General features: G+C 42.0%; 1 protein-coding gene across 1 annotated transcript; it reads right to left on the reverse strand.

The window, feature by feature from the left end:
* Nucleotides 1–23451: 23451 nt before the first annotated feature.
* On the reverse strand, nucleotides 23452–50300 carry SMIM3 (small integral membrane protein 3). The gene is made up of 2 exons (XM_023739138.1): nucleotides 50067–50300; nucleotides 23452–24809 (listed from the first exon to the last, which is right to left on the reverse strand). Exon 2 carries the CDS (start codon nucleotides 24800–24802, stop codon nucleotides 24620–24622), a length of 183 nt encoding a protein of 60 aa, XP_023594906.1. The 5' UTR covers nucleotides 24803–24809; nucleotides 50067–50300; the 3' UTR covers nucleotides 23452–24619.
* Between the last annotated feature and the right edge of the window lie 20550 nt (nucleotides 50301–70850).

Here is a 70850-nt window from a genome sequence, read left to right on the forward strand (position 1 = left end):
ACTTCACCAAGAAGATATACAGATGCCAAATAAGTATATGACAATACGTTCAACACTAGGGAAATCCAAATTAAAGCCACATATAATACCACTACACACTTATTAGAATGCGAAAAAAAAAATGACAATTCCAAGTACTAGTGGGGATGCTGAGCAAGTGTTAACTGCTGCTGCTGCCCCTGTATGAGGCCACTGTATGTTCTGAGATCACAAGAGAAAGCGTGCTTCAATTCGCTGGTTAATTCCAAGAGGAAGCAGGGAAAATAGAAGATAAATTGGGAATAGCTTATGGTGCCGGAAAGTGCTCAAGAAAAGAAGGCTTGTGGAAGGATCACATGAGCTTCTAATGGCCAAAGCTTGAATAATTCAAGCAACAAAACATTGGATTATAACCCCTAGAATGAAAAAAATATGCATGAGTCCATGCTGATATAAACAAATAATTGAATAAATAAACAAATGACAAAGGACAGTTCTTCCTTACAGTAGCATTCCAATCAATACATGTACAAAGAAAAAGGAAAATAAAAAATTTATCATCTTAGGCAAACACTGCAGAAATAATTGCTGCAGACGCGATCCACTGATGAATACTTAAAGAAGTAAGCAAAAGGTTGGGGAGAAATGGAATATTTGCAGAGTCTCAAAATATCTCCTCTAAGATATTTATTAATCGCAAAGGGAAATATCTTAATGGAGTGGAAAAACCCCTTAGAAGCTCCCTTATCCAAGTCACCAAAGCTAACCTCACCAGTAAGAAGACATGAACCCCGTGATACGATTCCCTGAGAAGGACATAAGAGCATTTCCGTGGTATACTTGTCTAAAAATGCACCACCTTGGACGAATCATGAAAAGCCATCAGATAAACCAAAACTGTGCAGCATTCAGCAAAACAACTGATCGAGACTCTTCAAAAGTATCAAGGTTGTGAAAGAAAAGGCTAAGAAATCGTTACAGACTGAAGGAAACTAAGGGGAAATTAACAACTAAATGTAGTGTGAGATACTGAATAGGATCCTGGAACAGAAAAAGGACATTCGTGGTAAGGCTGATGAAATGAAAATAAGATTTTTAGTTTAGTTGGTAATATTGTACCAATATTAAATTCCTGGTTCCGGTATGTACATTAGGGGAAGCTGAGTTAGGAATATATGGACATGCTCTACTAGTTTTGCAACTTTTCTCGAAGTCTAAATTATGATTTTTTAATTAAAAAAAAGGTATACCCATTTTCATCTATTAGCAATGAAAAGAAATAGTTCCCAATTGCTGACAAAGAGCACGGGTTATATAATGAGAAAGACATAGCTTGAAATCCTGGCTCTGTCGTGTATTAGCTTGCGTGACCTGTGCAGTTCCTCAAGTCGTCTGAACCTCCATTTTCTTCATCTGCAAAACTGAGATGATGATGCCTCGATCATAAAACTGTTGTGAACACTAGATACGCGTGCAAAATGCCGAGTACAGCGCCTGGCCCACAGCGGGTAAGCAGCAAGACTTAAGTTTTTCTTCCAACAAGAGCCATCCAACTCACTGAAAAATTGATTTGGCTAAAGTGCCATGTCCTCATTCTTACGGAGCTTGTAGCCCAGAGAGAAAAACAGCCAGATCGTTCTAATTTTATATGATTCCTTGCAGTGCTTGTGCTGTTCATGATTTAGCATTCATGATTCTCAGGAGCTGGCAAAGAGAAAAAGAGAAGTTTGCAATCCACTCTCCTACACTGTGAGAGCCTTGAGGAGAGAGTTAGTGTTTCCCTGATCTTGATTCACCACACGAAACTGAGTACAGGGCCTTTCACAGGAAATGATGAATTGAAAACAGTAGAAAGTAAGAAGGGAAGGGAAATCTGGCCACCCACCTAGACTCCTCTGCAGCGGGGATAAGGCTGGTGTGTTGGTAGAAGGAGAAGCTGTGACCTCTGCTCCCTGGGCTGCCTAGTAGTTCTATGGCCATCTAAGGATGAGCAGAATAATCATGTTAGGTTTGATGTGTTCAGCCCAGTCCTATGGTAATGAGAATGCCTTTTATTGGGAGTTGTCATTTTCCTTTCTTTCCCTCTAGGCTTCAACACTGGGTTGGAAGACTCACCGGCTTCCATCCCATTTACTCATGTTGCCTTCACTCTGCAAGGTTGGGACAAGGAGTTCTACTACTGGACCTTTAGCTGTTTCTACAACAGGCTTGCTGGCAGTCTCTGCTTCTGCAATCACCACATTCAAGCTGCCCTCTGGGCAGAGACCAGCAGCTTCTGCTGACATGCTGGAAATGCCCTCTGAGGACAAGAACATGCTTGCAGCACTTGCTACAACCATGTTAAGAACCTACAAGGATATGTCAGAAGCGCCTGTCACGGCCATGCTGGGTCTGCTTCCTCCTGATCCATGAAGGCTGTTCCCGCCAGTGCTGAGTTTATTTGGCCCAAGTCTGCACGCTTGGTCGCTGCCATGTCCATAGCACCTGATGTGCCTGCTGTTACCGCTACTGCTACCCCTGCTGCTGCCCATTTGTAAGGCACTGTAGGTTTAGTGATTGGAAGATACTGAGTGCTTCCATAAATACAATATGGGAGACATGTTGGATTCCTCCCCACTCCCAGCATAAGCAGAAGAGGTGGCCCTCAAACATCTCAGGGGCCATGTGAAGGCTCCTGATGCTGACTTGATCTTGATCCCTTTCTCCATGGAGCTCCATGGCCTGTGCCAAGGCGAAGAAGAAACAAATGAAGTAGAGAAGAAAGTAAGTGATACAAAAGACGTCTGCTCCCCTCTCTCTCCGTAGCTGAACAACTCAAGGGCTCATAATTAGAACCTTTGAGGTCAGCAAGTCCTATCTCCTGTTTGATGCAGGAGTCCCCTCTGTAGTAATCGCCTCTCCTCCACCCCCAAAGATGACTCAAGTTTTGCTCAAATAGCTCCAGTGCTAAGGAGAAAACTATTACGATTCACCAGGAACATCCTCATAATCTTGTAGGTTACACACTTGTGTTTTCATTTCTGTAGAATAGAGTCCTAGAAGTGAGAATGCTGGTCGGGGGGATGCACATTTTACATTTTGATAGCTACTAGCAAATAGTGCACATGCACACAAGTTTGTTGCATTGCCACTGATGTATATAAAAATCAGTATGTGGCAGTCACAGGAAGACAGATTATGGCTCAAATAAAGGCCTTTCCAACAGTTAAAAATGTCCCACAACATATCAGACTGTCTCAGTTAGGGTAGTAAACGTCTGAGAATAGAGTGGATGTTTTAGAAGGCATTACAACATTTGTATGAGATTGGAGGAGCTGAAATTACAGGAATGTCTGAAACTGAGCCTTGGAAAAACACTTTGGAGAAGCACTTCCTCAATCCAGAGAGGTCTCCAGCTGGTGGCTCCTTTGGCCCTGAGCCCTTGAAATGCAATTCAGTTTCCAGGTGAGCTCAAGAGAGCACAAAACGCTTTGCAGGACCGGTTTTTAGTTGCTCTCCCAAAGCAGCCTAACCCCATCTTCTAGAGTTCTTGCCAAGGCTTACTGCTGGGCTGCTCTTCTCTTCTGCTTGTCCTCAGCTTATCCCCAGGTGGGATGGCCTGAGTGTTGCTGTCACCCTCCAGCGGTAGTCTCAGGAGGTAATGAGGTTTTCCCAATAAAAGGGATGTTCTTTTGCATCTGAAGGGGGGACACAGATGGAGGTTAAAAGAGCAGTAAGTGGCAAGCTTAGGTGGAAATGTTTTTCAAGTTCATGGACTGATATCTTTATTAACTTCAAAGGAAACATCCTACAGGGGGCATAGGAGTGGGAAATTAGGCTGGATAAATAGGAAAGAAAAGGGTTGTTAATCCCTTGGCCCTGCCAGATACTACTCACTTTGCTAAAGGGGTTACCAAATCCTGTCCATTCTATCTCAGCTCCATTAATATATTAAGTATATTAATAAATATTACTGATCTCATCATGCCTCAGTTCAAAATTCTTTAATGGTTCCCTACTACCTATCAAAAATGTATGTATAAATCCCTCACTTAACTCTGGCAGACAAGGCCCTCCCATCTCCCTGTCTGGTCTTACTTCCCACAACCCCCTTCCCCTTGTATACTTCCCACAGTGCCCCTTACATAATCAACAGCCACTTCTCTCACAAGCCTCTGGGAACCCCTATGGCTGTGTCTGATCTCTCTTCCCTTTGAATCCACACCACAGTCCTGCTGAGGACGCCCCTCTCGCTTTGGTTCTATGTCGCAGTGCACTATTGTGTCACTGTCTTGTTCCCGCTATATATTTCATAAAGGGAGAGGCTGAAACTCCGGGACCCACCTGGTTAGCTCTAAGGTCTGTGGCCTCTTCCCTGGGTAGCCCGGCCACGTCGGGCACACTCCTCATGGTCGTGCCAGCAGCATGAAGTAGTATGAGGCTGCGGCTGCTGGCTGTGATGCCACAATCACCTTTCACAAATGGTTATGCATGTCAATCCCTTCTCCTCCTCTGCTTATCTGTTGTGGAAAGAGGATTCTCTTACATCCTTTTGTATCAGTCTTCCTTTTCTCCAGCCTTAAATAAAGCACCCAGCACAATGCTTTGTGTTCTGTAAAAACTCAAAAGGATGTTAGTTTCCCCACACATCCTAGTTCAAGGCCTGGACCACAGCAACAGCTCTGAGTCTTATCTCCCTCTTCAATCTGACCCCACACAGGAGCCAGATTCCACTTGCCCAGCCTACGTGTGATCATGTACATCCCTGTTCACAAGTACGTCTAGTCAGTATCAAAATGACAAATGTTTATCTGCCCTTTAACCCAGCAATTCTACCTCTGAGAATTCATGCTGTATGCAGAGAGATGATGTATGTACAGATTTTGCAGCTTTTTCCTCTAGAACAGAGATCAGCCCACTACCTGTTTTATAAATAGCGCTTTACTGGAGAACAACCACATTCCTTTACATGTTGTCTACGGCTTCTTGCATGCTACCACCACAGACTAGAGTACTTGTTTCAGAGATCGGATGGCTCCTCGAAGCCTAAAATACACACTATCTGTCCCTTTATTGAAAGGCTGCCGATCCAGTCTGAGATCTTCATCAAGTTTCACTACCCAAGATATTATCACTACCTGAGAGCCTATTTGTCTTTCGGCCCCCGCCTCCTCGCGCCCGTCTGCCATTTTCCTGAACTACCTGTGCGCATAGTGTGCACTCGTAAGGGCGCAGCTCCTGGGGCTAGCCTGCCTAATTATGGAATTCAGCTTTGCGTCTTACTAGCTGTGTAACCTTGGGAACCTCACTTTACTCAGCTGACGCGGAATAGACTAGATCGCAGCGGGTCTGGGTTTTTTCTTAAGATGAAGCTGGTGGGTGTTGTGCAGGTTACCCAGGTTAACATACCCAGCATTGAGACTGACAGATCCTATATGATGTTAGATAGATAAAAGTGGGCTTCAGCATCCTCCTCTATATGAATCACAAGGCCTGTGTGGGCGTGAGGCCCCTGAGCGTCTATGGATCTACACCCGTAGCAGAAGCTGGGACTCCCCCACCTACCCCCCGCCCCATTCCTGCCCATTCCAGGTCTTCGTCCTGCTCTTCACCACTCCGCCTCCCTTAGCACACCTGCAAGGTGCCCCGCGCCCCCCTGATAGGTGGGCAAGCAGTGGTCCTCCACATGCTACCTTTTTGCCTCAGAATCCCCCAAAGGGAGGTAGGAAGGGATCCCGGAACAACTGAGGATGGGGTGGGGCTACCGATTGCTGACCGCGCAGCCTGTCGAGCCAGAGACGCTGTGGCGCCTGAACTCAGACGCTTCCGCGGAGGACGCGGAGCCTCGGTGCTGCGCTGGAGAGAGGCCTCCACTAGCCAGACAGCCCGTTCGCTGCAGCCTCTGCTTTTTGATGACGCACTGTGAGCCACGCACCGCACTCCACTCTAGCAACTGTTTCTCTCTCCCAAGCCTCCGCCTAGGCCTAAACCTCCCTGCGGGGCTGCTTTTTAACCCTCTCCCGCCCATTGTGACCTGTCGACAGCACACACTCCTTTGTCCTCGTCCTCCAAACAGCCACCCTCTGGGGCAGTGACACCGTCCTTCCCCCAAACGCAGCACCACCATGCTGCAAACTGGGCATCCCCGCGAAGGGATGTGCAATCCATGAGTAAATTCTTCCAAGGCTGTGAGGAAGGGGATGTAAATAGAAGTGATGAGATGCACCACATTCAATGTTTATTCATTCCTCGGCATGAAGCAGGCGTATTGCTACACCACACACCGCTCAGTAGGGTCATGGTTGGTTGAGGTGAGCACAGAGCTGAGGGGCCTGGAGAGGGACACCTTACTACCCTGGTGGCCATGGGGAAAGAGAACTAAAATGGCGTGATGTTGCTAGAAATTACCATCTTGCACAGGCTGGAGAAGCACTGAGGACAGAGAGCAGATATCAGGCCACAGAGGGCTTTTACATGGGGTGGGGGGAAGAGCACGGAAGAGGTTTAAAGCAAAAGGGGGGGGTCATAAATGAGATAAAGATTTTAGGAAGACGGTTCTGGTGGTTCTTAGAGAGAGGATGACTTTAAGAGGGATATCAGTGGAATCTGACCCATCAGGAGGATGTTACAATAGTCTAGACCAGAGATGGTGGCCTGATTTAGGATGGTGATCATTGGGGGGTGAGAGAGAAAAAAATGCCAGATTGAAGAATCATGCAAGTGTTAAATCAACAGGACATGGGGATGGATTAGGTAGGGTGATGACAGCATGGGTCTTAGGTTCCTGGCTTGGGTGACTTAGAAGATGGTATTGCTACCAACTGAGAAAGACAATACAGAAGAGCAGATGAAAAAGGGTGGTGCGATACTATTGCTCTTATTTTGCAAGGGAGGGAATTGAAGCCAAAAAGTGTAGATAGGTCAGCATCCAGGATTTCACTCCAAAAACTGATTCTAAGTCCAGGTCTTAAACTATGGCACATGTCTCCATAAACCAGTGATTTCTTTGTGATTTAAAAATCTGGAGAAAATAAACTACAATTAAGACATTCGCATTCCCTGCTCTATGATCCAGAAATTTTCTCCTAATCAGTAATTGGGGCAATTGTAGAACTAGCTTCATTTGTCCTGAGAAGGTACTAAGCTGCAATGGGAGGACCATGGGAAAGGACCAGGAGGGGAATGGGATGACTTGTATCTTCAGCTTTGGATTTCAATATGACGCATAGAAGTTTAAGGACAGAGATAACAGAAGGTTCCTGGTGGCACAACGGTTATGTGCTCTGCTGCTAACCAAAAGGTCGGCGGTTCCAACCCACCCAGTGACTCTGCAGGAGAAAGGCCTGGCAATCTGCTTCCATAAAGATTATAGCCAAAAACCCTATGGGACAGTTCTACTCTGTCACATGGGGTGACTATGAGCCAGAATCGACTCAACGGCACCCAACAACAGAAATAACAGGGTGAGAGCTTGTAAAACTGGCATGGCAGGGGCATCTAACCTCTTCTAACTTCACAAGGGGGAAGGGGAATCAAGACCAACAGCCCAAGGCTGATTCCTATGAGGCAGAGATCAGACATGCCTCCTCTCTCTACCGTCTTTATCAATTCTGACACCAAGTGACTCTTCCATGGCACTCTTGGCTTCTCTGCTGGGTTTGATAATTCTTTGCAATGGCCACACAGAACTCACAGAGCATACTCACGGTTATGGGGTTTATTAGGAAAGTAAGAGGTTACAATTCAGGTTCAGGAACACTCAGAATACAGTTCTTCGATCAGGACAGCCTCTATTCAGCTGTGCTGGAAGCAAGTCTCTTTCTGGCCCTTGGCCCCTCGGCCTGGCCTCTGCCTTGCTCTGACACGTGTTACAGAGCTCTTTTAGCTCTGCCAATAAGTACCTAGAGGCATCCCATTCTGCCAGTAAGCCTCAGCCGAAGGCACTCAGCTGTCTTGCTCTGTGAACCGGTAAGCCCACTGCATCGTCTCCTGCTGGTCTCCTGCCTCTGCTGCTGCCATTTCTCTGCCACCACTTCTTGCCATCTTTGGAGTTATAGGTCTCTCTCTCAGTCTCCTGGTTCCAGGAGCTTCTCAGCACAAGGATCCCGAGTCCAAAGGACATGCTCCACTCCTGGCTCTTCTTTCTTGGTGGTGGTGAGGTCCTCCCTTCCTGCCTCTGGGATGGCTCATATTAAGCCTAGTGGGTTGACAAAACTGACCAATCCCCTCATTAGGGTTTCATACACCTTATTTGCATGGTCCCACTCCCAAGGGTGCCATACACCTTATTTACATTATTAGCAAGCTATCCAATCCCTTTGGTCGGCCACAAGCACCTCATTTGCATAGCCCCACCCAGTCATTTGGTGGGAGTTACAAAAACGATAGCTAGAAGGGCCATATTAAGTAATTCACTGCACCACAGAGCATGCTTCTTCTGGGCACTCTACTTTCTTTCAAGCACAGGATGAAAACCAGATCATTCAAACAAAATGCCAAAGACATTCACTTCCTTAGATTCACTTATAAACATTACGCGCCTGGCAGGGATGTTGCTTAATTTCCATTCAGTGAAACTGTTCACAACAACTGACAAAAAAGGGGAAAAAAAATCAACAGGTCTCCATCTCTGTAGAATCCAGTGCTGAGTTGCTGGGAGCAGAAGGACTTGTCCATCTCACACTCCATGAGAGAATCAAGAAGACCAGAGAGAGCAGCCCAGAAGTTCCCACTTCCATCCTAAGCCTTGGGCTGTGGCAGCCAGAGCAGGACAGGGAGGTGGGGTCAGGAGTCACAGTCCCCTTCCTGGGGAATATTCTTCAAAGGACAATGTCTTGCTGCACTGCCCCTCCACTGCCCAGAGCCTGATATGTTGATCAGGACTAGAGAAACACAAATGACATGGCTCAGGCCCTGTCTTGGGACAAGGGCAATGATGGAGAGACAGAGGATACGTATAAGGCTTTGCTAACCAGTTGCCATCAAATTGATTGTGACTCATGGCAACCTGTGTGTGTCAGAGTAGAACTGTTCTCCATAGGTTTTCGATGGCTGATTTTCCAGAAGTAGATTGCCAGATCTTTCATCTGAGGTGCCTCTAGGTGAACTTGAACCTCCAACTTTTCAGTTAGCAGCCAAGCACATTAAGCATTTGCACCAGGAATCACTCTTAACATCTTCTTTCTGGGGAATTGGTCAAACTTCCTCTCCCTCCCCTGACTCTTATTTCTGGATGGCTGGGCTGAGTAATTCCTGGCTCTGGGAATCATTCTTGCCAGGGGTTCTGCACCTATGTCCTGTACCCAAACATAAACATACTTTCTAAATTTGTTTTGGAATCTTTCCTGCCTCTCTATTCTCTGTACTCCAGTAGCGCACTTGGAGCTGCAGGCAAGATTCCCTGGGCCCATCCCCACTCAAAGCTTGAGCAACTTCTGTAACACTTTGTATCAGCAAATTTTCTACAGTGACCCCAGGTAGAGCGTCAGTTACATGGCCAAAAAAAAAAAATTATGAAAGTGCAAACTCAAAGAAAATTGACTATGGCTGGGCCTCTCAGGATTGTGATCCCTGTGATACAGATGGAACGGTCTTCATATCTCAGCTAAGAATCTTGTCTTTGGAGGTTGTCACACATAGGCCCCTATTTCTCCTACATATTAGGCACCACACAAAAACATGTGTGGAGGTAACCCCTGCCCTAAAGTGGCCATTGTGGTAGGCTCCTTCACTGAGTATTTTTTCCTAAGGGACCCAGACAGGCTCTGGAAACAGGGGGACACAATTCCTCCTCCCCAGTCTCAATGTGATTTCCTCAGGATGGTGATTTTTCTCTGTCCTGCAAATGTATGGTTTCCTCGGATGCCCTGCTAGACTTGGCATCACCCTTTCTGCTTCATCATGGAAAATTCTACCATCTGGGCTGTGTCTGACAACAGGAGAGCAACTGGGAAGAAGCTCACGCCCTGGCTTCAGAGACGTAATCCTGTGTTTAAGAAACTGAGGTGTCCATGAAAGATAAACATATTTGTCTCGTTCTACCAGTGCTCTCTGAAAATAGAAAGTGGGCCTTAGTATACCAGCAAGATGAGCCTTTTTACTGCTAATCAGATTAAAGTTGAGTGATGTCAGGAGAGAATAATTAGAAGGGTGAGTTATCAGACTCAGTTTAAGCTTTGTGACTACCTGAGGGCACACTAGGGCCATATGTGAGGATCAGGCCTTTTCTGAAGGATTCAGGCTTTCCTCTCCTTGAGAATTTGGGGACAAGTTTTCCAATGTTTTGCGATATTCATGTGTTTGGGGCACTTTAAATGGGTTGCTGAGGAAAGACATTTCCTCTCTTCTTCCAGTTTGTATGTTGTAAATGTTTTAAGTTTTTAGTGTTCCAGAGGAGGGAGACTGTAAAGAAAAGAAAAATTACACATTTAAAAACTGGAGGATGATCTTTTAAAAATCAAAAGTTCTTCAGATGGGACATGCTTTATAAGACAGTCGCTAGTATAAATACATGGAGGAATATAGTGAAGAAGTTTTAGAGTTAATAAAATGAATTCTTGGAAATTTTTCCAATTCACACTTATAAGCCTCTGTAACTAGCCAGTGCTTAAAAAAACATGTAAAATTATTATACTAGCTTCTAAAATGTGCACTTTAGCAAGGCTTTCTCCCACTATGTCATCTCTCTTATCTATGCCACCTCAGCTTCTCAAGTACATCACTCAAGTTTTCCTCACTTGAGCTACATGGATAGCTTCATCAGCTCACAAAATCTACTATAGTTCCTCTTCACTTTACATTTGCTCTTGCCATTCACTCGGAACAGAACATTCTTTCCTCATCTCTGAGAGTTTTCTAATTCTCTTGTTTCTCCAAAGCTGTGTTCAAGTGCCATTTCCTTTTAATGCCTACCTGATACTTCAAGTTATCTCTCTATGCACTAGCATTTCATCCTTCTTAGAGTATTTTTGCTTCAGTTATAGTTGCCTGTGGGTTCTACAATGGCACCGTTATACAAGAAGCAGTACACATACAGGCTTTGATGCATGACTGCTTAAGTTGAAATCCTACCTGAGTTACTGTCTTAGTCATCAAGTGCTGCTATAACAGAAATACCACAGTGGATGGCTTTAACAAAGAGAAATTGATTCTCTCACAGTCTAGTAGGCTACAAGTCCAAATTCAGGGCATCAGCTCCAGGAGAAGGCTTTCTCTCTCTGTCGGCTCTGGAGGAAGGTCCTTGTGGTCAATCTTCCCCTGGAGTAGGAGGTTCTCTGCACAGGAACCTCAGGTCCAAAGGACACACTCTGCTCCTGGTGCCACTTTCTTGGTGGTATGAGGTTCCCATGTGTCTGTGCTCACTTCTCTCCTTTATATCTCAAAAGAGATTGGTTTAAGACACTATCTAATCTTGTAGATCTCATCAATATAACTGCCGATAATCCATCTTATTACATCATAATGATAGGATTTACAACACATAGGAAAATCACATCAATCACAAAATGGAGGACAACCACACTATACTGGGAATTATGGTCTAGCCAAGTTGACACATATTTTGGGGGGACACAATTCAATCCACGACAGTTACTAACAAGTTATATGATTTTAGGCAAGGCACTTAACCTCTTTCTGCCTTAATTTGTTCACCTGGAAACAGGGGTTAATATAGCACCTACCTCAAAGGGATGAATTTAGAATTAAATGAGTTAATCCATATAAAGCACACATATGATAAACATTCAAAAGGGTTAGCTTTAGCTATTTAAGTTTAGAATCCTTAGGATTTTCTACATTCATGATCATGCCTGACTAACAGAGATTCTTTAAAAAAAAAAAAAAACTATAACTAATAAGCAAATTAAACAAAGTTGTAGGATACAAGGTCAATATACAAAAATCAATTGCATTTCTATATGGTAGCTACAAACAATTGAAAAAAATGAAGTCGGAAAAAAGACCATTTGTAATAGTCTAAAAAGACTAAAATGCTTAGGAATGAATTTTAAGAAAATATGTGCGAAATCTATACCCTGACACTACGAAATATTGCTGCTCAAAATTAGAGAACAAATAAATAAATGGAGAGGCATATGATGTTCATAGACCAGAAAATTCAATATTGTAGATTTTAATCCTACCCAAATTGATCTATAGGTTGGGTGTAATCTCAATCAAAACTCCAGCCACTTTTTAATATGTGATTCCTAATTCTATATAAAAATGCAAAAGATGTAGAAAAGCCAAAATAATTTTGAAAAAGAAGTTGGAAGACTTATACTACCTGTCTTCAAGATGTACTGTAAAGCTATAATAATCAGGACATAGGACATATAACGTACAAGGGATAAAGACGGACTAATAGATCAATGGAAGTGCATAAAAATAGACACACATATACAGTCAACTGATACTTATAAGGTGCCAAGTTAATTTAATGGAATAGAGACTTCAACAACCATTGCTGAGGCAGCTAGATATTCGTATGCAAAAGAACAAAAACAAAAAATTAAGCTCAACCCTTATCTCACTCCACACAAAAATTAATTTGAGATGGATCATAGACCTAAATGGAAACCCTGTAACTGTAAACCTTCTAGAAGAATAAATATCTTTACAACCTTGGGGTAGACAAAGATTTGTTGGACAGAATGCAAAAAACATGAACCATAAAAGAAAAAAATTGTTCAGCTAGACTTTATCAAAACTAGAAACATCTGCTGATCAAAACACCGTTAAAAATTAAAAGACAAGCACAGATTGGGAGAAAATATTTGGAAAGCATGAATCTGATTAAGGATTTATATCAGACTATGTAAAGAATGTCTACAAATTAATAAAAAGGGAACACAGGTTTTAAAACTGAGGAAAAGACTTAGACACTTCACAAAAGAGAAATACAACTTGCCAATAACCTCATGAAAAAGGTGCTCAATATCTTTCATCGACAGGGAAATGAAAATTAAAACCACAATAATACATGATTTCATACCTGTTGACAAGGATGTGAATCAACTGGAATTCTCATGCACTGCTGATGGGACTGTAAAATATACAACCACTTTGAAGACCTGTTTGGAAGTTGGTTTTATAATTAAACTTACATCCACCCTATGAACCAACAATTTCACTTAGGCATTTATCAAAAAGAAATGAAAACATGTTCACAATAAGTCTTTTTTAAACAGGAATGTTTATAGCAGCCTTGTTCATAATAATCGAAAATGGAGAGCATCCTAATTGTCTATTAACAAGAAGATGGCTAAACAAATTATAGTGTGTTCATACAATGGAATATTGCCCGGCGATATAAAAAATAACTAACTACTGATACATTCAACAACATGGATCATTCCCAAAAGCAGAAGCCAGACACAGAACTGAGTACCTGCTGCATAATTCTGTATGAAACCCAGACAAACTAATCTATGGTGGTAGAAATCGCAAAGTGGTCGCCTGGGAGATGGTATGGAAATTGACCAGGAAGTAGCGCAAACAAACTTTTGAGGATGAAAGAAATGTTCCCTTTTTTTCAGATGATGTTTACATGGAAACCCTGGTGATGTAGTGGTTAAGTGCTACGGCTGCTAATCAAAAGGCTGGCTGTTCAAACCCACCAGGCACTCCTTGGAAACTACATAGGCATACACTATTATCAAAACACATCAAACTGAACGCCGAAAATTTGTGCATTTTAGTGTACTTGACATATCAAAATTTAAAATTATTATAAAGAGTTGAAAATGTTAAAATACACTAATAAATAATACCTGATTATTTTAATGATCAATCTTACTAGTAATAAAAAAATAGAAATTTATGAAAGAGTATATTTTATTCCCCCAACACATACACCCTCAAACAAGCAAATATTATATATGAGATTTATAAGCATGCAGGGGATGGGCAAACTTAATAAATGCTAGTGTAAGAGTATAGTGGCACAATATTTCTGGAGAGGGCGTTTTGGAAATGCGTATCAAAGCTCTAAAATTGAACAATACTCTGTCCCAGTAATTGTCCTTATTCAAGCCTCCATTTCAGCCCCACATGCCTGCCCCTTTCCTGACCAGACTAAGAAATTGTCTCTATTTTTTTTCATATCAGAATACCAAAAAAATCACCACTTTTCCCCAAAAGCCATTAATCAGGCAAATAGAATACTCTCATAGAATGCAAGTACAATAGTTAAACCTATACTCCATTCTTCTCTCAAAAAAAATATTATGGCAGAAAATATGACCTACTTTAAAAACTAGTGTCTGAAATAAAGATCATTTGTGACAGGAAGAGTATTAAAACTAAGAATTCAGACAGATTCTATCCCCCCCCCCCCACTGCAGAAATTACCAACCCGTCAGTTTTCTTCTGCGGAGGTCCTTGTGGTGAGACCTCTCAAAGACCACAACACATTTCAAGGAAGGTACCCTTTACCTATAATTTTATTCTCTTTCCATTAAGGAATATTTTTCTGATTAATTTTTAAATTCCAAGTTTCAAAACATGTCTGAAGCATATCTCCTTTTCCTTTTTATCCTCATTTTCACCTTGTATAAAACAGCTTTTCTACAAAATTTGTGTAAGTTTAATGAAACTTTGTAACAGAGACTTTCAACAAATATTTTAAAGTGTATTTCAGTGAGAGTCAATAGAAAAAACTGAGCATTCCAACTAATTATGAAGAACAATACAGATTTCCTTGAAGAATGTTTTAGGATAAAATATTCAAATCAAGTTAAAAATTCCAGTAACTGCACAAGAACCAGGGAGATTGTATGATATTGGCCATTTCGTACATTCTTATCTCTTCTCTTACATATCCTGAGCTTCTATTTTACATGTAGCTTTGGCTACTTCTGATAATCAGAATCTCTGGTCTTGTCACATTCAGTCTTTTCAGAATAAAACAGAACATCTCAAAGGACAGAGATACCTCCCGCACCTCCCAAAGTTTAGACATCCCACCATGAGTTGGAATTGACTAGACAGCAACGTGTTTTATTTTGTTTGTTTGGATTGATAGGAATTCGCAGCCTTTGCCAGATTTTTTTTCCCACAATGCATAGCTTATTTTCTCAAATCTACTACTTTAGTATCTGTGCTGCAAGACTGAAAAGTGAAAGTTTTTTATCTGTTTTTGTTTTCCCAGAATTAAAAAAAAAATCCTTTACTGAAATTAAGAGGATACAGTCCTCTACTATTCTGTGTAGCTAAACTTTGTTAAACATCAGTGAAAAACCCAACTCTTAGTAGGTTTCTAGGGCTCTTTTCTGGGTGACTTTTCATTCTTTTCCATTACCTCATTCTCTTGCCAATCTGCTCACTGAGTTCTACACATCTCCATACTTAAGCTACTGCTTTTCATTTAGGCTCTTCCATTCTCCTAGGTTAATTAATATTTCTGAAGTGAATATTATTGAAACATTACATCTCATCCAAGAACTTTCTCCAAGAAGCTTTCTGGGGTAAAATATTTACTAAGTTACACACACACACACACACACACACACACACACTCACACACAGAGGTATATGAGTAGAATATGAGAAGACAGAGTAACTGCCTGGAATTGAAATACATTTAAATATATTATCTCTTTTACTCCTCTGAGCATACTGCCTTTGACTGCCTGACAAAGCTGTAGTCTCCCCGCTTAGCTCATATTCTGGCTACTGACCTACTTTTCTCTTTTCCCCTTTTCTTTCTCCTTTCCCTTTCTAACAGGTATCATGTCATAGCTCCTGATGCAATAACGTTTATTCTTTGGTATTCTGTAGTCCACTCATGTAATGGCTGAAAAAAATCTATCATCCCACATCAGTTTACCAAAAGGTCCCTTTTGAAAGCGTGGGCTCCTTGCAACAAAATGCTAAGTTGGAATTCCTTTAGCTTAACTTAACTCCCCATAAATTCAAAATTATTTAGTACTAAGTACGTAGAAAGAAAAGTTACGAGCAAGCTACTGCCATGATGTCCACAGATGGCAAAAATCGCTCTGTGGCCAGCTGCTGGTCAATTCCTAGAACACAAAATAGCTGTGTTTTAAGTATCATTTCTTTATTATACATGACCCAAAGAATGTTATGTAGAATGAAACAAGCACATTTTACTAATAATGTGTGGACTTTTTCTAACAACAACAACAAAAAATTTTAATATGTTTTCTGAGGTGCAAATCTTGTAAAATGCACTCCAGTAGTGGGAATGCTAAAGTCACTAATTGTGATAGAAAATTCACAAAGAATATATTTCCTATATTGTTGTTGTGAAATGACAAATTTTGGTGAAGTGCATTTGCTTATTCTCTCTCTCATTTGTGTGTTTTCATTTCATTGACACAGAGTTCTACACACTGCTAAGCTTTTATTGTACAGTAACAGGAAAATCTGTTTTTTCACTAAGACATAACCCTGAGAAGAAAAATTTGATCATTAAAGTAAAGTAATTGCAAAGAAGAAGAATGTATAAGCAGAATATGAGGATAATAGAATAAATTGAGTTAGGTTTTTACATTATTTCCTAATTTCTCCTCAGACTGCTTAGCTGCCTCATTCCTTCTCCATCCCAATTCTTTCTTTTGCACTTGTCACTCTCCTGGTCACCCTGGGAATGTTTCCTGGGGTATCTTGGTGAAATGAATACAGTGAAGCCAATCAGCCAACTTGCCCCATCAGTATCCATATTCTTTAAGGTAGATCTAATGCTCCTCCTGTTTTCAGGTAACACGTAAGCGTTGAGTACTCACTGCGGGCCGGGCTCTCTACAAATGTTTTAGATATAGCCCCTCCTTTAACCAATCTCCCAGCAGCACTACTGAGATAAGTGTGGTCCCCCCTTTTATAAATGAGGACAGTGAGATTCTGATACAGCCACTTTCAAAAGGGGGCACCAGATAGATGTTTGTTCTGTCTGGCTCAAAATTTGGTGACTTTAAACAATTCTCTGCATATCTGTAGCTTTCCAAATTTAAAAGCTATACAGTATATGATTTTTATAATTTTGTTGCAATAATGTTATTATAAATCCAAGCCAAACCCGTTACCATCGAGTCGATTCTGACTCATAGCAACCCTATAGGACAGACTAGAACTGCCCCATAGGGTTTCGAAGGCCATAATCTTTACAGAAGCAGACTGTCCATTTTTCTCCCACAGAGCAGCTAGCGGGTTCAAACTGACAACATTTTCAGCAGCCAGCACTTAACAACTGCACCATGAGGGCTCCTTAAGGTTATTATAGAACAGGTAATATAGAGACTTTTTTATAGCATGTAAGCCTTTATGGGAATTGAAGAGCCTTTCATACACCCCATGATTTAGATAGGAGTCCCTGGGTGGCGTAAATGGTTAAGCACTCGGCTACTAACCTAAAGGTTGGTGGTTCAAATCCACCCAAAGCTGCCTCGGAAGCAAGGCCTTCTTCCAAAAGATCACAACCATTGGAAACCTATGGAGCAGAGCTCTACATTACACACAGGCAGCCAGGAGCCGGAATCGACCCCATGGCAACCCAACTGGTACAGAGGGAATTCTTGCATTATAGGTGAGTTGGGATTGGAGGACCCCTATGTTACCTCCAGAGTCTCTGAAACCAGAAATGCAAAAGTAAAATACTGATTTGCTAGAAATGTGATAAAGTAGAGGGTCAGTGAAAACAAGGGAAATCTTCAATGAGATGGATTGACACAATGGTCAAAACAATGGACTCGAACATGATCGTGAAGATGGCACAGGACCAGACATCTTTTCGTTCTGTTATACATAAGATCGCCATGAGTCGGATTCAATTCAATGGCAACTAGCAACAACAAAGAATGTGATGAGAATAACCAAAAACTTTTAGGGCTTAATTGCTCCATTTGAAAAAAAAAGAGCTTCATCGCCATCTGGTGGACTGCCTAGTTCTTTACACTCATTCACTGGAAAAAAAATGGAATGATTTTCTCATTCAATTCTGATACCTTTCCTTACTGCCTCTTTATAGAGTAGGAGTCAGACTCAGAAAGGCTAGGCAGCACACACAAAGCCTAGGTCCCACATCCACCAATTCCCAGTCTACTGCTTCTCAGGACTTAAATTGCACAAGACTAATCCTATACTTATCAATCACAAAATTGTCCAGGTTTCCCTCCAGCAGACAGTTAGGAGAAGGTTTAAGGAGTAGGCAGCTGTCACAGTGGAAACAAAGTTCCTTATCTTTGGACATGAAACTTCATTAAAAATGCCAAATTCTTGGCTGTATCTTAGACCCACTGAATCAGGTTAAGGATCAAAAAACCAAACCAAACCGATTGCCATCGAATCGATTCCGACTCTTAGTAATCCTATAGGACAGAGTAGAACTGCTCCATAGAGCTCCCAAGGCTGTAATCTTTATGGAAGCAGACTGTCACATCTTTCTCCCTCAGAGTATCTGGTGGGTTCTGAACCATCGACCTTTCAGTTAGTAGCTGAGAACTTTAACCACTGTGCCACCAGGGCTCCTTGCCTGACACAAAGCAGTTATTAATTTGTTTAAGCTCTCCAGATGATTCTGGTGCATACGAAAGTTAGAGAATCGTTGCCATAGAGGAAAAACAGTAAATTTGTGGATGGAAAGCAAAAAAAAAAAAAACTTTCAACCAACAAATTTAAAAATAATTTTTATTATTGACAACTAATAGTAAATATTATTACCAAAAACTGAAATGAAATGAGATTTGCTTTGTGCATATTTGGTAGGTAATACTAGCAAGTTTGTTTATTTCCAAACATGTTTATGGCCAAATGGGTGGTTAAGTGAATAGCTCAACATGAAATGCTCTACGTGCACTTCAAGAGGCCCTCATTACACCTTAACACGTATGTGCACACACACATACAGGTACACATCTCCTAAACTTCATTCCTTTGGAATGGGTAGGTATGTACGGAGGCATGCCCTTGAAATGTCAGTTTCCAAACACAGGTTCGGTTGAAAAAAAGAAGTCTGATGAACCCAGTTACAACTGAAGTATAACAGCAGAAATTACCCCTACAATAAGAAATGGTGCAGAGTGTCACAGAAATAATTTTTATTTATAACAAACAATACATGTATCCATAATTTCATTGTAGATAGTTGCAACTAATGAAGAATCAAATGCAAAGAAAAAATCACCATATTCTCACTACCCCCAATAAAACTCTTTTAACCTTCTCAATGCTCCTTCCCAGCCTTGTTTTGATGCTTATTGCTACTGTTGTTAGGTGCCCTCAAGTAGGTTCTGACTCATAGCCACCCTATGTACAACAGAACAAAACACTGCCCGGGCCTGCACTATCCTCACAATCATTGTTACGCTTGAGCCCATTGTTGGAGCCACTGTGTCAATCCATCTCGATGGGGATCTTCCTCTTTGCTGACTCTCTCTCTACCAAGCATAATGTCCTTCTCCAGAGACAGGTTCCTCCTGATAACATGTCCAAAGTATATGAGACAAAGTCTCGCCATCCTTGCTTCAAGAAGCATTCTGGCTGTACCTCTTCCAAGACAGATTTGTTTGTTCTTCTGGCAGTCCATGGTAGATTTAATATTCTTTGACAATATCATAATTCAAATCCATCAATTCTTCTTTAGTCTTCCTTATTCATTGGCCGGCTTTCACATGTGATTTTCATATGAGGCAATTGAAAACACCATGGCTTGGGTTAGGCACACCTTAGTCCTTAAAGTGACATCTTTGCTTTTTAACACTTTAAAAAGGTCTTTTCTAAATCCAAATATATTGTGTACTTTGAAATATAATTCGTTGATGCAGTGGCAGTACTAAATGATGGGCTAAAGAGCTATGGAACCCCATTATCTCTACTTGCAGCCCCCTAATTCTTTTCTATGGGCAGTTGACCAGTCTTAGGTTAAGGGCTATGGAAAACTATAGCAGTTTGTGTTGTACTTTCTGACGGGATTATCACCCCATACGTAGTCCATTATATAAAAATTCTGGAGATGCCACTGAGTATGTGCAATTTTCTGTTTTGCTTTTTGTTGCTTAACATTATAATAATGTTCGGTTGCCATGTTTTATTCCATTGTTTGAATGTACCACATGCATCAGACCACTCCTCTGTGGCTATATAAATATGGCAATTGTTTCTCTTTTCTCTAGTATTTGTCAAATTTGTTGGTTATTACTGGAGTTAGAGGTAGGAGAGGAATTGGGGTTATTATAAGAAATAATGTTTTGTCTGATTTACCAAACATCATTTTCTTCAAAAAAATTATTTCTGATAGCTTAAGTAAAGATGTTAAAAGTTAAAAGCAATGTGGAAACACGAACTGACAAATATTAGGAGTACATGGAAGATATGTTCAGTTATTGATCTTACTATAAGAGTACATATATCCTGTTTACTTTCTTTAAATTTAAATCATTTCACACAACTGGTAACACAAGCATGAATTTCAGTAGATCCTTTTTTTTTTTAGGTTAGTAGTTGAGCACAAACTGTACCACCCAGGAACACATATATCAAGATAAAATATAAAGCAGAAGGAATAATTTAGGAATTATTACATATTAATTGCTTGACTTTATACTTAATCTTAACAATTCCAAGTCTTTTTTAGAATCTCATTTTCAATTCTTTGCTTTTGTTTATTCTTTTTTTTTAATTGTACTTTAGATGAAGGTTTACGGAACTAGCTTCTCATTAAACAGTACACATATTGTTTTGTGACATTGGTTACCAATCACATGACATGTCAACATTCTCCCTTCTCGACCTGTCCCCTCCTGCCCTCTAGTCCTTGTCCCTGGGCTGATGTGCCCCTTTAGTCTCGTTTTGTTTTATGGGCCTGTCTGATCTTTGGCTGAAGGGTGAACCTCAGGAGTGACTTCATCACTGAGCTAAAAGGGTGTCTGGGGGCCATACTCTCAGGGTTTCTGCAGTCTCTGTCAAGCCAGTAAGTCTGGTCTTTTTTGTGAGTTAGAATTTTGTTCTACATTTTTCTCCAGCTCTGTTCAGGACCCTCTATTGTGATCCCTGTCAGAGCAGTCAGTGGTGGTAGCCGGGCACCATCTAGTTGTGCTAGACTCAGTCTGGTGGAGGCTGTGGTAGTTGTGGTGAATTACTCCTTTGGACTAATCCTTTCCTTGTGTCTTTAGTTTTCTTCTTTCTCCCTTGCTCCCGACAGGGTGAGACCAGTGAAGTATCTTAGAGGGCCGCTCACAAGCTTCTAAGACCCCAGACGCTACTCACCTAAGTAGAATGTAGAACATTTTCTTTGTCAACTATGTTATGCCAATTGAGCTAGATGTTTCCTGAGACCATGGTCCCCACAGCCCTCGGCCCAGTAATTTGGTCTCAATAGATACCATTTTTAAAACTCTGTTATTCGTTACTAGAACCTTTATTTTTCAAAGTGACCAACAAATTTAGATTTGAAATTTGTATTCTCACTCTCTTTTCAAAAATCACTGTACCTTGTCCTCAGACTTTTGGACGATGCTCACGTAACTATCTCCCCATTCTTATGGGTATGGTTCCAGAAACTGCCAATCAAGCAAAGTTCTCATTCCATGACTACCAACAGACCTCTCGGACACCTCCCGAGACCCCAGTGTCTTACCATCTCTATTTCTCCAAGACTATCTGCCTCCTCATTAACAGAGCTCTTTCCATACCAATCCTGGATCACATGATGGACTTAGACGTGAATTGCTAGGTCTATAACTGATAGGAATTAACAGAATTTCTTCCATCTGGATCAACAAGGTGAACTCTAGAAAATTTAAGTAAAAAGGACTTTAATATAGGGAATTACGTGCTTAAAAATCGTTAGTTGCTGTCAAGTCAGCTCTGAAACATGGAGACTTTGTGTATAACAGAAGAAACCATTGTCCAGTCCTGCACCATTTTCATGATCGCTGGTATATTTGAGTCCATTGTTGTTATTGTGTCAATCCATCTCATGGAGGGTTTCCCTTGTTTTTGCTGACATACAAAGCAAGGGTTACCAGAATATCTCCCAGATCCAACACTGCAGAACTGGCCCTCTTGGCTGCTGCTACTTTTGCCATAATCAGAAAGCTAGGGAATAAGAAAGCTATAGTTTAGGCTGTGGACTATGGGACTGTCACATCTCAACTGCAATCCAGGTATCTGAAAGCCACTGACTTGGCTCCAAGGCCATGCTGCAGCTGCTGGGTTCACACCAGCACCATGAATGTCTCACACTGCCGTAACTCTCTCAACTCTGTTGTTGTTAGGTGCCGTCCAGTTGATTCCAACTCATGGTGATCCCATGTGTGTAGAGTAGAACTGCTCCATAGGGTTTTCAAGGCTGTGACCTTTTAGAAGCAGATCACCTGTCCTGTCTTCCGAGGTGCTTCTGGGTAAGTTCGAACTACCGACCTTTCAGTTAGCATTAGAGCACTTAACCGTCTGCACCACCCAGGGACTCCTAGCCTCTGATTAGCAAAACCTAAATCACGTCTGAGTCTCTAGCAGTAGAGTTGGGGAAATGTAGTTTTTTCACTTTCAATATAGTTTTTCACTTTCTAGCCAACAAGGAACGCATACTAGAAAAAAAGCTAGATTACATGCTGAGCAAACCAATTAGAACCTTATTAAACGTATTTATCTCCCCTAGACCATTTTTCTCCAGATATCTTTCTCCAACTCTTGCCTCTATACTACAGCCCTCTTCCTAGAAAGAGATGTCTGTTGTCACTGTTCCCACTTCCTAACCTCTCATTCATTCCTCAACCCACCAACTGCGATTGTATCTTTCTCATATCAGCTCACATCATACGATCTTTTCCATTGCTTCTTCTTCCTCGCCACTCTCTACTCTTTTCCCTTCCCTAGTGTTCTTCAAGCCCTGCATTCAGCACCTCCCTCCTCTCACTCCCTACACTCTGCCTGGGTGATCCTGTCCACTTGTCTGGCATCATCTACCATCTGCTGATAAGCCACAAAGCCATAACTCTAGCTGTGTGATCTTTCCCAAGGGACAGACTCAGGTTTCCATCTGCTCCTGAACAGGTCCACCTGAATATCACAAGCACCTCAAACTCAACACACCCAATATTAAGTTCATCATCTTCCAAATGTTTTTCCTCCCTCTTCATTCTACAACTGTGTAAACTGTACAACTATTCACCCACTTATCCAAGCTAAAACCCTGAAAGTCAATTTGATTCTTCTTTCCCTTTCTGTTCCTACATTCAAACTGTCTCTGTTGTTCTTGTTGTTGTTGGGTGCCATCAAATCAATTCTGACTCATAGTGACCCCATGTGACAGAGAACTGCCCCATAGAGTTTTCTAGGTGGTAATCTTAACAGGAGCAGATCGACAGGCCTTTCTTTCATGGAGCTGCTGGGTGAGTTCCAACCTTTTGGTTAGCAGCCAAGTGCTCAACCGTTGCACCACCAGGGCTCCTCAAACGTCTCTAAGGCCCATAAATTCAATGGAATTCTTTTACCTGAGTTCCTAAATAGGTGCTCTTTAAAGAATGACCTCAGACATGCTCATTCTAGTATTTTATTGGAAATTGGTTGTGTACATCAATGAAATCAGATCAGAGTAAAAGCATTGTTTCCACACAATAATATCCTTATATCTGTGCTTTCTTCTTATATAGTAAATCCCAGGATATTCCTGATTTTGGTACCAAAGAGCTTAACTTGTCCAGAAATCTCTCTATATAAATACACCTGCCATAGCATCTAAAATAACCATCATTGTTCTGAGTCGGTTCCAAAGCCCTAGGAACATCTCTTAAAGTGTAAGTGTGTATCTTGCATTGGTGGTAGTGTGGGTGGGAGGGAGTGAAGGACAGACACATTATACAATTGAGCTAATTATAGCAGAAGCTGAGACAGAGGGGACAAAGTTCCTCTGGTGTGGGAAACACAAAGAGATGAGGACCAGAGATCCCAAAAGCTGGGCAGGGAACTCAATCCCCTGCATTTTCCAGCACTGCTTGAATGCCAGAGGTAACAGAGATCTGAGACTCCAGTGCAAAAAGAAAGCATATCAGCCCTTCTCTCAGCTTGGCATTGAGAATAAATGGCAGAGCCTTCCTCCAGGTTGTACAGGGGCAGAGATTCTGGTGCAGAGAAGGTCCTGGGGAGTTCCCCCCATCCCCCCATCCCTCAATTGTCTCCCATCTGAGAAAACTAGAGGGATTGGCACCTCAAAGAAAGGAACTTTGAGCCTATGTGCTGCTGGCCCCTTGGAATGAGGACAGAGTGCCCTTTGCTTGGTTTGACCTGAGGGCACTGGCCCTGCCCCAATGTCACTCTCACCACCTTTAAGTTCATCATCAGCAATCAGGTTGTTTAGGTCTTCAACGCTTCTCAGCACTCATCAATAACACCTTGTATATGTGTGGTGGCTTGACTGCTCATAAACAGCTTTAACCTCTACTAAGTCATTTGGTTCTCGCCTCTCATGAGGTAGGAAGGCCAGGGATCATCGCCCTCACTTGAATCATAAGGAACTTGGGACTCATAGAGTTAGGTGCCTTGACCAAACACACAGCTGGCCAGTAGCAGAATCAAAACTAGAACTCAGGTTTCCTCTCACATATCCAGCTCCAAAGTCCCTTCCTGCTGCTTTTCTGGGAAAGATGCAGAGGCTGAGGGAGGGGATTCCTGTCCTCATCCCTCACCTAGCCCTCTTGGGAGGTTCTCAGACAGACCCATTGAGGACAGGATGAGTCCGCATGCGATAGATGATGACAGCAGTGGCTGGGCACAGCAGCAAGGAGGTCATGATGACAATAGTGGCCAGGATGATGAGGACAATGACCCAGATGTCCAGGACATGCTTGGGGAGCATGACGTCCACCGGGACCTGGCTGCCAGCATCCATGCTTCACCTGCAACAGACAGGAAAGGGGAAATCACTGTTGTGTACCCTCTGCCTGCCTCTAGAGTTGAAAGGAAATCTGCTCCAGGAGTCAGAAGCTTGAGTCATTTACCAGCTGTGTGATCTTTTAGGACCCTTACTCATTAACAATAATAGCTTCATTTCTTGAGGGCTCCCTATGTGTCAAGGTCCCTGAGGGGCACAAAGGGTTTGTGCTTGACTACTAATTTATAGGTTGGCAGTTAGAACTCATCCAGTAGCACCATGGAAGAAAGGCCTGGCAATCTGCTTCCATAAAGACTACAGCCAAGAAAACACTATGGGACAGTTCTACTTTGTAACACATGGAGTCGCCATGAGTCAGGATCAACTCAACAGCAACAGGTTTGGTTTTTGGTCCTGTGTGCCAGGCCCTCTACTGGACACTTTATGTGTATTAACTCACTTCGTCCTCACCTCAACTACCAACCCTATGAGCTAAGGACTATTACTATCATCCTTATTTTTATTTATACAGCTGCTAACCAAAAGGTCGGCAGTTCAAATCCACCAGGAGCTCCTTGGAAACCCTATGGGGCAGTTTTAGTCTGTCCTATAGGCCCTATGAGTCAGAATCAACTTGACAGCAACAGGTTTGGTTTTTGGTTTGGGTATCTTCAGTGATTTCCATTTTAAAATGAGGACTCTAAAATTAATTTGTCCAAGGAAGTAAACCCAGATTGGTGGGACCCCAGAGCCTCCATGCTTAACCATTAAACTACCATGCTACCAGTCCTCTTCCCTCATCTGTAAAATGGGAAATCTATTTTTTTGGTCCTGGAGCCTTCGTAGTGCAACAGTTAAGCACTCTAAGGCTTGGCTGCTAACTGAAAGGTTGGGGGTTCAAACCCACCTACCCACTCTGTGGGAAAAAGACCTGGTGATCTGCTCCAGTAAAGATTACAGCCAAGAAAACCCTATGGGGCAGTTCTACTCTGTCACATGGGGTCACTGAGTCAGAATCGACTTAATGGCATCTGATAACAACAATCTCTTTCCCCTTCTTCCGGTAACAGAATCCCGTCTTTTCCGTAGAACCAGTTGCTGTCGAGTTGATTCCAACTCATGGCGGCCCCATGTTTGTCAGAGTAGAACTGCACTCCACAGGGTTTTCAATGGCTGATGTTTTCAGAAGTAGATCACTAGCCCTTTCTTCTGAGATGCCTCTGGGTGAACTCGAATCTCCAACCTTTCAGTTAGCAGCACCACCAGGGACTCTTTTTTTGTGGAGAACCTACCTATTCCATGTGGTCTAGCAGGGGAACTCACCAGAGCACCGGATGAATATGTGACCTAGGCTTGGCCATTAAAAATCTCCATAATCCTGGCCACAATATAGGGATAGGAAAGTGACCTAGGCTAAGTCAACCAAAGTCCTCCCCAGGGCTTTTATGCACAAGCTATTGGGAAAGATGGTTCTTTCTGCTGGGATTGCTAAATTGAAAAGATGTCAGTCTGGAAAAGTATGCGCCTGGGACTGTCTTGCCTCATGTGGAGACAGCTTGTCATAGAAAAGAGAGATGGAATCTTGATGACCTTATTTGAGCGCCTGAACCCAGCCGAGGCTGAACATCCCAGATACATGAGCCAATAATTCAGTTTTTGGTTAAGCCAGTGTGAGTTTGGTTTCTCTCACTTGCAGCTATGAATTCTGATGGGTAAAGATACATATAGTTGTCCCCAAACTTTCTTGACTTACGGCGCCTTTAGTGTCTTAGTAACTTTTCATGGTCCCCCAGGACAAAAGAAATACTTAGCACTTCCATTCATTAAGTAGTTAGGTTCAAACAGCTTAATAAGTATTTATGTCCTCCCAATCTACAGTTAAAACTGTGAAGTACTTCGAGCTAGTAGTTCCCAGGGTTTCCTCTAAAAATGTTAAAGTTCTCGCAACACTGCTCCCTTCTCTCCCACTCCCACTCCCAGCTCACTGTGGAGCCTCAGCAACTCAACGCAGCTTGGAAACATCGGATGTAATACGTTCCCTGCTCAGAGGGCGCAAAGTTGGAACAAACAATGCTACAGTTCCGTCTAGATCTGAGATCTATAATTTCATGATTACAGGTTCCAGGCAAAATTCCCAATTCCTGTCCATTTCCTGCTCTTCCATGATCACTAACTTTTCTATTGCTTTTGGCTTCTGTTTCTGCTCCGTGCACACCATTGCTACCCAAAGTAAAGTACTGATCACCATACCCAAAGTACAGCCCTCAAGATACGCATACAAGGATGTTAATGTCTTCCATGTTTGTTACAGCAACAGACACAAGTGTCCATGAACAGTAAAATAGGGTATATGCATACAGTGGAATGCCACGCAGCAATTTTCATATATGCACTCACTTATTTCACAAATACTGGCATAATGCTTACTACAAGCCAAGCATTGTTCCAAGTGCTTTACAAATATTAAATTATTTAATAACTATTAAAAAGAAAGGGTGTAGATCTGGATATGCTGATCTGTGGTGAGCTCCAAAATATTTTAATTAGAAAAAAAAGCAAGGTAAGGGATAGTGTGAACAGTATGATTTCTTTGGTTCAGATTTTATAGAAGATGTAAGCAGACAGATAGATGAGGATTTATACATAAACAAAAGAAAAATTCTGAAAATGTTCTACATACTACTTTGGTGAGTAGCATCTGGGGTCTTAAAAACTTGTGAGCGGCCATCTAAGATACTCCACTGGTCTCACCCCATAGGGAGCAAGGGAGAAAGAAGAAAACTAAAGATACAAAGGAAAGATTAGTCCAAAGGACTAATGAACCACAACTACCATAGCTTCCACCAGACTGAGTACAGCACAACTAGATGGTGCCCAGCTACCACCGCTGACTGCTCTGACAGGGATCACAATAGAGGGTCCTGGACAGAGCTGGACAAAAATGTAGAACAAAATTCTAACTCACAAAAAAAGACCAGACTTACTGGCCTGACAGAGATCGGAGAAACCCAGAAAGTATGGCCCCCAGACACCCTTTTAGCTCAGTAACTAAGGCACTCCCGAGGTTCACCTTTCAGCCAAAGATTCGACAGCCCCATAAAACAAAATGAGACTAAAGGGACACACCAGCCCAGAGGCAAGGATGACAAGGCAGGAGGAGACAGGCAAGCTGGTAATAGGGAACCCACAGTCGAGAAGGGGAGAGTGCTGACATGTCATGGGGTCGGTAACCACTGTCATAAAACAATATGTGTACTAAATGTTTAATGAGAAATTATTTGTTCTGTAGACCTTCATCTAAAGTACAATAAAAAAATAGACACATTACAGTAAAAAAAAAAGAAAAAAATTCTGAGCAGAATCACAAGAAAGTGTTACAGTGGTTACCTTTGGGGAGTTGGACACGAGTGAGAGAGGCTTCTACTTTTCATTCTGCATGCTTTTATACTGTTGGAATGTTCTAACAATGAGCATGTATTTCAGTTTTTACACCGTCTGGGTAGAGGAGAAAATGACCTTTTTGGGTTTTTACTTTATAATTTTCTATTAAAAAGGAATAAATGCATATATACATATTTTTTAATAATTTATTTTTGTTGTTGCTGTTGAGAATATACACAGAACATACACCAATTCAACAATTTCTACATGTACAATTCAGTGACATCGATTACATTCTTCAAGTTGTGTGACTGTTCTCATCCTCCTTTTCTGAATTGTTCCTCCTCCATTAACATAAACTCACTGCCCTGTAAGGTTCTTATTTAATCTTTCGAATTGTTATTGTCAATTTGATCCCATATAAATAAATCTTAAAATTGAGTATAATGCTCAAGGCAGACATTTTTTACTAGTTAACTAAACTACTGTTTGGTTTTACAAAGACTTTATGGGATATTTTAGGTTTAAGGTTTAAAGATTTTCTCAGGGCAATAGTTTCAGGGGTTCATCCAACCTTCATGGCTCCAGGAAGTCTGGAGTCCATGAGAATTTAAAATTCTGCTCTGCATTTTCCCCCTTTTGATCAGGATTTTTCTATGGAATCTTTTATTAAAATTTTCAGTAATGGTAGCCGGGCACCATCCAGTTCTTCTGGTCTCATATCCTCTTCCTATTCCTGATTCTCCTTTTTCTTCTGTTGCCCCAGGCAAATAGAGATAAATTGTTGTGCCTTGCAAGCTTCTAAGACCCCAAGCACTACACAATGAACTAGGAGGTAGAAGAGAAGCACTAAACACGTTATTAGTCCACTTAACTGGGATGTCCCATGAAACCATGACCCTAAACCTTCAAACCAAGAAACCAAATTCCATGAGGTGTTTGGTGACAATAAGCAGCCTCAGCAGCTGCTCTTTTTTTTTTTTTTTAGTCATTGTTGTAAATTTATCTATCATACAACTTTTGCCAATTCAATTTTTTACAGGTGTACAACTTATTGATAGCAATTACAATAACCAGCTGTGCAACCTTACCCTTAATCAACGCTATTTTTCCATTGCTGGAAACCAAAACTCAGTAATCCATAACCGATAAACGCCCCCTCCCGCCCCCCCACCCCTGGTAATTGCTAATAAACTTTGGTCTCTATACATTTGTCTTTTCTTGTCTTTTTATATAAGTAAGGTCATACAATATTTGTCCTTTTGTGATTGACTTATTTCACTCAGAATAATGTCTTCAAGTTCCATCCATATTGTAGCCTGTATCAAGACTTCAGAGCCCTGGTGGTGCAGCTCAGCTGCTAACCTAAAAGTCAGTAGTTAGTTCAAATCCACAAATCACTCCTTGGAAACCCTACAGGGCAGTTCTACCCTGTACTATAGGGTCACTGTGAGTCAGAATCGACTTGACAGCAACAGGTTTGGTTTTGGTTTATGAAGACTTCATTTCTCTTACCGGCTAAGTAGTTGTAGCATAATGGATTGCTTTCTGTGTGGCCTTTCTAGCCATGGTCTTGTAACTCCCACCCAGGTGACTGGGTGGGTCTGGGGTAATTGCGGCCCACCAAGGGGACTGGTCAGTTTTGCCATCCCACTGGGCTTGAAATGAGCCACCCCAGAGGCAGGAAAGACAAGACCCTACCACCACCAAGAAAGGAGAGACCTGCAGGAGACAGTGCAGTGAGCTTTCCAGCTCATGGAGAGAGAAAGCTGAGTGTCTCTGGGCAGAGACTGAGGGCCAGGGAGAAGCCTACGCCTGACCCACAAATTTGGGACTTGCCAGCCTCCACAACCATGTAAACCATTTCCTTTACATGGTTTGTGGGTTCTGTGAGACCTTATAGCAAATTAGGGAAACCGAAGACAGGAGGGAGAGTACTGAGTGGAGAGGGAGTAGTTGATGTTAGAGATGATGGAGTGGTACAGCAGCTGGGAAAAGTTGGACATTTGGGATATCTTTAACCTCTGCCTCATAGGAACCAGCTTTGTGCTGATCCTTAAAAAAGAAATTATTCATTTAGTAGTGTCATTTAGTAGTATTCCATTGTATATATGTACCACATTTTGCTGATCCATTCATCCATTGATGGGCATTTAGCCTGTTTCCACCTTTTGGCCATTGTGAATAGGGCTACAATGAACATTAGTGTACAAGTCTCTGTTGGAGTCTCTGCTTTCAAGTATATATGTGATTTTTAAATCAAATAAAATTAAAGTAGACTATGTAATTGGTGTCACTGAATTTTACATGTGAAAAATGTTGAATTGGTAAAGGCTATGTTATCTATATTTTTACAACAATAAAAAAATTAAGGTAGACTAGATTAAAAAAAAAAAACCCAAACTCGTTGCCATTGAGTTGATTCTGACTCATAGCAACCCTGTAGGACAGAGTAGAACTGCCCCATAGGGGTTCCAAGCAGTGCCTGGTGTATTCGAACTGCTGACCTTTCGGTTAGGAGCCGAACTCTTTAACCACTACACCACTAGGGTTTCCAAGACTAGATCAGTAGTTATCAAATACCAAGTACCAAGCTGTGAGAATCAGCTCAGGGCAGTATTTTTAAAAAGCTGACTTCTGAAGAATATAACCAATGTCATCAAATAATTTGTGTCAAAATTACTGAATGGGAACCTAAACTTCCGTGTAAACCTTTACTGAAAGCACAATAAAATATTATTTAAAAAAAAAAAAAAAAAAAGCTGACTTCTGGGCCTGTTCCAGACTTACCGAAGTAGACTCAAGACGGAAAGTAAGAGGAAGAGCCAGGCTTGGGAACCCCTGGACTCCATGATCTCTAAGGTCTCTAGGACCCCTTCTAGCACTGTGATTTCAGAATTGATTGCAAGGTGCTAATAAAGTTGAATTTTACCTGAACTTTGTGATTCAAAGTCTGGATTTTTTTATTTGACAGTGCGTTGCAGCCAGGCTGCTCAGATCTGAGCAAGTTCCAGGATGAAAGAGCAGCTCTGGCAAGCTCCCCATGGCCCAGGATTTTAAAGGAGGTAGCAGCACAGGCCAGCCCTGCGTCAGCCTTGGAACTGTTGTCACTTCTCCAAGGTCGAAGACACGGAAGCGTGAGTCACAGGAGACACACACTGTTAAGGAAGGCCAGGGGTGGGAGAAATTTTGCTTTGTGGTCTCCTGATTTCATCAACAGCTAGTTTGCTTTATGCAAAGAAACCCCACAAAAGGCCTTTCCAGTAAATCCATAAACATCTAACAGTCTCTGTGACTCTAAGTGCCAGGAATACATAATCTCCACAGCTGATTTCATAAGCAAAACCTATGATTTACAGGAAGTCGGGCTTCAGGGTTCATCCACAATCAAGAATCATGGTGCATTAAAGCTAGTACCAGGCCTATTCCACAGATGACGAACCTGAGGTCTAGGGGTCCTCCACCACTGTTATAAATTTAATTGTGCTCCCCAAAAAATATATGTTGAAGACCTAACCCCTTTATCTGTGAATGTGATCCTGTTTGGAAATAGGGTTTTTCTTTGTTATGTTAATGTGTCATATCAGAGTAGTAAAAAACCAGTTGCCATTGAGTAGATTCCAACTCATGGAGACACCATGTGTGTCAGAGTAGAACTGTGCTCAATAAGGTTTTCAATGGCTGATTTATTTTGAAGTAGATTGCCAGGCCTTTCTTCCAAGGGAGGAACCCTTGTGGTACAGTGGTTAACACTTGGCCACTAACCTAAAGGTCAGCAGTTTGAATCCACCAGCCACTCTGCAGGAGAAAAACCTGATGATCTGCTTCCGTAAAGATTACAGCCAAGAAAATCCTACGGGGTAGTTCTATTCTGTCATATAGGGTCGCTATGAGTTGGAATCGACTCAATGGCAATGGTTCTTTTTTCTGTTTGTTTTTTTTACGGGGTTACTATGAGTCAGAGGGAGCCCTGGTGGCACAGTGGTTAAGAGCTCGGCTGCTAACCAAAAGCTCGGCAGTTCCAATCCATCAGCTGTTCCTTGGAAACCCTACAGGGCAGTTCTACTCTGTCCTATAGGGCTACTATGAGTCCAGTGGCAATGGCTTTCGTTTTTTTGGTTATGAGTCAGACAGAAGCCCCAGTGGTGCAGTGGTTAAGAGCTCACCTGCTAACAAAAAGGTCGGCAGTTCAAATCCACCAGCCCCTCCTTGGAAACTCTATGGGCAGTTCTACTCTGTCCTGTAGGGTTGCTGTGAGTCAGAATTGACTCGATGCCAACAGGTTTTGGTATGAGCCAGAATAGACTCAAAGGCAACGGGGTTTGTTTTTTCTTTTTGGTTTTCTCCTGAGGCACCTCTGGGTGAACTTGAACTGCTAACCTTTCAGTGAGTAGCTGGGCACTTAACCTTTTGCACAACCCCAGAACACCACACCAGAGTAAGTTGGGTCCTAAACCCGATCCCTTCTGAGTGGTACCTTATAAAAGGGAGTACGGACACAGAAAGACGCACGCACACAGAGGGAAGACACCATGGGAAATGGAGGCAGATGCATCCACAAGCCCAACCCATCGCTGGCAGCTACCAAAAGGTGAAAGAAACAAAGAAGGACTTTCTCCAAGAGCCAATGATCTGCATTCAAAGTTCTAGCTTCCTGAACAGTGAGAAAATAAATTTCCGTTCCTTAAAGTCACCCATTTACGGTATATTTTGTTATGGCAGCACTAAGAAACTAAGACATCTACCTTCAAGCCCCCTCCCTTCCAGAATAATCATTCAAATGCATAAATGTGATCATGTCACTGTCCCTAACTAAACAAAACAAAGTAGATAAATAAATGAAACTTTCAGTAACCTGTGTCCTAGCCTGTACCAATATTACTCTTTCACAAAAGAAACTGTATATAAAACTCCAATCACTAAAACAGACAGAAGTATAGCCGCTCTAGTAGAAATGCAGGGAGGGGGTGGGTCCTACCCAGTCAGCAGGGCAGGATAAATACTTGTAAAGGCCCCAAACAGTAGAGATTAAGGTGCCCGCCCCCTTCACACATGCAATTCAAAGGAAAGCAAATACCAAACTATAACACAAAGAATTTCCATGTTATAATGAAATGAAGTACTTTTTTTCCCATAACTGAAAAATTCGGAGAAAATCATTTTTCTCGTGTTCCCCCTCCCTTTTTTTGGTGTCCCTGCTTGACACAGACTGCTTACCTATTGGTCCAGCACAGCTGCTCAGCTTTCCCTTGACCCACTGGACTGCTCAGAATACAGTATGAAAATTGCAGGTTGAGATGTATTCCAAGGGCCTTTCCAGAGCTATCATTCCAGGACTCCAGGCCTGGCCATAGACACGGTCAGGTGTCAGAGGTCACAGGGAGCTCTATCCCCGTTTCAATCTCAATCCTAAAACATGTGTCTTCAATGGGCTCTTCCTCCCCTCTATGTCATAGGGGTTCCAGTCACTTCTACCCCTTCCTATAAAAGAAAAATTTTGTCCCCCAAATAAGAACTAGTTAAACCATACATTCAGCATCTTTAATTGTATGCTGGAAAGTTTTGCTTGAGAAAAAGCAGGTCTCTAATCTTCTGCTAGCTGACTCCTGTTTGACCTCGGTTGGCCATCTGGGTGCACTGGCTCCTTGTGAGTGCATAAAATCTTGTTTCTTGGTACATCTAATTAATAACTGTAGATCATCTGCTTATCATTTGTTTCTCAGAACTGTTACTCGTTATTTCTGATTAATGGCTCATGTCGGGATATGATTCGAACCATTCATATCACAAATTTAGCCCTAACACTGGTAAAAATATGACCTTTTCATAACCACTGGAAGTAAAACAGAGTCAGACCTAAACTCCTATCTCCCATGTCATTTTAAACTGGCAAATATTTTCTGCTATTTACCTCATTAATGAATAATAAACTTCGACGCACGTTCAATATAACTTTGTCTAAGAAACTTGCATTACCACCACCCTGCGCTGACCAGCAGAGAAGTCACTAGTATCAAACATGCCATCCCATCAGCTACAGGTCCTACACCACAGCCCTGGGAGCTGGACACATCCTTGCTCCTCCTTAGCCCACAAGGGTTAAGCAATTCAGCCAATTTAATGAAAAACAGTCAATAATCCAAAAATGACTATTTTGTATCCATTAACAAGACTGAGCATATGGGTAAAAAATTGTAGTTTCTCCAAGGGTGGAAAACTCGTCCCATCCACCAAATACTCCACTTGGTCTAAACTAAGTAGGAAAGGATACCCTGCTACCTGCTTAGGAAACACCAAGTTTTCCTTCTGGGGCCATTTTTCTCAAGCAACTAAAAATTTGTTTACAAAAAGAAAAAAGAAAGAATCATTGTTCTAGCCAATCATATGGCAAAATTTCTAGTTATAAGAGAAATTATGTAGATTTCATAACTTAGGATTTCCCACAAGCTGGTAGTTACAGAATAAATAAATTCAAGGCAACTGGTCTGTAGTATTTATTCATCTTTCAACTATGAGGCTCTCTAACCCAGCAGGCAACTTTTTATTCTCTGGCAGGGCAATGTTGTTTTTGGTTCAGCACTACCAGGACAAGTAACTCTGTCCTGGATATTCATTCATTCATTTATCAAGTACTTGCTATATGCATGATACGCTCTTAGGAATTACTGCTATTTACTCAAAAGACATCACTCTTCCACTTCCAAAAAGCACAGAGAAGTTAAGTACCCTTCCCCTTATTCTCTCAAACATAGGATCACACAAACCAGCATTTGTTTAACAAATACCAAGTGCAAAGTACTGTCCCAGGTCTTGCCCCATGAATTAACTTATTTAACTCTCACAATAATCCAGGGTGGGGACACTATTTTACAGGTGTGAAAACTAAAGCCGAGAGAGGTTAACCAGCCAGTGATCATAAAGCTAAGTATATGGTTGAACTGGATACAAACCAGGTCTCCTGACCCTATACTTACCATTACACTACAGCTACCACCAAACAGTCAACAGAGAGCCAGAAGTATGAGCATGAGTATGCCAGATCCATAGCTCTCTTCTAAGTCTAGTTACACATTTACTGCTTTTGGTCAAAGGCCATTCAAGATTTAGAGAATTAAGAAGAGATATGCAACCCCCGACACTATGGCCGTAAGACACTCTTCTGATCTGGAACTGAAGCCAGTCCTGGAGATCACCTTTCAGCCAAACAACAGACAAGCCCATAAAATAAACAATAACACCCCACAGGAACATGCTCCTTAGAACAATCAATTATATGAGAACAAAAGGGCAGTATTTGCCCAAAAGCAAAGATGAGAAGGCAGGAGTGAGTAGAAAAATCAGGACAAAAGGAAACGGGAAACCCAAGGCGGAAATGGGGAGAGTGCTGACACATTGTGGGGAACGAAACCAAGGCCATAAAACACTATGTACAAACTATTAAATGAGAATTGAATCTAATTTGCTCTGTAGACTTTTCCCTAATACACAATTTAAAAAAAAAAAGATGAAGAGATATGCAATCTACAAAGATCAGGACTTTTCATTTCTGGTAAGGGTAAGCTAGACAATTTGGACCAATCCTCTTACTGAGAACAACTAGACAAGTTCGACAAAAAAAAAAAAAAAAAAAATTTGCTTGAAGGCAATGGAGAACTAACAAAAAAATGAAGAATCACCAGGCTAAGATGTAAAGTATGAGAAAAACCACAACAGAAATCCAGAGAAGTGAGCCTGGCATTTGGGGCAGCTTTTCCCCTAGAGAATGTTAGAGACTGAACAGTGCTCTGACAGACTCAGGGGATTAAGAACATAAAAATTAGAGTCTACAACTTTACCAAACAAGGAGAGTACGTGATTTAAAAAAAACAACCTGCACTTTGGGCTTGGACTTCAAACAGCACCCTTAGGACTAAGGGTGAACTGGAAATATACCAGTCCTCCCAAAGACTGCAACCCAACTCTGAATCATCAGTCTTTACAATTAAATTAAGCTTGTCCCAGACTGTTAGTGCCTCCAGGTGCCTTGGAGAAGCAAACATACATCCTCTCTAGAGGAAAGAGCATCACCATATGCCTTGAATTATTTATTTATTTTTGGATAGAATGTCTAATACTTGATCAAAAATAACCATGAATGTAAAAAGACAAGTAGACAAAAATAGAACCATCAGAAACAACAAATGATAGAAAAAGACCTAGAGAGAACCCAGATATTGGAACTGTCAAAGACTTTAAGTAACTTTGCTTAGGAAGAAACACTGTTCAAGGAGAAAAACAAATCCAAGAATGAGAATTTTGAGACAGAACTGAAAACTATGAGAAAAACCACAACCGATTGTTTCATAGAACCAAATAGAAATTCTAGAACTGAAAAATGCAATAACAGAAATTTAAAACGCATTGCATGAAATTAACAGCAGATTAGACATAGCTGAAAAAAGTTATGGAAAATAGGTCAGGAAGAAAAAGAAACTTTTCAATGAATCAGGGAGAACCCAAAGGATGGAAAATACAGAAAACGGGATGCATTAGTTTTGTAGGGTTACTGTAATAAATTACCACAAACTGGATGGCTTAAAACAATATAAATTTACTCTCTCAAAAGTTCTGGAGGCCAGGAGGCAAGGTGTTGACAGAGCTGCACTCCTTCCAAAGGATCTAGGGGAGGAGCAATCCCTTGCCTCTCCCAGCTTCTAGGGGCTCCAGGCCTTCTTTGGGTTGTGGTGCGTCACTCCGATTCCGCCTTCTCTTTTATCTCAAAGCTCCCTCTGCCTGGCTCTGATCAGGATACATGGGATTGTATTTAAGGTCCACTCAGATGATAGAGGATAAACTCCTTAACTTTATCACATCTTTGTCACACAAGGTAATATTCACAGGTTCCAGGGATTAGGGCATAAACATATCGGGGTGGGAGGTGGGGGGTGTCACCATTTAGCCCACTATACAGCTTCAGGGACATAGAAGAAACAGTAACAAGAAGTCCCAAAAGGAGAGAAGAGAGAATAGAACAGAAGCAGTATTACATAAATAAAGGCTGAGAAATTTCCAAAGCTGATGAAAAGCATCAATTTGCAGATTCAAGGAGCCCTATGAATTACTCACAAGATAAATAAAAAGAAATTCATAGTTAGACACATTATAGAAAAACTGCTGAAAACTGAAAATAAAGAGAAAAAAAATCTTTAAATGAAAAACAACTAGAATGACAGCAACTTCTCCATAGAAACAACATAATCTAGAAAACAACAGAACAGTATCTTTAAAGAGCTGAACAAAAATAAATAACAAGAATTAAAGTGAAAGAAGACATTTTCAGACAAAAACACAGAATTAAATTACTCAATAACAGTAGAAAATAAATAACGAACTGAGAAATAAAATGAAAGGGTTTTGATTTTCTTCTTGTCTGGGAAATGGAAAAAGAATCAAAATTAGGCTTTGTTAAATCAAGGATGCATACTGCAATCTCTAGGGTGGACATTAAAAATAGCAAAAGAGTACATAACTTCCAAGTTATTGCCCAGGGCTAAAAAGGAGAATGAAAACAACAAAAAAATAGAACAGGTGAGACAAATAGAAAAACGGTAGCCTTAAACCCAAACTAACGAAGACTAACAGACTATATAAAACTAAAAATTTACATACATATATACAAAAATATATATTTATATACTTTTATATTTTGTATATGCACACATAGAAATACGTTTTTTTAAAGACACACAAGAGGATTTAGAAAGACTGAAAGTAAAAGAATAGCAAAGAAATATCTAATCTTGAATTATGTGAACTAGGAGAGCTATCTTATCAGACAAAGCAGACGATAAGACAGAAAGTATTACTAAGATACCAGGAAGATAAAACTATTTCAATTTTTTATGTACCTAATCACAGAACCATAAGGAGAAATAGACGAATCCACAATTATAGTGGGAGATTTCAACACATCGAACGCTCTCTGTTTGACAGAAAAGATTTTAAGAATTGGTTAAAGACAAAAGACAAAGAGGATTTCTTAAATTAATACTGTTCTATAATAGATGATTTCAAATAAAAAAGTACCAAAATAAAACATAAAAAGTTGACATTTAAATGATTTCTTCTGTAAATAACTACATATTTGTTTAATGGGATTGGGAAAAAATAACTCTGTGAATAATTAGAAGAAAAAAAAATGCTGTCGAGTTAATTCCAACTTATAGTGACAAGGGAAGCATAATATATTGCGTTTTAAAAATAAGTTAAAAGCAGTATAGTTTTAGTGTAGGGACAGGAATTTTTAGATCTGATTTCATAAATGAAGTTACTTGACCTACTCAGAAAATGGGGACCTGGTTCTAGTAAGCTCCAGAGACAATTATAAATATTTACTGGAAGCAATACGGTGGGCAGAATTCAACCATAAGCTCTGTTCCTCCTCCCCCCCCATGTTATCCCCATGATTAGATTACATTAAATGGCAAGGGTGAAGGGATTTTACAGATGTAAGAAAGATTTCAAATCACTGACTTCAAATTAACTGAAAGGGAGATTATCCTGGGTGGGCTTGACTTAATCAGTTACAAGTCCTTTAAAAGAGAGCTTAGGCTTTCCTGGAGTCAAAGACACTCTCCTGCTGGTCTTGAAGAAGCAAGACACTGTGAGGTCTACAACCATAAGGAAATTAATTCTGCCAACAACTCGAATGAGCTTAGAACTAGATTCTTCCCTAGTTGATCCTCCAGATAAGAGTGCAGCCTGTCCGACACCTTGATTACAGCTTTGTGACACGCTGAGCAAAGAGCCTGGCTAAGTCATGAGTGGACTCTTGACGCGTGGAAACTGTGAGATAACAAATGCGTGTTATTTTAAGCCACTAAATTTACAGTAATTAGTTAAGCGGCAAGAGAATACTAATACAGCAATACTATACCCTACTAGGTATGTTCTGTAGAGACAAAACTTCTATAAACTCATGTTGTACTAGGAATCTACACAGAATCTCCTTGTTAGCTGATTTAAACCACAAAACTTATTTTCCATTTAGAGATGAGGGAAATAATGGCCAAAGAAAGGAAGTAACTTGTCCAGGGTCACACAGCAAGTTAATGGCAGAACTGAGAGTAGAACTCAGGCCTCCTAATTTTCAGTCTCCTTTTCAATTCCATCACCATCCTGATTGAGACGGGAGCTAAGGGAAGAGAATAGGTTGGAGAAGGTGGTAGGAGAGACTAAAGTCAGTTGCTGTCAAGTTGACTCCAACTCATGGCAACCCCGTATGTGTCAGAGTAGAACTGTGCTCCACAGGGTTTTCAATGGCTGGTTTTCCAGAAGTGGATCACCAGGCCTTTCTTCCAAGGTGCCTCTGGATGGACTCCAACCTCCAACCTTTCAGTTAACAGCCAAGCACATTAGCGGTTTGCACCACCCAAGGACTCCAGTAGAGAATAAGCTGACATAAACAGTGAGAACTGGGCAGGTTTCTTGAGTATGTCTTTTTGCTACCCAATATCTGGCGAGGGAGGGTGGGGACAAGGAGGCCTTGAAGTCCTAAGCCCTAAGGAACTTGAAAATAGTAGTATTTCAAGTAGTATTTTCAAGTAGGAGCAAGTAATATTCCAGGACCAACACATATATACCACATACATTATAAAAAAAAAAAAAAGGAACAAAAGTAAAATAGAAATTTCCCATCAGAATCACTGATATATGCAATTCCACCCTTTGCATCTCATTCCTTTGGCCTAAGGCCCAAATGCAAATAAATCTAGTGAAGCCTTCTAAGTTATTTATTCATCACCATAGTTAAGAACATCAGAGACAGAGGAAGAAACACTGGAATCCTACTTGTAGTGGGAGATTCCACCAGATAGGGAAAAACACACATGCATAGAGAATGAGGGGTTGGGAGAGGGATGGCAGAAACAGCTTTGTCTGGGTTCCATCTCTGCCCTAGCGCTGATTTCATCCAACCCAGAGCACTTCTGTTTCTCCTGCACAAAATGCCCTTCCTCTCTACTAGTGATACACTGTTGTTGCTGTTTGTTGCCACCAAGTCAGTTCCAATTCATGGCAACCCCATGTGTGAACCATAGAATTGCACTCCATACAGTTTTCAAGGCTGTGACCTTTCAGAAGCAGATTGCCAGGTCTGGCTTACAAGGCACCTCTGGGTGGGTCTGAGGCACCAACCTTTCAGCTAGTAGTCAGTTGAGTGTGTAACCGTTTACACCACCCAAGGACTCATTCAGTGGTATACCAAAAACCAAATCCATTGTTGTCAAGTCCAGCTCATAGTGACCCTATAGGACAGAGCAGAACTGCCCCATAGGGTTTCCAAGACTGTAATCTTTACAGAGCAGACTGCCACATCTTTCTCCCATGCAGCAGATAGTGAGTTAAAATCGCCAACGTTTCAGTTAGCAGCCTAGCACTTTAACCACTACGCCATCAGGGCTCCTTATTAAGTGACATAAGTACTGAATAAATGTGTCTTAAATTTAAAAATCCCTAAGTTCCTTTGCTCCAGCACGGCCATGGAAAATCTTCTGAGAGGAAGAAATATTTGGAAACAGCAGGGAATGTGGAGAAATTCTTTCCTTTACACTTAGACTACAGAGAAGTGTTAAAAGCCCATTTGCTCTAAGGTCAGTCTGCTTGGATTTAAGTGAGGCTCCACCATTTTATAGCTAAGCAACCTCGAGTAAATTACTTAAAACTTCCTTACACTTCCATTTCCTCAGCTGGAAACAAAAACAATAGCTTCTTTCTTATAGGGTAAGGAGCCCTGGTGGCTCACTGGTTAAGTGCTCGGCTGCTAACCAAAAGTTTGGTGGTTCGAACCCACCAGCTGCTCCACAGGAGAAAGATGTGGCAATCTGCTTTCATAAAGATTATAACCTTGGAAACCCTATGGGGCAGTTCTACTCTGTCCTATAGGGTCACTATGAGTCAGAATAGACTCGACAGCAGTGGGTTATCTCAGAGGGTTGGGATGATTATGTAAGATAATCACACATAGTACTTAGCAATGTCCTGACACACAGTACCAAAAACCAAACCCGTTGCTGTCTAGTTGATTCCGACTCATAGCGACCCTACAGGACAGAGCAGAACTGACTCATAGGGTTTCCAAGGAGTGGCTGGTGGATTTGAACTGCTGACCTTTTGGTTAGCAGCCAAACGCTTAACCATTGCACCACCAGGATCCGACACACAGGAAGAACTCTGCAAATGCCCATTCTTATTATGATTAACAATCCTTGGACATAGGGACTCACTGACTTCACCTCCTTCAGCCAGTGTATGTTAGCATCCCAGACTTGGAACATGTCTTTACTTTATGAACAAAGAAGATGGAATCCATGTTAATGATGTTTTTTAAATCAACCAGCAGAGTGATTGATTAAACTGACCTATTCATTCAGTCCAAGTATGAAACTGGGGTAGTTAACAATTCAGTCTAATTCGGTAAATATTTATGGTGCTTGTGCTTAACTAGGGATCATGGAGTGGGTTTAGAGATAGAAATAAATAAAATATAGTGCTTGCCCTTAAGCTCAGTCTTGTCTGAAGAGTAAAAAACCAAATTAATTGCAATAATGAATTATAATTCAAGGTAGCGAAGTGCTACACTAGAAGTTCACACCACACACTACTGGTGAAGAGGAAAGAAGTCGAAAGAGCATGGACTCTAGGGTTAAGAGGATCTCAATCTGAACCCCGCCTTCCACCCTTACTAGAGGTGTGACCTTCAACAAATCACCTATAATCTCTAAATCTCAGTCTCATCACTTGCAGTTTGAACCAGGGCTTCGAACCAGTTCATTCCAGTTTGAACCCCTGAGAAATCTGCATTTCTAAAAAGTGCCTAGCCGATGCTAATGATTCCAACCCTACAGGTCACCAAAACCCCCAGGTGATTCTTATATAATCACCTAGGGTTCGTGTTAAAATGTAGATTCTGATTCAATATATCTGGAAATTTCTCAGCAGAGGTTCCAACCAGAATGAACTGGTTGGAAACCCTGGTTCAAACCCACCAGCTGCTCCACGTGGTGATCTGCTCCTGTAAAGATTTCTGCCCAGAAATCCCGATGGGACAGTTCCATTCTGTCATATAGGGTCGCTATGAGTCGGAATCAACTCCACAGCACACGACAACAACAAAAGCAGTGAAGTGAGACAATATGTAAAGAAACCTGGAACACAGGGTTATGGGCTGGCAAGTCAACTTTCGACTCATAGCGACCCCATGTGACAGAGTAGAACTGCCCCAAAGGGTTTCCAAGGAGCAGCTGGTGGATTCAAACTGCCGACCTTTTGGTTAGCAGCCAAGCACTTAACCACTACGCCACCAGCAAACATAGTAGATACCCAAAAAACATTAGCCCTCATGCCTTTGCTTTTGCTCAGGCAGGATAGAAGACTTTATGAAGAAGGAGGTCTCAGATGCGGGCTTTGAAGGTTAAGTAGGAGTTCAAAAGGAAGAAATTAGGAGGAAGGCAGGATGAGCAGAACAGACATAATCAATGAAGTCCACAGGTGGGTTGGGGAAGTGGCTTAACCCTTTTGAGCTTCAGTTTCCTCATAGGTAAAATGAGGATAATAATAACAACAGTAGCTACTTCACTGGGTTCCGAAGGGAGTTAAATGAGTTAACGCACATATGGTACTTAGCACAGTGCCTAGTATACAGTAAGGGCTTTATAAATACTAAACTGAGCTACTGAATACACATAGCTCCTAAGTTCATAAAGAGTTCAGAGACCCCACCGCTAGTTAAGGCGTCATGACTTCTCTGCATCTGACCTAGGAAACGGCAGAGATAAGTTTCACAAACAAATAGCCTTTGATGGCCTGTTCCCTGGGCAAATTTGACCTTCCACCGGAAACACACAACCTCCCCATCTGAGCTGCAGCTAACAGTTAACTTTTGAGAGATTGCCAATGGTTGACTGATGAAGAAGGCAATAAAAGAAATGACTTCCTGCTGGCAGGCAAGTGTAAAGCGAGAGAAAAGGCAGATAGAGGCAGGTGGTTTCTGCAGGTGTGGCTTCAGTCCAGCACTACAAGAGTTCCAAGCAGACAGTGCTGCTGTTGTTTGCTTTCCACCAGACGCAGAGGCCAGAGAGGGGATAGCTAGCACCAGCTCTTAGTCACGATGCTGGGGGTGCCTGAAGACTCATCACTCTTCAAGCATCTTACAGAATGTAAGCAAACAGGCTGACAGTTCCCACAGCAGAGGACTCAGGAGTCAACCAGCATCACCCACCTTCTAGGACCTCTCCTTTACGGCTCTACCCTCAGAAGGAGCTGGTGGGACTGTCACAGACAAATGGAGCACTTAGGCCAGACAGAGAGGGCAATTCAGGTACCAAGAAGGGGTCCCACTGGCCATCTAGAAACCTGGGCACCTAATGGCCTGCATCATAAGCCTTGGTCCCACTTCAAGACCTTTATGCTTGTTGCTGTTCCCTCTTCCTTAAATACTCTCCCCCGAGATCTTCCTTTTCAGTATCCAGTGTCTTAATGTCCATGATCTCAACTTACATGACACTTCCTTAGAAAAGCCTTCCCAGACTCACCCTCTCAAATTACCACCCTAATCCACCAGCAATCCTGTCTCATACTTTACTTTCTTTTTCTTCATACACTTTCACAGTCTAAAAATGAACTAGTTTGTTTGTTTTCATGGGCCATCTTTCCTCATTCAAATACAAGCCCCAAATGAGCAGAAGCCTCATCTCTTGTCCACTGCTGTATCCTTAGCACCTATTACAGTGCCTGGCACACAGTAAGTGCCCGATAAATAGAAGATCAGTGAAGGAATGAATACAGACAGACTGAAGAACTTCACATTTAAGCTCAACTCCTGGAACTTAGTTGGGGGAGGAGGTGCAGAAGGACTCTTCACCCCTATAGAAGTCCCAATGACCCTAAAAGTAAGAACCCTATCTCCAAAATAAAATGACATCCTCTGATTTGATGGTTATCTAGGCTCTCCCTACATCCAGAAAGGATTAGGGGGGGACTCTTTCTTTCACAGCCTACCCTGTATGGACCAGACAGAGGAGGCATGGCCTTTCAAAATGAAATCCTCTGGGATTCTCTCTCACTGGCTTGCCTGGGCTGGTGAGGCCAAAACAAGTTTAGATTCCCTGGGCTCGTGAGCTGTATACTGAGATGGGTGTGTGGAGGTGGAGCTGCTGCCCAGGGGGTAACCTTTATTTCTTTGTTCTCAGAAGGTGGCACAGAGGCTGATAAAAAGTGGGGGGGTTTCCCATGCCAAGTCCTGTAGGAGAAGGCCAACCCAGCCTCACACTGACCCTTGGAAACAGTTCTCCCATTGTATAATAATGAGCCTCAAACATTTACCAACCCAGCACAGACTCCACTTCACCAGGGACCTTTGTTCCAAAGAAAGGGGCCAGAGGAAGGAATGGAGAGAACACACGATTATCAAAATATGACATGAATCAAATTGGAAGCCTTTCCGATGACCCAAGTTCCCTGAGGGAAGCTCTGTTCTCTTGCCCCTATTCCTCCAAGTGGCCCCTGCCTCGTCCAAAAAGCCTAACAGACTAAAGACTTGTTCCCTGCCTGAGTTTCTATCTGCTGCTCTGTGACTGGAAAAATGGAAAAACACCAGGATACTTCAAAGAGATGAGAACACAGCCAGAGCTGTTCAAGACAGCATGTACCATCCGACCCAGCCAATCACAGAGTCTTAGAAATCAACAGAGAGTCAGGAGAGGAGAAAACCCAGGCCAAATCCACAGCATCCTGTTCCAGCCACTACCATCCATCATTGTTACTTGTTGTGACTAAGTGCCTGCTGTGTCTGGGCTGACAAACGAGACTCCCCATGAGATGGGCTGTTGGGAGGCTCAGTGGTACAGCTGAAAGAGCACTGGGGCGATGCTACCCCTTCTTCACAGTGTGATCCTCACCAAGTCAGTCTCCCAAAGCAGGCCTCACTGTGTATGGTAGGCAGAAAAATGGCCCCCCAAAGATGTCCAGGTCCTATTCCCCGTGAATATGAAAAGGAAAGAATGACTCAGAGGGCAGAGCCATGAGAACAGAGGCAAGAGTTAAGGACTTTGAGATAGAGTATCCTGGATTTTCCAGGTGGGCCCAATCTAATCACGAGTCCATAAAAGTAGAAGAGGAAGGCAGAAGAATGAGTCAACAAGATGTAACATGAGAAGGACTCAACTTGCTGTTGCTGCCTTTGAAGATGAAGGAAAGGGTCTATGAGTCAAGGAACATGACAGCCACTAGAAGCAGGGGATGGCCTTCAGTTAACAGCCAGAAAGAAACCGGGAACCTTGGTCTAACATCCTCAACAAATTGAATTTGGCCAAATAAGCAGGAGTCCCTGGGTGGCACAAACGGTTAAGCAATTGGCTACTAACCAAAAAGTTGGTGGTTTGAACCCCCCGAGAGGCACCCTGGAAGAAAGTCCTAGAGATCTACTTCCGAAAGGTCACAGCTATGAAAACCCTATGAAGCACAGTTCTACCCTGCAACACATGAGGTTGCCATTAGTCAGAACCAACTCAAAGGCAGCTGGTTTGGTTTTGGTTTGCATTCTCACCTAGAGTCACCAGAAAGGAAGGCAGTCCTGCTGACACCTTGATTTTAGACCCATGAGACCTGTATTGGACTTCTGACCTACAGAACTATAATAAATTTGTTTCGTTTTAAGCCACTAGGTTTGCGGTAATTTGTTCTGGCACCAAGAGAAAACTAATACACTGTGTGGTCCCGAACAAGTCACTCTCTCAAACTGGGCCTCAGTTTTCCCATCAGTCATTTGGGGAGGTGATCTCTAAGGGTCTGGCCAGCTCTCAGAGGCTGACTCTGCTCTCCTGACACCCTACCTCCCCCCAGGCCCATCCCCAGTTCTGGCATGGTCTTGGGTTGAAGACTCCTAAAGAGAAAAATAGAACAGAGTGAGAAGAGGAGAAAGTTCTTCTGAAAAAACACCGCAAGCTTTTTCCTGTGATACCACCCGGGACACTGATAAAGAAAGGCCTCCTGTTTTGCCACTTGCTACTTCCTTGGCCATCTGCAGAGAAATGAGTGGAAAGTCTCCAGGAGAGCAAGATAAAAGCTCCACAATCAATTGGTAGAGGCTGTCCAGAGCGCTGACTAGAGAAGGGTTCTCAGGTCTTGTGGAAGTTAGCTACAAAGCACTGATTATCAACATCTGCCTGGGGCAGGGGATTAGGAGTAGCGACAAGTGTGCCGGATGGATGTCATCATTGATTGAAACTGATTCGGGGACCCTAGCTTATTTTTACCTCTCTCTCCTTCTGCCTCCTCTGTTTCATTTTTCCTAGTCCTATCTAGTGGATCGTCAGCAATTCACATGCCCAATCAGCCAATCAGAGTTCAAATCAATAAAATAAGGAAGATGTATTTATACACACCACCACCCATCTGCCAGTCTGTCATACTGTGGTGGCTTGTGTGCTATGACACTGAAAGCTATGCCACTGGTATTTCAAATACCAGTAGAGTCACCCATGATGGACAGGTTTCAGTGGAGCTTCCAGACCAGGAGGAAAGGCCTAGCAATCTCCAAAAATTAGCCAAAGAAAACGCTATGGATCACAACAGAATTGTCCAATATGGTGCTGGAAGATGAGCCCCCTAAGTTAGAAGGCACTCAAAATACACAGTAGTCACAACAATGGACTTGGGTATACTAACAATCATGAAGATGGAGCAGGACCTGGCAACACTGCACTCTGCTGTATATGGGGTCATCATGAGTCAGAGCCAACCCGACAGCAACTAACAACAGTCTATACACTACTAAGCAATTTAAAGTACACAGTTTAGTCACTGATTCTGTCTTCCTGTTTTTTATAAGACAAATAATTATAATTCTGGCCTGTTTTATCCTCTGCCTGCCTACCTAACTCTTAGCCTTTGCTCCTGCATGTACTCCACTATCTCTTGAAGTTCACCTTGTGGTTCCCTAGTGAGTAAGAAGAATACTAGGGTCCCTAGTGATGCACCAGTCCCTAGTAGCTGTCAAATTCTCACTTAACTTACCCCAGGTCATCCTGTAAGTAAGTGACAGAGGCAAGATCTGAACCCAGATCCATCCCCCCCCAATTCCAATGAAGTTCAGAGCACACATTCCAGAGCCAGATTGCCTGGGTTCAAATTACCACTCTGCCACTACCTGTGTGATCACCAGTGAGTTACTTACCCCTTCTGGGCCTCAGTTTCCTCATCTATAAAAAGGAAGTGATTATCATACCTATCCTATAGGATTAGTAAAGACTAAATGAGTTTAAACATGTAAGAAGCCTAGAATAGTGTCTGGTTCATAGTAAGCACTCAATAATTGTCAAACATGATTATTATTACATCATTCAGGTTACCTGGATTATTCCAGATGGGAGATGCAGACTGTGCTAATGACAACAATTATTCCTATAAACCGTGTGAGTGGGAAAAAAAAAAGTTACCGTTAAATTAATTTCGACTCATGGTAACCCCAAGTGTGTCAGAGTAGAACCATATTCCGTAGGTTTTCAAAGCTTTGACCTTTTGGAAGCAAATCACCAGGACTTTCTCCCAAGGCACCTCTGGGTGAGTTCAAACTGCCAACCTCTGGGTTAGCAGTCGAGCGCTTAACTGTTTGTACCACTGAGGGACTCCGTGAGTGTGAGTTCAAGTGCCTATCTTTGATATCACTGCCAATAGTGGCAGTGTAAGACAAGCCAAGATAAAGAACCTCTTTACTTGGAGATACTGCCTTTGTATGTTGCAACCCATAGAGAAGAAAAAGAAGCAAGTTTTTTAAGGAAAGATCAGAATGTGGCTGAGAAAGTATCTAAGGCTGTGACCTCCTTAATCTGTCATAGTATCCAAGTTGGGCTGTTCCCAACCACAGGCCCCCAGAGTCTCTAGTTTGCTTTGTGTCTCAAACACTTCACCACAGCTCAGTGATTCACAGGCTGTGCCAGGGCGAGGAATCTCCTGACCTTTCAGCATGGGGTCCACCATCCAGAGGTCAGATGTGATGGAACATGACTTGTAACCCTGAGACAGCTGAAGGCAGCAGCTCACTGCCAGAGAAGTGCTTCCCCTGGGCTTTTTTGCTTGTCACTGTAGAAATACATGATGTTCTGAAACTCAGCTGGGCTGTCTTGTGTGTGCTCAGAGGGATGCTGAGTGGTCTGCACAACCCAAGGAACATGTCAAGTGGGCTTAACCAAACACACATACACATCTGTTCCACTTCCATTCCATTTCATTTTATAGCTGGGATGGTGAGGTCAGAGAAGGGAAATGCCTCAGAGGGTCTCCTGGCTCCCAGGGAACTCTTCTTCCCACACCCAGCCCAATCAGGCGTTCACAGTCCTTACTGACTGTTTACCGACTGCAGATACCATGGATCATAGCAGATACAGAGGTGATGTTCAAGAAACCTTTGATAGTCAACCAGTTGAGCAGCTTCCACCACTACAGCCTGGAGCTTTTGGGAGTTTAATATTCACTGTCTATAGACAATGAGAAGGTCCCCAGGTGGTGCAAATTGTTTGTACTTGGCTGCTAACCAGTTGGTGGCCCAAACCAATCCAGCAGTACCAAGGAAGAAAGGCCTGGTAACCTGCCTTCATAAAGATTACAGCCAAGAAAACCCTATGAAGCTCAATTCTACTCTGTAACACATGGAATCACCATCAGTAGGAATCAACTTGACAGCAACAGGTTTGGTTTTGGTTTTATAGACAGCAAAGTCCTGGGAGGTACAGACTGTTGACATACTCAACTAGTAACCAAAAGGTTGGTGGTTTGAACCCATCCAAAGATGCCAGGGTAGAAAGGCCTGGCAATCTGCTTCTCAAAGGCCTGGCAATCTGCTTGAAAACCCGATGCAGCACACGGAGTCATCATGAGTAACAACAGACTCAAAGGCAACTGTTTTAGCAAGAAGCAAGTGAAGCTGCCATGATTAAGAGCCCAGCCTGACCACTCTCAATAAAAATGTCCACCCCTGACTTTCATGGTGCACATCTTTCTTTTTTCACTCAGTTAAACAGGTATTGACTGTATACTACTTGCCAGGCCCTGTGTGGAGTGCTGACGATGTCTCAGGGATCAGGACAGATAAACAGACCCTCCTCTCAAGGAATTTACATGTTTGTGAAGGAGGGATGGAGTGCAAGAAAATAAGACAACTGCAACAATTAAATCCTAAGTGAAGAGACAGCCCAGAGGAGGAGGGAGCTTGGAAGGAAGGTTTCTCTCAAAGATACTTTTCACACCCCCTTTCTCATTTGCATCCTGTACACAAAGGTTATTTTCTCCATTCCACAGATGGAGAAACGAGGCTTGGAGATGGGATGGTCAAATAGTGACAGAGCCAGGACTGGAACTCACCATCCCAGACTCTAAATTCCTGGCTCCTTTTATGCAGGGCTCTTAGAGAAGCGGGACAGATAATCCGCTGCTCTGAGTGGCACAAAGAACCAAACTCCCAGCGCAGCACCCACGCGGGTGCCTCAGGCTGGAGAGCTAAGATCTGACGCCCGGCCAGGAGAGCACAAAGGCGGCAGAGCCTCCTGGAGCAAGGGACGCGCTTCCCGACAAGGCAGAAGCAGGGAAGCCGGAGAGAAGCACGTCTCCGTGTGTGTGGCTGAGGCTCACTCACCCAAACTCCGGCCTTCCCGGAGGCCCAAGGTGGCTGGAACTTAGGGGCTCAGAGCGAGAGAAGAGGGGGAAAAAGGAGAAGGGCAAGAAATCAAAAGTGAGGAAGGGGTAGAAGAGAGGGTGAAAAGGGGGAGTTGGGAGGGCACTGGGGTAAAAGACAGTACGAGGGTTTGGTTCCGAGTCCGAACAGCTCCGCTCGACCGGAGCCCCACAAACGATACCCGATGGTCCCACTCACCCCGGATCCACAGAACTGCTTTTAAACACCGCGGGCCCGCCGCAGTCGGATCGCGGAAGGTCAGCGGAAAGTTCCAGAGACAGGGACGGCCTGCGCGCTTTTCGAGGTCCCCGGACGGCTCCGGCTCCGGCAGCAGGAAGCGGCCCCTAGCCCTGGAATCTCAGCCCCTGCGAGCGCGAAGATCGTGGCAGGGCTCTTCCGAGCTCTGGGGAGGCGGGAACGCGCAGAAGAGGCCGGTACGCGCGGCTCCCGCCTCCGCGCGCTCTGCTCGGGTCGCTCAGGAATGCGCGGCCGCCAGGAACCGCCCCGGAAAGCCGGGCCCCGGGTCGGTGCAAACCCTGCTCAGCTCCGCCCCTGGCTCCCCCGCCGGTTGCGGGTGAGAAAGCGGCCAGCGAGGAAAAGAAGAAACCGAAGTCTCGGGTTCCCCTTCTCGGACTATCCACAGACTTGCCCCTGGCCTTCGAGAAGTGGCTTTGCCTCTCGGAGTCTCCGCTCCCCGTGTTGTAAACCGATGGGTTGGCCTAAAATGTGTCGTAGAAGATCCTTACCAGCTGTAGTCTCTTCACGGGAAAATATAGCAAAGAAGTTTGGTTGGACCAGTTGGGACTTAGCGGTCCTGCTTTGCAACGCATTGGGGACAGGATCCTTAACAACGGGCTTGCCTCTCCGACTTTGATTCTCTGAAAAGTGAGGCTAAGCTGTTTGTGTGGCGCGAGCATTTTGTCATCAGCCACTGAGTTGGAATCGACTGGACGGCAATGGTTTTGGTTTGGTTTGGTCACTAACCTAAAAGGTTGGCGGTTCAAACCCACTCAGCGGCACTGCGGAAGACCATGGAAGTGTTTGTGTAAAGATTACAGCCAAGAAGGCCCCCTATGGAGCAGTTTTACTCTGTAACACATGAGGTCGCCAAGAGTCGCAATCCACAAAAGTGGAACACCTGTATCCTAGCCCGGTGAGAGAATTGACTTAGAGGACCAGTGTGAATCGGGTTGTTTGTCTGCTGTAACATGCCTCTGAACATCCTGTTTATTTTGTGATGACAATTAAATGGCCCAGTTCAAGGTGACAGCCCATTAGAGTTCAGCGTCTAAGAGACTTTCCATGCCATCTGTTTGAGGTCTAGCTTCCAGACAGAGCAATGCCAACTCTGCCATCTACTAACCCCCTTCTGAGATGTATGGAGTGATGGGGGGACACGGGTCCCATCCTGACACCACAATGTTTAATTCAGCAGTAGAGCTTTCATCAATCGCACTTCTCTTAAAAAAAAAAAAAAAAAAAGAGCTTTCGCCTCGGCACACTATCAGCCAGACCTTGCTGTCTTGGATTCCAGTGGTGTTTCAGTTTTCTTCCTTTGGCAAACGGATATGGTAAAAACCACACTGCCTTCCTTACTAAGGTCTCAGTGTGATAGGGCGTCACATCCCTAAATTTACTCCTCTACTGTTTCCTCTGATTTATGGATGAGGTTAGCAGAAATGACTCCTAAATCATCGTGACCACGTGTCAGGTTTTTAGAGGGAAAATGAAGGGGATTGATATGGGTGATTCGACAGAAATTCTGAGGGTGTCTCCCAACAACATATTTTAATCAAAAGAGAACTGTGAGATCCTAAAAACAAGTAAATACTACACACACGCACACACACAAACCCACTGCCATCCGGTCTGTTCTGACTCTGACTCATAGTGACCCTATAGGACAGAGTAGAACTGCCGCACGGGGTTTCCAAGAAGCGGCTGGTGGATTTGAACTGCTGACCTTTAGCAGTCGTAGCTCTTAACGACTATGCCACCAGGGCTCCAAGTACTACACAATTGTGACGAATTAAACCCAAAATTCTTTTTTAAAGGAAAAAAAAAAGGTAAAGGAGGACAATCTCAGGAAGGGGGGTGGGCTCCTTTGGCTGGACAACTGTTAACTCCATCTGCCCTGCGGCAAACATTGACATTCCTGTGAGAGAATGTGGAGCCATGCTTAGTATGCCTTTTCCACTTCGCAGTGTATCAGTATCTCTTTCATATTGAATTGCCCTGAGAACCCAAAAGCAAACCAAAAAAGAAAGTTCAAATACCCTATGGAAAGGGTACAGCTTTAAGTCTGACACTTCAGCTGGACTGATTTTGCTAAGAAGACATTAGGAGGGAAGAGTAATGGATGCTGTATTGCGGAGGATCCCCTTGCTGTGGAGTTGATTCTGACTCATGGTGACCCCGTGTGTTACAGAATAGAATTGTTCCATAGGGTTTTCTTGGCTATAATCTTTACGGAAGCAGATCGCCAGGCCTTTCAAATTCTGCAGCGCCTCTGGGTGGGCTTCAACCACCAACCTTTAGGTTAGTAGTCAGGTGTAAACCATTTGCATTACCTGCGGACCTGCTGGGGAGGTTGTTGTTGTTAGGTGCTGTCCAGTTGATTCTGACTCATGGTAGCTTCATGTATACAGAGTAGAACTGCTCTATAGGGTTTTCAAAGGTGTGACCTTTCTGAAGCAGATCGCCAGGCCTGTCTTTTGAGGTGCCTCTGGGTGGGTTCGATCCGCCAACCTTTCAGCTAGTAGTCGAGCACTTACACCACTCAGGAAGCCTTTCGAGGAGGTTAGGGGGAAACAAATAGTCAATTTCAGCAACAGGCTTTTGTTACAACTAAAATCAGGGAACAACTCACATCTCATTTACTGGGTCTTCAATTACAAGTACTCCAAATTAGAGCTCAAAAAAAGAAGTAATACACACTGGTGGACCCCTGAGAGTAGAGGAAATTTGTACAGAAGAAGTGTAGACAATTGACATTGGCTTTTTTCAAAACTGCCTAAAGAGGCCCTCACTAGGATGCAATCCATAGTAGGTAACTTCTCTGTGAATCATATCTATACAGACATTTTTTCCTTTCATTTTTCACTTGTACAAGTATATTTATTTAATTGTAAGAATGATGTAGTATATTGGGTTGGAAATCAGGAAACCAGAATTCTAAGTCTATCACGCAATAGCTAAAGGATTACTGATGCTTCAGTTCCTTCACTTGTAAAATATAAAATGAGGCTTATACTCCAGTCTGATACAATTATTATAAGTAGAAATTTAATTCATGTATTCCTGCATTCAAAATTCTTCATTGAATGTCTATGGCATGTTCTAGGCACTTGAGGTACAGAAGCAAGGAAGACAAATTTTCTTCCCTCATTGTGCTTGCATCTATCCATACTGTACCTGCTGCCACCAAGTCAATTCTGACTCATAGCAACCCTACAGGACAGAGTAGAACTGCCCCATAGGGTTTCCAAGGAGTGGTTGGTGGATTCGAACTGCTGACCTTTTGGTTAGCAGCTGAGCTATTAACCACTGCACCACCAGGGCTCTGTGCTTGCATCTAGTGGGAAAATAATCACAGCAAATAAGTAAACAAATAAAGAAGCCAGATGATATCAGTTTGTGATAGTTATGAAGAATATAAAACAAGATGGAGTAATAAAGTGATGGGGACTATCATGAAAAATTCACACTGAATTTCCTAAATTTTTTATATCATCAGTGATTGTAATATATCAGCTTAAAATAATTTCCAAGGTCTTTAACTTTATGAACTTAGACTGATATTAAATTAGGTAAACTGGTGAATAATCTTTAGATGTCTGGATAAATTCTAAGAAAGACACCATGCAAAGTATTAGTCACCATGAAAATTTTGGGGACCTTGTTAAAAGAGGAATTCACCTACTGTTATAGGGACTACAGCTGAAACCTGATGGAGATTAATTTCTTGGCTTTGGTCATCTGGTGTTGGACTAGATTAGCAAACAAAAGCAAATAAAAAATATCAATCATTAAATTAACTGAATGTTATACTAGAAAATATTCACTTAATGCAAAAGGAAGTAGTAAAGGAGTAATGAAGGAACAAAAAAGATATGTGGAAATGTTGAAATGGCAATTTTTTGTTATATAGATATTTACCATGATAAAAAAATTAATTTATTAATTAAAAGACATCTGGAAAAAGACATATGGAAAATAAGTGAAATGGAAGATGTAAATCAAACTATGTCAATAATAACATTAAATGAGAATGGATTAAACAGGCCAGTCAAAAGGCAGAGATTGTCAGATTGCATTTAAAAAAAATCCAACTATACACTGTCTACGGGAGATACACTTTAGATTCAAAGATACAAATAGGTTAAAAGTAAAAAAGATGAAAAATTATATACCATGGATATATCATAGCAAAGCTGATGTGGCTATACTAGTATCAAGTAAAATACACTTGAAAACAAAAATATTACTTGAGATAAAGAGGTATATTTTATAATGATAAAAGTCAATCGTCAATAATATATAATAATTATAAATATATATGTACCTAACAACAGAGAGCCCCAAAACATGTGAAGCAAAGGCTGGCAGAATTCAGGGAGAAATAGTAAGTTCAACAATAATGGTTGAAGACTTCAATACCCCATTTTCAATATTAGAACAACTAGGCAGAAGATCAACAAGTAAATAAAGGACATGAATAGCATTATATACAAGCAAGACCTAAAGAACATCTATAGAACACTCTTCCCAACAACAGAAGAACACACATTCTTCTCAAGCTCACATAGAACATTATCCATGATATACCATAACCAGGCCATAAAACAAGCCTCAATAAATTTAAAAGAACTGAAATCCTACAGACTATGCTCTCCAATCACGGCGGAGTGAAAATAGAAAATTAATAATGGAAGCAAATTTTGGAAATTCACAAGTGTGCTAAACACACTATTAAATAAACAATGAGTCAAACAAGAAATCAGAAAATAAAATACTTTTAGATGAATGCAAATAAAGACACAACATACAAAAATCTATGGAATGTAGCTAAAGCAGTACAGAAAGGGAAATTTATAGCTATAAATGCCTACATTAAAAAAGAATAGAGATCAACAACCTCATCTTCCACTTTATGACACTGGAAGAAGAGCAAAATAAAATGAAAGCAAGCAGAAAGAATGAAATAACAAAAATTAGAATAGATATTAGTGAAACAGAGAATAGAAAAACAACCAAGAAAATCAACAAAATCTAAAATTGGTTCTTTGAAAAAGTCAGCAAAATCAAATGACCAAGAAAAACAAAGAGTAGACTCAAATTACTAAAATCAGAAATAAAAGAGAAGCCATTACACCCACTCCTCACTTATCAACATGGTTAGGTTCCAAAGACCAGGATGTTATGGGAAAATCAGTGTTATGTGAAAATGGAGGATGATCACATCAGATCACAAAGTGGAGGATGACTACATCATTACATAACTGCCAAAGCACTGAGAATTGTAGCCCAGCCTAGCTGACACATAACCTTAACCATCACAGCCAGTGTTGCTCTTGCCTTGTACCGCGGCATTCATTACTGCCAGACATATGTCATTAATGTGCAAAACAGTCAGACAGTAGATTTTTTACTATTGTCATAATTGTGAAATTTCAAATAATGAGATAGTTGAGGAGTAGGTGTACTATCAACCTTTCAGAGATAAAAAAGAATTATAAAGGGGTACTTCAAAAGACTATGTCAATAAATTAGATAACATAGATGAAATGGACAAATTCTTAGAAAGACACAAACTGTCAAAACTGACTCAGAAAAAATAGAAAATCTGAGTACACCCATAACAATAAAAAGAGATTATATTAGCCATCAAAAACTTCCCAAAAAGAAAAGTCCAGGACTAGATGGCTTCACTGGTGAATTCTACTAAACATTTAAAGAAGTATTAATACCAATTCTTCAGAAACTCTTCCAAAGAACAGAAGAGGAGGGAACGCTTCCCAATTCATTCTGTGAGGCTGATATTACCTTAATACCCAAACTGGACAAACATATTACAGGAAAAAAAAATTACACAGACCAAATTCCTTATAAATACAGTTGCAAAAATCCTCAACAAAATACTAACAAACTGAATCCAGAAATACATTTAAAAAAGATTATACACCATGACCAAGTAGGATTTATCCCAGAAATGCAAGGTTGAAAATCAATTGATGTAATATACACCAACCGAATAAAGGACAAAAATAACATGATCATCTCAATAAACCCATTGCGTCACAGCGATCCTATAGGACAGAGTAGAACTGCCCTATAGGGTTTTCAAGGAGCAGCTGGTGGATTCAAACTGCCAACCTTTTGGTTAACAGCTGAGCTCTTAACCACTGTGCCACCAAGGTTCCCAAGGGACCCCAAATAGCCAAAATAATCTTGAAAAAGAACAAAGTTGAAAGACTCACACTTCCTGACTGCAAAACTTATTACAAAGCTACAGTAGTTAAAACAGTCTGGCACTGACAAAATGATAGGCATAAAAATTAATGAAATAGAATTGAGAGTCCAGAAATAAACCTTCACTTTTATGGTCAATTGATTTTCGACAAGGGTGTCAAGACAATTAAATGGGGAAACAATAGGTTTTTCAACAAATGATGCTGGAACAACTGGATATTCAAATGCAAAAGAATGAATTTGGACCCCTACCTAACACCATACGCAAAAATTAACTCAAAATGGATCAAAGACTTAAATATAAAAGGGAAAACTATAAAACTTTTAGAAAAAAAACACAGGATTATGCCTTTGTGATCTTGGATTAGGAAATAATTTCTTAGATATGATACCAAAAGCACAAGCAACAAAAGAAAATATAGATAAACTGTAAATGAATACTTTCTTTCGGAAGGATCAGCACAAAGCTGGTTCCTATGAGGCAGAGGTTAAAGATGTCCAAAATGTCCTACTTGTCCAAACTGCTGTACCACTCCATCGTTTCTAACATCAACTACTCCTTCTCCCCTCAGCACCCTCCCTCCCATTTTTGAGTTCGGTAACTTGCTGCAATGTCTCACAGAACTCTGAACTGTACTTACTGTTAAGTGGTTCATTAGGGAAGTAACAGGGTACAACTCAGGATTGAGATCAACTTGGAAGTAACAGGAACAACAACTCAGGATGCAGTTCCTCAATAAGGGCAGCTTCTTCTCATCCTCTGCCACTGGACCCTATTTTAGTCTTGCTGCTACCAGGCCCGGCTGGGGGCCTTCTCGGGCAAGTGTTACATCCCTTAGCTGCGTGGGCCGGCAAGCCCCACTGCAGCCATCTTGCACCAGTCTTCTGATTCCTTCCATCTTATGCCACCATCTATCACTGTCTTCTATGTTACAGCTCCTCTCTCTTTCTTTCTCTCCTCATGTCTCCCTTTAAGCCTAGCTGGATGGCAAAACTGACCAATCCCCTTGTTAGGATTCCATACACCTTATTTACATAGTCCCACCCCCCCAAGGGTGCCATACACCTTATTTACATTATTAGCAAGCTATCCAATCTCCTCAGTGGGCCACAGTCACCTCATTTGCATCGTCCCACCCAGTCATTTGGTAAGAGTTACAAAACCCATGGTGAGAAAAGCCATATAAAAGTGATCCATAGTACCGCAACTGTATGTCATCGTAACTAAAAACTTTTGTCTTATAAAGGACACCATCAAGAAAGTAAAAGATAATTCACAGAATGTAAGAAAATTTTTGTATATCTGACAAGGTACCTGCATCTAGAATATATAAGGAACTATTACAACTCAATAATAAATAGATAAATAACCCAGTTTTTAAATGAGCAAAGAAATAGACAGTTCTCCAAAGAAGATATACAAATGGCCAATAAGCACATGAAAAGATGCTCAACATCATTAGTCACAGGGAAATGCAAGTCAAAACCACAATTCAGTACCACTTCACACACACTAGGATGGTTATAATCAAAATGACAGATAATAGCAAGTGTTGGTGAGGCTATGGAGAAGTTGGAACACCTATACACTGTTGGTGAGAATGTAAAACGATGTAGTTGCTTTGAAAAACAGTTTGGTAGTTCCTCAAATGGTTAAACATATAGTTATGATCCAGCAATTCCACTCCTAGGTGTGTGTGTGTGTGTATATATATATATATATATATATATATATATATGAGAAATGAAAACATAGGTCCACCCAAAACTTGTACTTGAATATTCATAGCAGCACTATTCATAATATTCAAAAAGTGGAAACAACCCCGGTGTTCATTAACTGTTAATGGATAAAATATGGTATATCCATACAATGGGATATATTTGGGGATTAAAAAGAAATGAAGTAGTCACACATGTTACAATATGGATGAACCTTAAAAACATTGTACTAAGTGAAAGAAGCTAGTCACAAAGGACCATATATTGTATGATTCCATTTGTAGGAAATGTCCAGAATAGGCAAATCAATAGAAATGGGAAGTAGATTAGTGGTTGCCTAGGCTGAAGTGGAGCCCTAGTGGTGCAGTGGTTAAGCCTTAGGCTGCTAACCGAAAGGTTGGCAGTTCGAATCCACCAGCCCCTCCTTGGAATCTCTATTGGGCATAGAGTTTCCTATATGGTTGCTATACGGTTGCTGTGAGTCAGAATCGTCTCAACAACAGTGAGTTTGGAGCTTTTGAGAGCTGGAGTAGGAGTCCCTGGGTGGCTCAAACAGTTAAAGTGCTTGACTACTAGCAGAAAGATTGGCTGTTCAAACCCACTCAGGTGCCTCAGAAAAAAGGCCTGATGATCTGCTTCTGAAAGGTCACAGCCTTGAAAATCCTATGGAACAGTTTTACTCTACACATATGGGGTTGCCATGACTCGGAATCATTGCTGTAACTCAACGGCAACTAACAACAGGGTTGGGGTAGGTGATGGAAGGTTGTAGGATGATAGCTAAGGAGTGTGGGGTTTCTTTCTGGAGTAATGAAAATGTTCTAAAATTGGTTGTGGTGATAGTTGCACAACTCTGAACATACTAGGAGCCATTGTACATATTAGAAGAATTGTACACTTTTAATGGATTAACTGAATTGTGGAGTACCTGGATGGCACAAATGGTTAAGTGCTCAGCTACTAAACAAAAGGTTGGCATTCGAGTCCACCCAGAGGCTCCTCAAAAGAAAGGTCTGGTGATTTACTTCCAAAAGTTCACAGGCATTGAAAACCGTATGGAGCAATTCTATTCTGGGGTGGCCATGAGTTGAAATAGACTCCATGACAATTGGTTTGGGTTTGTTCTTTTGTTTGTTTTCTTTTTTCGGGGGGGTGGTGGTATGTGAATTATATCTCAATAAAGTTGAGAATATCTTTGGAATGTAGTAGTTGCTCAGAACTGTATGGCTCTAGATTTGCTGACAATAAAACAATGAGGCTTCTATGTAAATGAATTAGGCCAAATAACCCCTAAATATAATGAGAGCAGCCATTTTGTGGTCATAAATAATTTTTTTAGTTTATGATCATAGAGGTGGACTAATAGGAAAAATTATCCAAAACTCGGAAACAAATAAGAAAGATGACTGGCTGTCCATTCAACATTGTACTAGAGCATGACCTAACAATCCTGCCTCAGGGTCATCTGACTCTCTGGGGAAATGTAACTTTGTTTGATTTACTGTTTACTATCAGTATGGATTACACCTTAACATAAAGAAAACAAAAGTCCTCACAACTGGACCAATAAGCAACATCATGATAAATGGAGAAAATATTGACATTGTCAAGGATTTCATTTTACTTGGGTCCACAATCAACACCCATGGAAGCAGCAGCCAAGAAATCAAACTACATATTGCATTAGGCAAATCTTCTGCAAAAGACCTCTTTCAAGTGTTAAAAAGCAAAGATGTCACCTTGAGGACTAAGGTGTGCCTGACCCAAGCCATGGTATTTTTAATAGCCTCATATGCATGTGAAAGCTGGACAACGAACAAGAAAGACCAAAGAAGAATTGATGCCTTTGAATTACAGTGTTAGTGAAGAATATTGAATATACCATGGACTGCCAGAAGAATGAACAAATCTGTCTTGGAAGAAGTACAGCCAGAATGTTCCCTAGAAGGAAGGATGGTGAGACTTCACCTCACGAACTTTGGACATGTTATCGGGAGGGACCAGTCCCTGGAGAAGGACATCATGCTTGGTAAAGTAGAGAGTCAGCGAAAAAGAGGAAGACCCTCAACGAGATGGATTGACACAGTGGCTGCAACAACAGACTCAAACATAGCAACTACTGTGAGGATGGCACAGGATCGAGCAGTGTTTCATTCTGTTGTACATAGGGTCACTATGAGTCAGAACCAACTCGATGGCACCCAACAACAATAACATCAATTAAAAAAAAAAGTTGTCTTGAAGTCAATTCCAATTCATGGCAACCCCATGTATATCACCGTAGAACTACGCTCCATAGAGTTTCCAATGACTGATTTTTCAGATGTAGATCACCAGGCACTTTTGTGTGGGCTCGAACAGTCAACCTTTCTGTTAGCAGCCAAGGGAACCGTTTGCACCACCCATGGACTCTTACTCTCAATTAGGCCCAGACAAGTTAGATACTAACTTGTAGAAAACTGATAAGGTATAAATGTTTTTTATTTTGTTTTGTTTTGGTTTGGTTTTTCCAATAGAGATGCAAATCATTTCTGTCTGATAGAAAAGATAACCCCAAGGTTATGTTTTTATTGCCCTGTAGGACATTACCCAGTTTTACACCTAACTTATCGATTTTATTTCAGCATTCTTTGCCATCCTAAATAAAACTCCGATACATGCTCACTACATCTATCTATATGTCATATTTTTAATATTTTGAAAATGATACTTTGACAAGCCATTTGTTGAGAATACAGTGATGAAAAAAGATCCTGGACTTCTTTAACTCATGCCATTCTTCCCAAAGGCTTGACTGCCAAGCAAAAACTGGTACATGGTGTAATAACAAGGTCATGTGGTTCATGCTTTTTTAAAAATGAGTTTGAATACTGGTTCTGACACTTAATAATTGTGTGACCTTGGGCAAAGTATTTGCTTTCTATGAGCTTCAGTTTTCCCTTCTGCAAAAAGTAAATACTGATGGCTACCTCAAGAGGTTTTGGTGAGGATGAAATAGGAATAAACGAAATCATGAATCTGGAAGAGCTCCTGACTGGTAAATGTTATTTATTTGTATGTATAGTAGATACTAATCTGTGATATACAGTAAAACTTGCAAATGCCAGAACTTGTATAAGGTGGAAACTTGTCATACAAGGAAAACGCAGATATTTTCCACTAAAACAAGTGATAAAAAAATGGTAAGACTGAACCCTGTCAAAAATTTCTGAGACCCAGAAAAACAAGGCAGTCCCATCGAGTTCCGGCTCTCACAGGTTTCACTCTATAGAGTGTGTATTCATATTGTGTATGTGTGTGTGCTTATATATCTACTCATATGTAGGAGTTTTTTTTCCTCCTGGGCCCTGATGTAGATCCTTCATCCTGTGTATGAGTCTTCTCTTTGTGAATTTTCACTAAATAGAGAAACAGCGTGCCCCAAAATTAAAGGGCACATTAAAGATCATCTAATCCAAACCCCTCCTTTTACAAATGGGGAAACTGAGGCTCAGGGAGGTTGAGTGACTTGCCAAGGACAGCACTAGTAATTGTCAAAGCCAGAATATGAACCCAGAACTGTCTGACCCCAGAGCCTAAATTCTATACCATTCTGCACTAACAATTTGGGGCAGGGATTGATTTTATCAAGGTCCTAGGTTCGCAACTCTGATGCAAATATTTGTCTTTCTATTACCAGCACCTGAGAGCAGAATAAGTGCTCCATTTGTCGAATGAATGAATGAATGATAGTCAGGATGCTGAAAAGAAGATGAAAGATCAGCTAAGACTTCTCTTTCCAGTTCTGAGGTTGTATCTAAAGGCAAAATTGTATGCTTGGAATTGTAGGTTTTGAGTAAAAAGCATATCTGTGCAAGGTGACCCATCCTGCTCCACTGACGGATGTGCTGGCGTTGACCCCAGTTCCCTCCTTCTAGTCGTTGTCGGCTGCCATCCAGTTGGCCCCCGACTCATGGCAAGCCCATGCACTATAGAACAAAATGCTGCCTGATCCTGAGCCATCCCCATGATCATTTGGGGACCAATCAGACTGTTGTTTTCATTGGTTGATTTTTAGAAGTAGATCACCAGGCATTTCTCCTAGTCCACTTTAGTCTGGAAGTGCTACTGAAACCTTTTCAGCAGCACAGCAGCACACAAGCCTCACTGACAGACGGGTGTGGCTGCGCGTGAGGTGCATTGTTCAGGAATCAAACCTAGGTTTCCCACGTGGAAGGCAACAATTCTATACTGAACCACCACTGCCCTCCTAGCTCCCTTCTACCAGGTCCTTAAACAGCTTATTTCTTCCCAAAAGTCAGGCACTGGACACCAGGACTCCTGAGATGACTGCTCTTCCTCCTTTCCCCGTCCCCCGCCCCCCCAATGGAAAAATTCCTAAGGTTCTTTCTGCTCTATAGATTCCTGGGAAAAATGTCCTCTTATTTTTTGGGGAAAGGAACCCTGGTGGCGCAATGGTTAAGGGCTCAGTTGCTAACCAAAAGGTTGGCAGTTCAAACCCACCAGTCACTCTATGGAGGAAAAGACCTGTTGATCTGCTCCCTAAAAGATTACCAAAAAAACCCATGGCCGTCGAGTCAATTCCTACTTATAGTGACCCTATAGGACCAGAGCAGAACTGCCCCCACAGGGTTTCCAAGGAGCGCCTGGTGGATTTGAACTACTGACATTTTTGGTTAGCAGCCACAGCTCTAAACCACTACACCACCAGAGTTTCCCCAGGAAATCCTATGAGGCAGATCTACTCTATCATATAGGGTCACTAGGAGTCAGAATCCACTCAATGGCACGTAACAGTAACTCTTTGGGGAAGCCCCACCTGCTTGCTAGCTCTCAAAAGAAATACACTTTTAGCCTCAAAATTAAATGCAGGAATTTTTATTTTCTTTTAATTAATTTTTTTTTTTTTTTTTAGCTGAAAGACCTCTTTGATCTAACAATTAGGTAAGAAGGTAAAATGATAGAATTTTCCAAACGTGGAATTTGAGCTAAAACAAGTTGCGGAGGAGATAGAGAGAAAGAAAAGGAAATGGAAGAGCTCCATTTCATAGCTTTGAAGTGGAGTGATGGTCACATGGTCTCAGTGTGGTTGTACCATTGGAATCAATTCTCATGGCTTAATTCCAAAGTGCTCAATTATCACACAGTCATGCAGCTGAGAGAGAAGAGAATGCCCATCACCAGCAGATACCTCAGTTTGCTCAGTCTAACTTTCAAAGTAAACTGTGGTCTTAAGAAAAATACAACAAAAGCCTTTGCCTTTATTATTCTTTTCAAAAAAAGGACTATTTATTTTAAAAACACTTCTTGAGCCTTTACTGGATAGCAAGGATTTTACATTTATTATACTACTTAGTCCTCATAACAATTCTATGGTGAAAATGTTAGTAACCCCCATTTTACACATGAGAAAACAGAGGCCCAAAGAAGAAAAGCAACTTGTCTAAGATTACCCAGCCAGTGAGCAGCAGAACTGATCCTCAATGCCTTGCACCTAACTGACCCTTCCTGAATTCAGTCCTCTCTATGCCTCTGTTTTCTGCTCTACAAGATGGAGTAGGTCACCTAATGCACAGTGGAGGATCAGACAATTAGATACATGACTGTGACAGAGGCTTGTTGTTGCTGTTAGCTGTTACCAAGTCAGCCTCCGACTCATGACAACCCATGCACAATGGGATCCAACTGTTGTGATCCATAGAGTTTTCATTGACTGATTTTCATATGTAGATCACCAGGCCTTTCTTCCTAGACTGTCTTAGTCTGGAAGCTCCACAGAAACCTGTTTAGCATTATAGCAACACGAAAGCATACACTGAGAGACAAGTGGTGGCTGCGCTTGAGATACGTTGGCCGGGAATCGAACCAGGGTCCCCCTCATGGACGGTGAAAATTCTGCTGCTGAACCACCACTGCCCCTTGATAAAGGGAAAGACATTAGTTGTGAGAATCAAAAGCAACAATTATTGTTTTGAATAATAGTCATTGAAGACAACATTAGTGAATTTATTTATTTATTTTGAATATGCATTTAAGTTTCATTTACCCTTCCAGATACATTCTCCATCCCCTTCTCCATCCTGCATTGTGCATGGGAGATGCTCATGCATGTATCATATCAGTGGGCCCTCTAGTAGGCACTGCCAATGCCCTGCCCAAATCTCTTGGACCTTAACCACCTGAGTGCTCTGCAGACTTCCAACTGCCAGGATCTGCATCTTTGTGTCTGAGAGCTTTTCTCAGATCCACAGAGGGCCAGTCTGCCAGCCTGATAGTCCAGAAGTACCCGGGAATTAACACTATAATGCCTTCCTCCAGAAGCAGCCCCCAATCAAAGACTATAGGGAGCTGGTGTATAAATAGCCCAACTCCCTCACTCCTTGGTAGAATGATTCTGAGTTATGTGTTTACATTGTTTTCCAGAGTTTCTCCATGGGACTAAGTTCCAGTCACCCACCATGATCATTGGTTTAATAACACACTGTTATTAGCTGTATTCTTTTCCCTTATCACTTCCTCACTCCCCTACTGGTATACCCTGAACCTCTCAAATAAATGACTTGCACTTAAATCCTTATATCATAGTCAGCTTCTGAGGGACCCAAACTAAGAAATCTTTAACCATAGTCTGCTTCTGAGGGACCCAAACTAAGACACGCTTCCATGATTTCTGCCTTCCTGTTGGGTTCAGCTATGGGCAAAGCATCAGCAGGAGCTGCCAATGATTGGCTGCATCCTGGACCCAAAAGTCCCAGCTCCTGCCAAGAGGCCCTCTCCACATAGCTCTGCGTGTCTCCAGGTTCCAAAAACTCTTCCGTCTTCTTACTCTTTCAGGCCAGGGCAAAGACAGTACCCTGCCTTTACTATCCCCGGGGTACCGCAGTCTTCATTATAATTACCCTTCCCCCATCTACACTTTTGCAAATAGTTCATTTATTAAACTTTTCTCAAATTAGCAGTTTTAGCCCACCATCTATTTCCTGTTGCTACGTGACCGATTCAGCAGGTTTGGTAACTTCCGGGTTTAGCCTCGGAGAAGATATTGGTGATGAGTATACATGAGCAGGGCACAAGGCTATGGCAAGGATGGTGAAGGGAGAGAGATGGAGAGAGAAATATATAGTGCAGCAAAGATTAACTGTTATGGTGGTGCCAAGGGAAAGTTTTTGTATTAGTTATCTATTGCTGTATAACAAAGTATCCCAAAATTTAATAGCAAACATTTATTATTCACGGTTTTCTGAGGGTCAGGAATCCAGGAACTGCTTAGCTGGGTGGTTCTAGATCTGGGTCTCTCATAAGGCTGTAGTCAGGCTGGATTATCCAACAGGCAAGGTAAGCATGGTGCAGTGAACAATTTCACCTTTTCCATCACATCAAAGATTCTCCTTCTAGGTATGGCTGGCATCTGTCTCTCTCCCAACCCCACAGCACCTTCCTTCAGAATCAAAGCCTCTTTTCAAATGTACAATACCTGATAGGGACAGATGACCCAGTAAGCAAGATAAGCACGGGCTTTCTTGTGCTTACTTACTAGTCTGTAGTGACCAATTTCACGTTTTTCACCACATCTTTGAAACTTATGGTCATTACAGATTAGTAAGTAAGCACAAGTAAGCTCATGCTTATCTTGATTACTGGGTAATCCGCCCCTGAATCAGGCTGTCATCTGGAGCTACGGTCACCTCAGTACTTTACTGAAGCTAGAGAATCCACTCCGAACTACCACTGGTTATTGGCAGACCTCGGTCCTCACTGGCTGTTGGCTGTTGGCTTCAGTTCCCTGCCACATAGGCTTCTCCACAGGGCTGCTCACAACGTAACAGTTTGTCATGTGATCTGAGAGAGAAAAAGAGAGGTAGGGAGAGAGCACCAGCCAGAGAGCTCTCCACACAGAAGCTGTAGTCATTCATAATCTAATCTCAGAAGTAGCATATCGTCAATTCTGTTGTTTGCTACTGGTTACACAGGCCTACCCTGGCCCAATGTGGAAGGAGACTACACAAAGGTATGAATACCAGGAGACAGGGATCGTTGGATGCCAACTTGGAGACTGGCTTCCCCAGGTGCTCAAGAGTAACAAAGCATTCCAAGGAACATCCCAGTGAGGGCAGAAAACATTTTCAGATCAGACACCGACAGCTCAAAATCTCAAAGAGCTTCCCAGAAATGAATTGTAACAGGCACTCAAGATCACAGATGGGAGTGTGGGCAGGACTAGAAATCCCAATTGCCCAAATGTAATAAAATAAATCAACTTAGTGCTGATTAAGTAAGTTGGACATCCAGTGTAATTCTAGACAAAAGGCTTCCTCTCTCTGAACCTATTTTCCCACTTGTAAATTAGAGGACGGTGCTAAACTCTGTGGCCTAATAACAAATCATTACCTAGCACTTAATGTGTGCCATGATCTACCTACTTTACTTTTATTAACTAATTTTACCCTCACAGCAACAGTAAAGCTTGTTTGGAAGAGCTCTTTGCCAAATTCCACATGGGCTGGGCTCTCCCACACCAGCTTCTCCTTCTCAGCATGAGCTGGACTGCTGAAGACCTGATTAATGTGTTTAGCAACTGCCTGGCTCTATCTCTAGGCCACTTATGAAATATCCTTTCCTGTGTGGTAATCACCATCCTTTGCTATTTGGAACAAAGTAAACAAGACAGAACAAATTAGCTTCATCCTCTTCTTTTACGCATAAAAGTGTCTGATCCTTTCAGCAGTGCTTTTAATATTTACCCAGGGAGAAAAAATGGATAGTCTTGGTAATTTCTGAGGAAATAAGCTCCCAGTGGCTGAATTTGGCCAAACCATGAAATGGATTATCCCCTGGCCCAACAAGGGCCACTCTGCTGCATGACTAAGGTGTACCCTCACATGGTAATCTATGGACATGATGCCCCAGAGTTGGACATCAGGAAGTCCCATAGTCTTTTTACCTTCAAAATGTATCCATGGCACCATCACCTCTTGCCTAGATCACTGCAGTAGTCTTCTGACTGCCCCCCTCTTTTACCCTTGCCTCCTGTTATGGATTAAATTGTGTCCTCCAAAATTATGTGTTGAAATCCTAACCTCCCCCCACCCTCCCTGCTCTGCCATTCCCACTCTGTACCTGTGAACCTGTAAATGTGATCCTGTGAATGTTTAGAAATAGCTTTGTTGTTGTTGTTGTTATGTCAATGAGGTCATACTGGAGTAGGGTGGGTCCTAAACCTAATCTCTTTTGAGCATCTTATAAAGGGGAGTACAGACACAAAGAGACAGACACACACAGGGTGGGGTGGTCAGAGGGAATGCTATGATGATGCCAAGGCTTGCAGGCAGTCACCAGAAACTAGGAGAGAGGCCCACAGAAGGAAATGACACCATGAGACCCTGATTTGGACTTTTAGCCTCCAGAACTGTAAGAAAATAAATTTTGTTCTTTAAAGCCACCCACTTTAAAGCCCTAGGAAACTAAGACACCTCCATACAGTCCAGTCCCAATACAGCATTGTCTTGGTTATCTAGTGCTACTATAACAGAAATACCACAAGTGGATGGCTTCAAAAAGAGAAATTTATTTTCTCATAGTCTAGCAGGTGGAAGTCCAAATTCAGGGCGTTAGCTCCAGGGGAACGCTTTCTCTTTCTATGAGCTCTAGAGGAAGGTCCTTGTCATCAATCTTCCCCTGGCCTAGCAGCTTCTCAGAGCAGGGACCCTGGGTCCAAAGGATGTGCTCTGCTCCTAGCACTGCTTTCTTGGCGGTATGAGGTCCCCATGTCTCTCTACTCACTTCTCTCTTCTATATCTCAAAAAAAAACTGGCTCAAGACAAAATCCAATCTTGTAGATTGAGTCCTGCCTCATCAACATAACTTCCACTAATCCCATATCATCAACATCATAGAGATAGGATTTACAACACATAGGAAAATCATATCAGATGACAAAATGGTAGACAATTCCCATAATACTGGGAATCATAGCCTACCTAAGTTGACAGACATTTCTGGGGGACACACTTCAATCCACAACAAGCATCCAAAATGACTCCTATAAAATGTAGGTTAGATCATGTCACTGCTCTGCTTGAAACCCTGCAATGATTCCCCACTTCCCTCAGATTAAAATCTAACATCCTTAAAGGACCTTCTCAAGCTGCACCCCCATTACCTCTGTGACCTCATTTCCTACACCCCTCTGTTATGGACTGAATTATGTCCCTCAAAAGTATGTGTTGTAAATCATAACCACTATACCTGTGATTATAATCCCATTTGGCAATGGGTTTTCTTTGTTTTGTTAATGAGGCTATATTAATGCATGGTATGTCCTAAGTCAATCTTTTTTGAGATATAAAAGCACATTAAGAAAGGAAGTATAGATAGGGGAAGACAGAGGCCACACCACATGAGATCTCCATGGAATCAAGAAACAGAAGCTAAAAAAGAGACAAGGACCTTCCCCCAAAGCCAACAGAAAGAGAAACACTTCCCCTAGAGCTGGTGCCGTGAATTTGGACTTCTAGCCTCCTAAACTGTGAGAAAACAAACTTCTGTTTGTTAAAGCCACCCACTTGTGTATTTCTGTTACAGCAGCATTAGATAACTGAGACACCTTCCGCTTACTCACTCCTTAACAGCCACAAATAGGCCAAAGAGCCTTTGTTTAGTCTCTGCCTGTAAGGCCCCTCCCCCCATATCCAACCTGGCTCCCACCTTCCCCTCCCTCAAATCTTTGTTCAAACTTTACCTTCTCACAAGTTATCCTTGGTTTCTTAGTGCTGCTATAACAGAGATACCACAACCGGGTGGTTTTAAAGAACAGAAACTTATTTTCCCACAGTTCAGGATGCTAGAAGTCTGAATTCAGGGCACTCGCTTCAGGGAACGGATCTCTCTCACCGACTCTCAGCTCTCGGGGAAAATTCTTGTCTCAGCTTCTCTAGCCCTAGCGTTCTTCTTTGTTCCTTGGAGATCTCCACATGGCACCTATCTTTCCTTCATTTGTGCTTGCTTCTTTCTGTGTCTAATCTGCTCTTTTTATATCTCAAAAGTCACTAGGTTTAACACATACCCTACACTGATTAACGTAACAAAGAAAAGCCTATTCCCAAATGAGATTACGTTCACAGGTATAGGGGTTAGGATTCCAACACACATTTTTGGGGACACAATTCAACCTATTACACAAGGCTTACCCCGACCACCCTATTTAAAACTGTAACCTCCTCCTTTACCCTCATTCCTTCCTCTACCTTCTAAAAAAAAAAGAACTGCATTTAAAAAAAAAAAAAAAATTAGTTGCTGGCTTCAATCTGCCAGCAAGTTCCAGACAGTTGAAGGTATTATTCTTCCATTCAACAAATACTTATTGAGCACCTGCTCTGTGCCAAGCACTAAGTTAGGCAGGAATTCAGTATTCAATTCAACAAACAATACACTGGTGGTCTCCCAGAACAGGAATTGGGTTGGGTGGCAAACTGTATAGGGATGGAGGGCCAGCCAAGTGTAGTGAAAACACTGAACTGGGAACCAAGACCTGAGTTCACACTCTAGGTTCACGTTGAACTTTCTCTGTGGCCTTGGGCAAGTCCCTTTCTTTCTCTGGGCTTCAGTTCTCCAGCATTATAATAAGGGAATTGGGCTAGTTAATCTCTACTCTCTTTTATCATTCCATGATTTCACCCTTATCTTGCTGAGCGTCAGGTCCCTTGAGTCTGTTATAAGCCCACAGGGTGAGTGGGGATACACACACTGGAGGAGGAAATGAGTAGAATGGAAAGTGTGAGCCATGGGCTGTCTCCTGAGAGCCAGCATTTCAGTGTCAGGGACCTGCTTTAAGCATTAGCCACAGTTGGGAAACAGCTGCAGTGGAGAACCTGAGGTCACCCTGTGCGTCCTCCAGCCGAGAGAGGTTGCCCAACTCATTCTCTGCAGCTTCAGCAGAGCACAGAGAAAGTGTTCCAGGGCTGTCAAGCAACAGGCATTGGCTTCCTATGCATCTAGTAGGCACACAGAAGGGAGACTGAGGGGGACGAGCTTTGGTTAGCGTCTTAGGCTAGGTTCTCTAGAGGAGCAAAACCAGTAAAACATATACAGAGAGAGAGAGATTTAATTCAAGGAAGTGGCTCACACTGTTGTGGAGGCTGTTGTTGTTGTTGTTGTTAGGTGCCATCAAGTCGGTTCCAACTCAGAGCAATTTTATGTACTACAGAACAGAATACCACCCGGTCCTGGGCCATCCTCACAATCCTTGTTATGCTCCAGCCCATTGTTGCAGCCACTGTGTCAATCCATCTCGTTGAGCGTCTTCCTCTTTTTCGCTGACCCTCTACTTTACCAAGCATGATGCCTTCTCCAGGGACTGATCCCTCCTAATAACATGTCCAAATTATGTGAGACATGGTCTCGCATCCTTGCTTCTAAGGAGCATTCTGGTTGTACTTCTTCCAAGACAAGATTTGTTCGTTCTTTTGGTAGTCCATGGTATATTCAATATTCTTTGCCAACACCACAATTCGAAGGCGTCAATTCTTCGGTCTTTCTTATTCATTGTCCGGCTTTCACATGCATATGAGGCGATTGAAAATACCATGGCTTGGATCAGATGCACCTTAGTCTTCAAGGTGACATCTTTGCTTTTCAACACTTTAAAGAGGTCTTTTGCAGCGGATTTGCCCAATGCAATGCGTCCTTTGATTTCCTGACTGCTGCTTCCATGGGCATTGATTGTGGATCCAAGTAAAATGAAATCCTTGACAACTTCAATCTTTTCTCCATTTATCATGACGTTGCTTATTG

The sequence above is a fragment of the Trichechus manatus genome, unplaced genomic scaffold, assembly GCF_000243295.1.
Source record: "Trichechus manatus latirostris isolate Lorelei unplaced genomic scaffold, TriManLat1.0 scaffold00130, whole genome shotgun sequence".
Lineage (NCBI taxonomy): Eukaryota > Metazoa > Chordata > Mammalia > Sirenia > Trichechidae > Trichechus > Trichechus manatus.

Bases quoted from the DNA above. Each gene is read 5' to 3' on its own strand.
- SMIM3 (XM_023739138.1), bottom strand. From the start codon at position 24,802: ATGGATGCTGGCAGCCAGGTCCCGGTGGACGTCATGCTCCCCAAGCAT.